The sequence below is a fragment of the Jaculus jaculus genome, chromosome 1, assembly GCF_020740685.1.
Source record: "Jaculus jaculus isolate mJacJac1 chromosome 1, mJacJac1.mat.Y.cur, whole genome shotgun sequence".
Lineage (NCBI taxonomy): Eukaryota > Metazoa > Chordata > Mammalia > Rodentia > Dipodidae > Jaculus > Jaculus jaculus.
Genome location: NC_059102.1, coordinates 162115052 through 162182164, shown reverse-complemented (window position 1 = coordinate 162182164; position 67113 = coordinate 162115052). Strand labels below are relative to the sequence as shown.

The 67113-nt window shown below is 48.4% G+C and overlaps 6 protein-coding genes and 2 non-coding genes across 15 annotated transcripts in view; 4 read left to right on the top strand and 4 right to left on the bottom strand.

Annotated features, from left to right (window-relative positions):
• Mus81 (MUS81 structure-specific endonuclease subunit) overlaps nucleotides 1-5255 on the top strand; it is a 9192-nt gene extending 3937 nt beyond the window's left edge. For 3 of the 4 annotated variants that reach the window (XM_045144769.1, XM_045144754.1, XM_045144763.1), the window contains 13 exons: nucleotides 521-643; nucleotides 770-838; nucleotides 979-1064; nucleotides 1707-1847; nucleotides 2027-2122; nucleotides 2214-2335; nucleotides 2442-2539; nucleotides 3272-3388; nucleotides 3505-3600; nucleotides 3783-3911; nucleotides 3989-4092; nucleotides 4543-4626; nucleotides 4716-5255. In XM_045144769.1, the coding sequence (XP_045000704.1) occupies nucleotides 521-643; nucleotides 770-838; nucleotides 979-1064; nucleotides 1707-1847; nucleotides 2027-2122; nucleotides 2214-2335; nucleotides 2442-2539; nucleotides 3272-3388; nucleotides 3505-3600; nucleotides 3783-3911; nucleotides 3989-4092; nucleotides 4543-4626; nucleotides 4716-4782 (1332 nt within the window). In that variant the 3' untranslated portion in view covers nucleotides 4783-5255. Of the gene's footprint in view, nucleotides 1-520; nucleotides 644-769; nucleotides 839-978; nucleotides 1065-1706; nucleotides 1848-2026; nucleotides 2123-2213; nucleotides 2336-2441; nucleotides 2540-3271; nucleotides 3389-3504; nucleotides 3601-3748; nucleotides 3912-3988; nucleotides 4093-4542; nucleotides 4627-4715 lie in introns of those variants that run through there. The other variant, XR_006635817.1, reaches the window with a different exon arrangement.
• A 2015-nt stretch (nucleotides 5256-7270) lies between these two features.
• On the bottom strand, nucleotides 7271-15406 carry Efemp2 (EGF containing fibulin extracellular matrix protein 2). 2 transcript variants are annotated; one of them, XM_045141921.1, is made up of 11 exons: nucleotides 15309-15406; nucleotides 14880-14997; nucleotides 14606-14654; nucleotides 13813-14019; nucleotides 11466-11588; nucleotides 11095-11211; nucleotides 10834-10953; nucleotides 9221-9340; nucleotides 9007-9133; nucleotides 8575-8770; nucleotides 7271-7571 (listed from the first exon to the last, which is right to left on the bottom strand). In XM_045141921.1, exons 2-11 carry the CDS (start codon nucleotides 14988-14990, stop codon nucleotides 7410-7412), a joined length of 1332 nt encoding a protein of 443 aa, XP_044997856.1. In that variant the 5' UTR covers nucleotides 14991-14997; nucleotides 15309-15406; the 3' UTR covers nucleotides 7271-7409. The 2 variants fall into 2 exon arrangements, with proteins under 2 accessions (XP_044997856.1, XP_044997857.1); XM_045141922.1 differs by lacking the exon at nucleotides 11466-11588.
• Nucleotides 15407-20352: 4946 nt separating this feature from the next.
• LOC123458261 lies at nucleotides 20353-20457 on the top strand. Its single transcript, XR_006635555.1, has one exon. It is a non-coding gene; the product is annotated as a U6 spliceosomal RNA (small nuclear RNA).
• A 1571-nt stretch (nucleotides 20458-22028) lies between these two features.
• Ctsw (cathepsin W) lies at nucleotides 22029-28960 on the top strand. Its single transcript, XM_004656468.2, has 10 exons — nucleotides 22029-22140; nucleotides 26156-26240; nucleotides 26931-27044; nucleotides 27369-27523; nucleotides 27626-27719; nucleotides 27800-27880; nucleotides 27960-28085; nucleotides 28250-28314; nucleotides 28394-28591; nucleotides 28672-28960. The coding sequence occupies exons 1-10, from the start codon at nucleotides 22066-22068 to the stop codon at nucleotides 28777-28779; spliced, it is 1101 nt and encodes a 366-aa protein (XP_004656525.2). The 5' UTR covers nucleotides 22029-22065; the 3' UTR covers nucleotides 28780-28960.
• Nucleotides 28943-36172, bottom strand: LOC101600226 (FGF1 intracellular binding protein). Of its 4 annotated transcripts, none has more exons than XM_004656691.2 (10): nucleotides 36000-36168; nucleotides 35613-35811; nucleotides 35299-35425; nucleotides 34314-34414; nucleotides 33003-33157; nucleotides 32597-32705; nucleotides 32444-32507; nucleotides 32077-32163; nucleotides 31889-31986; nucleotides 29026-29154 (listed from the first exon to the last, which is right to left on the bottom strand). In XM_004656691.2, exons 1-10 carry the CDS (start codon nucleotides 36082-36084, stop codon nucleotides 29085-29087), a joined length of 1095 nt encoding a protein of 364 aa, XP_004656748.1. In that variant the 5' UTR covers nucleotides 36085-36168; the 3' UTR covers nucleotides 29026-29084. The 4 variants fall into 4 exon arrangements, with proteins under 4 accessions (XP_045011541.1, XP_004656748.1, XP_004656749.1 ...); XM_004656692.2 differs by having other exon boundaries at nucleotides 33024-33157; nucleotides 36000-36167; XM_045155610.1 differs by lacking the exon at nucleotides 31889-31986 and having other exon boundaries at nucleotides 36000-36170.
• On the bottom strand, nucleotides 30215-30319 carry LOC123458228. Its single transcript, XR_006635525.1, has one exon. It is a non-coding gene; the product is annotated as a U6 spliceosomal RNA (small nuclear RNA).
• Nucleotides 36173-42888: 6716 nt separating the features above from the next.
• Nucleotides 42889-44486, top strand: Ccdc85b (coiled-coil domain containing 85B). Its single transcript, XM_004656693.3, has one exon. The coding sequence runs from the start codon at nucleotides 43007-43009 to the stop codon at nucleotides 43613-43615; it is 609 nt and encodes a 202-aa protein (XP_004656750.1). The 5' UTR covers nucleotides 42889-43006; the 3' UTR covers nucleotides 43616-44486.
• Nucleotides 44487-45336: 850 nt separating this feature from the next.
• Fosl1 (FOS like 1, AP-1 transcription factor subunit) lies at nucleotides 45337-55789 on the bottom strand. Its single transcript, XM_045142375.1, has 4 exons — nucleotides 55679-55789; nucleotides 51707-51901; nucleotides 46017-46119; nucleotides 45337-45469 (listed from the first exon to the last, which is right to left on the bottom strand). Exons 1-4 carry the CDS (start codon nucleotides 55787-55789, stop codon nucleotides 45447-45449), a joined length of 432 nt encoding a protein of 143 aa, XP_044998310.1. The 3' UTR covers nucleotides 45337-45446.
• Between the last annotated feature and the right edge of the window lie 11324 nt (nucleotides 55790-67113).

Here is a 67113-nt window from a genome sequence, read left to right as displayed (position 1 = left end):
ATTTATTTGAGAGTGACAGACACAGAGAGAAAGACAGATAGAGGGAGAGAGAGTGGGCGCACCAGGGCTTCCAGCCTCTGCAAACGAACTCCAGACGCGTGCGCCCCCCTTGTGCATCTGGCTAACGTGGGACCTGGGGAACTGAGCCTCGAACCGGGGTCCTTAGGCTTCACAGGCAAGCGCTTAACCGCTAAGCCATCTCTCCAGCCCCAGCCCTGATCTTTTTTAAGTTGGTAAATGATAATACTGATAATATCTATTGAGGGAGTTCCAAGATCTGTGTACTTGAGGCCTGGCCCAGAAAGTTATGGGGGCTGCTGGTACTCTGTGTTCCTGTTCTGCAGTGGTAGCAGACTAACGTCAACTTCTTGCCCCTGCTCTGTAACCATCCACTGTCTCACCACAGATCTTGAAGGTTCATTCTGTTAGTTGCCTCTCCAGACTCCTGTAGCCTGCAGAAACCTGTCAGCTGACCCTGACTCACCAGCATTTGAATTCAGAGTTCTTCTCTTCCTTTCAGGTTCCTATTCAGCCCCAAGCAGGAGGCTGTAGTGGCTACTGGCCGGCTCGGAACTCGGGAGCCCGAGTGATCCTGCTGCAGCTCTATGAGGAGCACCTGATGAGTGCTGCTGGCTGCATTCAGGTAGAAATGAGGCAGGGAGTGGGAGACTCCCAGAAGTGTCTGGGCAGAGTTCATCTTAGCTTCTCCACCAGGGTAAGGAAGAACCCTAGCCCTGAGTCTACCTTGTCATTTCTGTTATGGTTTCAGAATCTTGACGGCCACAGCTTCTTAACCAAGGAGGAGCTGCTGCAGAAGTGTGCTGTGAAGGCCCCCAAGGTGAGCACTCATGTGGAGCTCACTAGAATCTGCTGTCTGTGGCATGGAGTCATGGCATAAGGCCAGATACACATTTAGCTCAAGGCTGGGGTATGGGAACCTTGGACCTGTAGCACCAGGTGCTCCTTCCATTTTTACAGATAGTCCCTGGGAATGCTCGACCCTGGCCTGCCCTCCGTGGTCTCCTCCACAGGAACCTGGTCCTCAGAACACACCAGCCAGCCAGGTGTGGGGTGCAGGGGACACATGAGGCAGGGATGGGGGAGCACGCAGGAGCTACAATAGTTATGACAGTCACCCAACAAGTGTCCTGGTAATGTTGACAATATCATCCAAAGAGCTTGTTATGTTAGAGGATCAAGGAAGGTGTGATTAAGGGCAGAGAAAGGTGTCATGGTTACTAGAGGGGCAAAAAGCCTTTGTTATGTCTTTTTTGGTTTGATTTTCGAGGTAGGGTCTCACTCTAGCCCAGGCTGACCTGGAATTCACTATGTAGTCTCAGGATGGCCTTGGACTCACAGTGATCCTACTTCTGCCTCCTGAGTGCTGGGATTAAAGGGTGTGCCACCACGTCTGGCTTTTTCGGTATGTTTTTAATTGTACTGGTAGACACAGGAAGAATATTCTAGAGAAGAAGGGACAACATAACTGCAGATAGGAAGGAATTGGAGGCACACACACTGCACACCTGAGAAGTGGCATTAGGGAGGCCCTGAGGAAGCTGATTTCAGAGACAAGAAGGCAGCAGAGGAGGGGAGCCATTGGATTTGTGCCAGTGAGAATGAGGCCCACCTAGCTGGAGACAGCAAGAGAGCCTGCCAAGATGGGTGAAGAAGGGAAAGCTGTGTTTGTCTCCTCTGCCTCCTAGGTACTCTCTGACCCCAGAGGGCCTGGTACTAGCCCAGAAGTTGGCTGAGTCAGAAGGCCTGAGCACTCTGAATACTGGCATTGGGCCCAGGGAGCCCCATGGGGAGGAGTCATCAGTGCCACAAGCAGCCTCAGTTGAGATGTGAGGGGGGTAAAGGGAGAAATGGGGGTGTGGTGGGGACAGAAATGAAGCCAACATTTTACTCCTATCTCTATGACCTGCAGCTGAGTTGCAGTTGTCCCACCTCCTGGGGTTTACTGTGGGGGGGATTCCCTAGCACTGAGAGTTATTGCCTTATATCAGCCCCTCCTTTCTCACAGTGGTGCCAGCGAAGGTGATATCCAGCAGCCACCACTCTTACTGGAGCCTGGAGAGTACAGAGTGCTGTTGTGTGTGGACATTGGTGAAACCAGGGGGTGAGTGAGGTGTGGAGGCAACTGTAGACCTCACAGGAGGGTGGTGGGTACTGGCCTGTTCTGACCTTGGCCTCCTTCCCTGAAATATCAGAGCAGGACACAGGCCAGAGCTGCTTCGAGAGCTACAGCGGCTGCATGTGACCCACACAGTGCGCAAACTGCATGTTGGGGACTTCGTGTGGGTGGCACAAGAGATCAGACCCAGAGACCCAGGTTGTAATGAGACCCATGCTATCAATGAGCAGGTATTAGAGGGTGAGCCTGGGGAGGTGGGTGTAGTGCCCATAAGGCAACAGGACTCTTGTTGGCATCTTAACAGCAAGACCTGGAGAGTTAGTCCTGGACCACATCGTGGAGCGCAAGCGACTGGACGACCTGTGCAGCAGCATCATTGATGGCCGCTTCCGGGAGCAAAAGGTGCTTTGGCTGGCCTGCCTCACCACTTTTATTATTATTATTATTGTTATTACTGTTTTTAGTTTTTCAAGGTTGGGTCTCACTCTAGCCTGGGCTAACCTGAAATTCATTATGTAGTCTCAGTGTGGCCTCAGACTCATCACGATCCTCCCACCTCTGCCTCCCTAGTGCTGGGATTAAAGGTGTACGCCACCACAACCAGCCTGCCTCACTTCTTGCTTACTGCCTCCTCCAGGACCTCCTCGTAAATGAAACTGATGGTACTACTGGTAACCTATAACCAGGCCCCCTTCAAGCTGTTGCAGGCAGTCCAGGCTCTGATGCCCTTCTAAGCTATACAGGCACACAGTAGGAACACAGAGTATCTGGGCTGGGCTGAAGAGCATGTTAAAGACTCCTTAGGTATCCAGGCCTCTGGGATTGGAAACACAGAGATTCTGGCTTAGTCCTTGTGGTAGGCCTGGCCCAGGGTCAAAGAGGGCAGGTACTGACCTCTTTGAGAGGCTCAGAGGATGTGCAGTGAGCAGAAACAATGAAGGGCCTTCCTACAGGAATTACAGCAAGAACGTAGGTATGGAGGATCCTCGGAGACAGGGAGAGAGGCCAGCCAGGATGAGAAGCTTAACTGCTGGGTCCAAGGCCACCTTGCAGTCTTGAATGTGATGTGATAAGCAGCCAGATATGTAGGCCATCTGGGCCTGATCCTCCCTGCCTCTCTGCCTGCCTCCTTAGTTCCGCCTGAAACGCTGCGGCCTGGGGCACCTGGTGTACCTGGTGGAAGAACATGGCTCAGTCCACAACCTTAGCCTTCCTGAGAGCACACTGCTGCAGGCTGTCACAAATACCCAGGTGAGCTAGGAGGACCAGGCCAATAGGAACTGTGGCCCATGACTCAGGTCAATAGGAACTGTGGCCCATGACTCAGGTCAAGAGCTACCTCCCTCCTTCTGGTCCTCTTTCCCCAGGTCATTGACGGCTTCTTTGTGAAGCGCACCATGGACATTAAGGAGTCAGCCGCCTACCTAGCCCTTTTGACGAAGGGCCTCGAGAGACTCTACCAGGTGAGTAACTAGCTATACCTGTCCAACACTGGGCTGGTGTCTGGACACTTGCTTCCCCCATGGAGGGAAGGTGGGTGAGATCCCCATATCTCAGGCTACCTATCAAGCCCTGGAACTGAGAAAGGACTGGTTGGGGTTTGGCCCTTAGAACCCAGCCTGGCGTCAGTCCTCTCTTCCCTCAGGGCTGTACCCTGCGCAGCCGCCCTTGGGGAACCCCAGGGAATCCTGAATCAGGGTCAAGGCCCTCTTCAAACCCTCTCTGCTCACTGCTCACCTTCAGTGATTTCAACACAGGAGCCATGAAGAACAAGGTACCAGTCCTGGCCAGCCCTCTCCTTAGGTGGCCTGGTCCCAGACCACCCCTGACACAGGCCTTCCCCTACCCCAGGCCCAATCTGTTCAAGAAGTGTTTGCCAGGCAGCTGATGCAGGTGCGTGGACTGAGTGGGGAGAAGGCAGCCGCCCTGCTGGATCGATACAGCACCCCTGCCAGGTACAGCCTCAGAAGGCCCCTTAGGGGTCTTCAACCCCTGCCCTCACTGCAAGGAGTCCAGCTTATTAACCAGTGCTGTTTGACAGTGGGCCTGGCTAAGTGTGCTGTACACCCATGATGGAGATCAGCAGGAAGTCGGCCATGCCTGGACACCATCCTAGGCATGGAATTGGGGGAACAGTAGCAGGGGAGACATTTTACTTGGTACTGTGGAGGCAGCTTCCTCGAGGAGGAAGCTGGGTCATGGAGACTGAGGGGGAGCTTTGGGGGTCTTTACTGGTAACTGTCCCAGCACCTCCCCCCCAAGAAGGGAGGGCAGCAACAAGGCCTCCAATGCTAGGCTTGGGAAATGTGCAGTGTCCAAACTCCTCCATCCCACATTAATCCCCTGCCTAAGTTCTCATGATACTGGCCCAGATAGTCGGCCCTTGTACATCTACTCCCCCACAGCCTCCTGGCTGCCTATGATGCCTGTGCCACCCCCAAGGAGCAGGAGATGTTGCTGAGCACTGTCAAGTGTGGGCGTCTGCAGAGGTGAGGGCAAAGCATAAGCTGGGGAGGTGGGGTTGGGCTACCCAAGGCACCAGACAAACCCTTTGCTGCCTCTTTCTCTCTTCCTGCAGGAATCTGGGACCAGCCCTGAGCAGGACCTTGTCCCAGCTCTATTGCAGTTACAGCCCCCTGACTTGAGCTACCCCAGGAGATAAGCCCCAGCACCCATCTTTCCCTCTACCCACGCTAGCCAGCCTTTTAAAAAAATTGTTTTTATTATTATTATTTTGTTTTTTTCGAAGTAGGGTTTCACTCTAGCCCAGCTGATCTGGAACTCACTATGTAGTCTCAGGGTGGCCTCGAACTCACAGTGATACTCCTCCTACCTTTGTCTCCCAAGTGCTGGGATTAAAGGTGTGTGCCACCACACCTGGCTAGTCAGCCTTTTAATAGATCTTTAAGGATATAGGCAGGTGCCTTAACTGCTGAGACATCTCTCTTACCCCTAGGGTTATAATAAATATCTAAGACTGGAAAGATGGTTCAGGGGTTAAAGCACTTGCCTGCAAAGCCTAACAACATGAATTTGATTCCCCAGTATCCACAAAAGGCCAAATGCACAAAGTGGCATCTGGAGTTTGTTTGCAGTAGCTAGAGGCCCTGGCATGCCTGTTCTTTCTTCTCTCTCTGTTTGCAAATAAATAAAAATTAAAAAAAAAAAGTTTAAAATCTAAATTAGTTTGCAGCCTTAAATGTTACAGAAAAAAAAATGCCAGGCTCCTTGTAAAATACACAGGAGTAGGACCTGGGAGAACATACCTTGTGGTCCAGTGAAATTTATTTCTTTCTCCTCCCCCCCAAGATATGGTCTCACTCTAGCTTAGGCTGACCTGGAATTCACTATGTAATTTCAAAGTGGCCTCGAACTCATGGCAATCCTCCTATCTCTGCCCCTTGAGTGCTGGGATTAAAGGTATGTGCCACCATGCCCTGGCATTCCAGTGACGTTTTTGTTTTGCAATACTGGGGATAGAGCCTAGGGCCTTATGCACTTATGCATGCCATGCAACTCTACCACAGAGCAACAGTTTACAGCCCTGTAGAGTGCCTTTTTTTTTTTTTTTTTTTAAATGGAGACAGGGTCTTGCTAGGTCACCATAATTGGCCTAGAACAGGAGTGTCCACATTCTGACTTTGTGATATGGCATTGTCATCTACATCTATATAGGGCTATAGTCATAGCTCAGGTTGGATCCACTGCCTTAGAATTTATATGTAGCCCATGCAAACCTAACACTCTGAAACCCTCCTGGGCCCACCTCCTGAGTGTTAGAATTATAGATATGTGCTATCATTTCTGGCCCTTATGGTACTTGTTTGTTTGTTTTAGGGTAAGGTCTCATTCTAGCCCAGGCTGACCTGGAATTTACTATGTAGTCTCAGGGTGGTTTCAAACTCATATCGATCCTCCTACCTCTGCCTCCCAGGTTCTGGGATTAAAGGCGTGTGCCACCATGCCTGGCTCCTTGTGGTACTTTGTTGTTTTTTCGAGGTAGGGTCTGACTCTAGCTCAGGCTGACCTGGAATTCACTATGTAGTCTCAGGGTGACCTCGAACTCACAGCAATCCTCCTACCCCTGCCTCCCAAGTGCTGGGATTAAAGGCGTGCACTACCATACCCGGTTACTTGTGGTACTTTTTAAAGCAAGCTCCTAGGCTGAGTAGATGGCTCAGCAATTAAAGGTTTTTGCTTGCAAATCCTGATGACCTGGGTGTGATTCCCCAGTACCCATAAACTTAACTGCCAGATACACAAAGTGGCGCATGTATCTGGACTTTGTTTGCAGCAACAAGAGGCCCTGGTGCACCCATTCTGTCTTCCCCCCCCCTCTCTGTTTGCAAGTAAATAATAATTAAAATTTAAAATTATAAAGCAAGCTCCTGCTGAAAATAGTGGAACACAGCTAGTAAAAACACTTAGGAGGCTGGAGCAGGAAAATTCACAGCAGGACAGATCCTGTTCAAAACATATATATATATATATATATATTAATTTTTTTTTTCCCAAGGTAGGGTCTCACTTTAGCCCAGGCTGACCTGGAATTCACTATGTAGTCTTAAACTCATGGTGATCCTCCTACCTCTGCCTCTCATGTGCTGAGATTAAAGGCATAAAGGCATGTGCCAAAACACCTTGCTCAAAAAAAAATTTTTTTTTCTTTTGTTTTGAGGTAGGGTCTCACTCTAGCTCAGGCGGACCTGAAATTCACTCTGTAGTCTCAGGGTGGCCTTGAACTCACAGTGAACCTCCTGCCTCTGCCTCCTGAGTGCTGGGATTAAAGGCATGCGCCACCACGCCCAACCAAAAATATTTTTTAAATAAAGCATGCTCCTTGGGAACTGGGACTTCCTGGTCAGGAAGATGGAGTCCATGAGGCATTTTCGCTTTAAAACTTCTTTACATAATTACAATGGTCCCTAATCAAATAAAAGTCTAGGCCAGCCTGAGCTGCATACCTTCCTGCTCAGTGGGACTATGAAGGCTGTGGTACCCTAACTCAGCTCCCATTAGTGGAGACCCCTTCCCCCCAGAATGAATACAGTCCCTTTTCAAGTGGAACTGGCTTCTCATAAGTCCAGCCCCTTCCCAGGTTGAGACTACCCACCCCCCCTCAGCCACCAGGACTCCTTCATTCACCCTTTATTGCCCTTCACAACATCATCTTTTAGCAGAAGAGTCATCCCTGAGCCTTAGGCTCCTCAAGCTATGGGAGGCTGTGGGGAGGGAGGGCAAGGCCCACTCTCCCCTTCCCTGATGGTCTCCCTCAGAAGGTGTAGGCCCCCACAAAAATGGTGAGTCTCAGTACGGAGCTGGCCCGGTAGCTCATGAGGGAGTTCATGGTGACCATCTCCAGGTCCAACACGTACTCCCGAGGTCCTGTCACTGGCCGGGCGAGGACCAGCATGGCGCTGACATTGTTGATTTGCTGCAAGGCACAGTGGGTGGCAAAACATGGAGATTGTGTCAGCCTGTGACCCATGATCCTACCCCATCATCACCTCCTTGCCCTGTGGCCATGACATAGGGAGATTGCCCTGGCCAGGACCTTACTCCCCTCGGCCCCCAGACATTTCGCCTGTACCCAAATTCTGCCACTGGTTCTCCACTGATCTATCCCTACTCTCTCCACCCAGTTCTTTTTTCCAGTGAGGTAACTTATGTAAGGCCAAGTGTGACTTGGAAGCAATGGGTCTTTTAGACACCCAGAGCAGGCTGACTTCCCTTCAAAGCATCCAACTCCTTCCTCCTTTCTGTTTTGCTGATGGGGATGGAACTCAGTGACTGGTACGTTTTAAACACATGTTCTACCATGGAGCTATGACCCTAGTTCCAAAGCAGTTTAAAAAGGAGAAATTTTGATGTAAGACAAATGCCTCAATGATGAATACAATGTGAGGACTATGGTTTTAAGACCCTTGCACCCCACTCAACTGAGTTACACCAGGATCCCTGCCATCTTCAACTTGCCAGCAAGGCTGGGTTCTTCCATCCCAGGCCTTGCACAAACCTCTTGCTTTTTTTTCTTTCTTTCTTTGATTATTATTTTCCTCCAGGTAGAGTCTCACTCTAGCCCAAGCTGACCTGGAATTCCCTATGCAGTCTCAGGCTGGCCACAGGTTCACATGCAGTGATCCTCCTAACTCTGCCTCCAGAGTTAGGACATGTGCCACCACGCCCAGCTACATTTATTGCTTTATGAGTAAAGAAGTCAAGGCCAGATAGGGGAAGCCAGTATAGGAGCTCAAACTCCAGTAACCCACGACCTTTTAGAGTAGCCTTTACCTAATCTGCAATGGAAATGAACAATACTTCAGGCTCCCCAGAGAAATCCTGCCTGCTGGAGCGGGTTTTGAGACTCCCACTAAACCAGTTTATGGAATTTCATCTCAGATTATACATTTCAATTGGGTGAGAGTAGAATGCCTTACCCTAATGTAGAAGTCCCCTTGAGAGTTCCCAGCACGGATCTGAAAGGCATTGTAGGCGCCAGGATAGACGGAGGTCGCCTGGATCTGGAATACATCAGCAGGCACGCTCCGCTCCGAGGTGATGCTCATGTAGCGGTGTACTATGGAGGAGGGCTGCTCTCGACACAGTGGGTTGGAGGCAGGGCAGAGACAGCGGCTAGAGACCCCCGAGATGGGGTGTGGTGACACGAATCAGATCCTAGCCTTTCCCGGAAATATCGTCCACCTCCCAAAAGAAGGGAAACCCGAGAAGAGCCACTTACTCCACCTATAAGACTACAATTCTCATGAGGCCCTCCCGAGGACACTCGCTGGCCAGATTAGAGGCCAGGCAACCCCGTGGACCTCTAGGAATTGTAGTTGGCGCACAGGCCTGCCATCCAGTTGACTTACTTGTCAGACATTTGGACATAGGGCTCCACACAATGGTTGGTGTCCACACAACGATAACCCCCATGGAAGTTGACACAGGTCTGGGTCTCCGAACATTGGTGATCAGCTGACTCACACTCATCAATGTCTGTGCCAGGGCGGGAGAAGCTGGAATCTTGGACATCAAGCCACCCCCAGGCCCTGAAACCCTGCCCACCCACTGGAGGCACTGTACCTTGGCAGAGCCTTGTGGCCAGCAGCTGGTAGCCCTGTGGGCAGTGGCAGGAGAAGCGGCCTGGCTCATTGACACAGCGGTATTGGCATAGATAACTGGAGTAGCTGCACTCATCGATATCTGAGGGAGGATGGGGATGAGTACCCTGGGCCAAGGGTAGTCCTCACAATTGGGTCCCATAGAGAAAGCCCAGCCTCACGTTAGGCTGGATGTAGGGGAGAAGCAGGGATGAGACAGCCCCTGGAAAGCTGGAGATGGGGCTAGAGGGGTCAAAGCAAGGTCAGAGGGGTCAGAGGTATACTTCAGTACTAGAAGACTTGCCTAGAACACATCTCCAGCACAGCAAAAAGACAAGAAAGACCTGCCCAGGCCTTCTCCAGGACTAACAACCCATACTTCCCCTTGGATGTGAATCCATCTGATTAGCTTTGTTTGTTTGTTTTTCTGAGGTAGGATCTCACTCTAGCCCAGGCTGACCTTGAATTCACTATGGAGTCTCAGGGTGGTCTCAAACAGGCATTGATCCTCCTTCCTCTGCCTCCCAGTGCTGGGATTAAAGGCGTACAGCACCTCACCCAGCTACTGTCTGATTTTAAGAAAGCTCAATTTCAATGCTAGTGACACGAGTGGGAAAGAGTAGATGAGTCTTAACGGTTCAGCCTGCGCTAGTGTTCAGTGACTCATCTAATTCCTGTGAGCCACAGTCCAAACACCCAAGTCTCCTGCTAACTGAGAGCTACACATGCAGGACACCGTTCATCTGCTCTTGTTCCTGTCACACGGCCACGCATCAGTGATGCTGCTTCACTCCAAAGCACAGGCATAAATGGAGGGCATGCCAGGTGATATGGAGTGGGAAGTCTAGGATCAAGCCCTAACCCCATTTCATCCTTGCTGGGTAAACTGTAAATGGAAGGACAAAAGTCACCATTTACTCAGACCTTCATGCTTATGTTTTGCAATTCTCCCAACATACCCAGAGGGAGAGAAAAGCAAACCTATCTACAGGCTACGAGGCTGAGCACGTAGAGGAAGTGCCCTGTGCAGGGCAGGTTTTAAACAAATGGTGTGGCCAGGCATGGTGGCGCCTTTAATCCCAGCACTCGGATGGCAGAGGTAGGAGGATCACCAAGTTCAAGGCCACCCTGAGACTACATAGTGAATTCCAGGTCAGCCTGGACTAGAATGAAAACCTACATCAAAAAAAAAAAAAAAAAAAAAAGTGTTTCACTTTTTCTGCTTAAGATTTGAAGCCTGTCTATCGTCACTGTCCCGCTTCATCTTCCAGCAAACCCGTTTACAGAAGAAACATGCTCAGTAAGAAGAGCAATTTCCACTAGGGCAGGATTTGAATGAAGGCCAACTCATCTACCAGGACTGGCATTCACGTTCTTCTCTGTCTCCCCAACACGCTTCAAAAGGGACCTAAATTGTGCCACATGCCATCCCCACCAGGCTGGGAGTGTCTTGTACCCATCCTAGGATGGAGTAAATGAAATGACTGTGGGTATTTGCAGAGACCAAGACATGGAAACCTCAAAGGATTATGTGGCTGGAGTTAGTTCAGGACGGTGCAAAGTGCTGGAGGGACCAATGCAGGATGGAGCTCTCACCACTGCAGGAGAAGCCATCCCTGTGCAGCTCGTAGCCCTGGTTGCAGCGACACAGAAAAGTCCCATAGGAGTTGAAGCAGCGTTGCTCACATGGGGCTCCCATGTCACACTCATTCACATCTGAGGGTGCCCGGAAAAAAAAGGGATGAGTAAAAACAGGAGCAGCTCAGAGCCCTCACTCCACTTGCACTAGTCAGAAAGGGACACCTGCCCACCATACATCTCTACCCAGGAGCCTGGCCTGGCCCGGCCCAGCCTCACCCACACAGGAGCGGTTGTTGGGTCCCAGCTGGAAGCCTGGCTCACACTGACAGCGAAAGGAGCCAGGCAGGTTCACACAGCGGTGCTGGCAGTAGCGGTAACGACACTCATCGATGTCTGGGGTAGAGAAAGGGGAAAGAGGAGAGAGCACAGAAGTTGGGTAGGGCCTGAGCCTGCTGGGGGCTCAAGGCCCTATTAGCTACAATCCCTTGACACCCATATTTAGTCTTTTCTGTTTGGTGACCAAAGGACAAAGGTAGCAGGGGGCTGGGGTGAAGCCTGAGGTGTGTTGGCATAAGGATAAAACATCAGATCAAGAGTCAAGGCAGGGACACAGAGCAAAGCGTGGTAAGGTGACTTCTTGGACTCACCTACACACTCAGGCCCAATTTTGCGGTAGCCGTCCGGGCAGGTGCACTGGTAGGAGCCAGGCAAGTTATGGCAGTCCTGGCTAGGGCGACAGTCATGCAAGGCCTGGGCACATTCGTCCACATCTGTGGGAGATACTGCTCAGCCCCTGCCTGGAGTCCCATGTGCTTTAGATCAACCATGCTAGACACCTCTATTTAGGAGGTGGCTCAGACCAGATATTATTTGACATGGGAACATGGGTGGCTGGCACCAAAGCACAACCTGTGAATCATATCTTCCTAATGGCACAAATAACAGCCCACCAGTCTGGGCACCATAATCTTGTGACAACCTGTGTCAGGGGAGGACAGAAAACAAAGCCCTGTCCTCACACACATCCCAGCTGACTCCAGAACCTGCCCTCCTCCAAGGTCCATGACTCCTGAGGGCAAGTGCAGATTAGAAAGCAGTCAGGGGCTGGGTCAGAACTCTTTCATTGGGAGGTGGGAGACTTGAGGGGCTGGCTGGGGCAGTGGGCATGGTGAGGATGTGGATGTCCCTAAGTAGCCAGAGGCCTCTGAACATGGTCTGAAACTCTTAAAAAATACTGGGCTGGAGAGATGACTTAGTAGGTAAGGCACCTGCTGGCAAAGCCAAAGGACCCAGGTTCGATTCCCCAGGACCCACGTAGAGCCAGATGCACATGATGGCACATGCATCTGGAGTTTGCTTACAGTAGCTAGAGATCCTAGCATGTTCATTCTCTCTCTCTCTCCTCTCAAATAAGTGAATAAAATATTTTTAAAACTAAAAATATGCCGGGCGTGGCGGTGCACGCCTTTAATCCCAGTACTTGGGAGGCAGAGGTAGGAGGATCGCTGAGAGTTCGAGGCCACCCTGAGACTACATAGTGAATTCCAGGTCAGCCTGAGCCAGAGTGAGACCCTACCTTGAAAAACCAAAAAATAAATAAATAAATAAATAAAAATATTTTTAGGATGGAGGGATGGCTTATTGGTTAAGGCATTTGCCTATGAAGCCTAAAGATCCAGGTTGGATGCCCCAGGACCCATGTAAACCAGATGCAGAAAGTGGCTTGTGGAGTTTGTTTGCAGTGGCTTGAGTCCCTGACATGCCCATTCTTTCTGTCTTGCTTCTCTCTCCCTCCCTCCCTCTCTGCTTGCAAATAAATAAGAATTAATTTATTTAAAAATTTATAAAATATTTTTAGCCAGGCGTGGTAGCAAATGCCTTTAATCCCATTACTCAGGTGGCAGAGATAGGATGATTGCCGTAAGTTCAAGGCAACCCTGAGACTACATAGTGAATTCCAAGTCAGCCTGGGCTACAGTGAGACCATACTTCTAAAAGCCACACAAATTTTTTTTTAAATATTTTTGTTTATTTGCAAGTAGAAATCAAGCTAGAAGACAGACCAGGCAAGTGAGAATGGGTGCATCAGGGCCTCCAACTGCTGCAGATGAACTCCAGAGGCATGCACCACTTTGTGTCTCATTTATGTGGGTACTGGGGAATTGAACTCAGGTTGTTAAATTCTGCAGGCAAGTACCTTAACTGCTGAGCCATCTCTCCAGCCCCATTTTTTTTTTTTTTTTGTAAGCCAAGAGAATGGGCACATCACAGCCTCTTTCAGTTGCAAACAAATCCCAGATGCATGTGCTACTTTATGCCTCTGGCTTTACATGTGTACTAGGGAACTGAAACTGGGCTACAGTCTTTGCAAGCAAGCACCTTTAGCCACTGAGCCATCTCCTCAGCTCTGAGATCTGAGTTTTTATGCTGTCTGGTGACAGCTGAACATGATGGTACATGCCTGCAGTCCCAGCACCTTAGGAGGCTAAGGCAGGAGGATTGCAAGTTCAAGGCCAGCTAGGGCAACTAGTGAGACCCTGTCTCAAAAAAAAAAAAGACAAAGTGGGAAGGGCAGTAGTGGACAGGAACAGGTAAGAACAAAGTGTAATGACCCATGCATATAAAGATGTCATGGTGCAACCAAATACTTTGTATGCTAATCTAAAAAATCAACTTGAGAGCTGGAGAGATGGCTTAGTGGTTAAGGCGCTTGCTTGCAAAGCCAAACGACCTCGGTTTGATTCCCCAATAACCACATAAGCCAGATGCACAATGTGGCATATGCATCTGGAGTTCGTTTGCAGTGCCTGGAAGCCCTGGTGTGCCCATTCTCTCTCCCTCTCTCTCTCTCTCTCTCTCTCTCTCTCTCTCTCTCTCTCTGCCTCTTTCCCTCTCTCAAATAAATAAATAAAAATATTTTTTAAAAATTAACTTGAAAAAATGCAGGTAAAATGTCTGGATGTATGTATCGATGCTAGTGTGGCCCCCACTCACCCACACAGCTCTCCTGTTCATCAGGTTCATAGCCTGGAGGACAGGGGTTGGTGTGTTGAACAGGGGGCACTGGTGGTGGTGGTCCCTCTCCATGTAGGTCGCTGATGACCGCAGCTGAGCGAGGCAGACACAAGTATCCCCCGTAGTGATTGATGCATTTCATTTCACCCTTGCAGGCTTCGGGGATGGTCAAGCACTCGTTGACATCTGCAGAGAGAGGCCTGCTGGGAACAGCCAGTCACCTGGGCTGGCTCTGGAGGTAGTGGAAGACAGAAACCCAGCTTTGCCTTCTCTAAACTGGGTGATCAAACAAGGCTTTCCATCTGCTCACCAAGTTAAGACTGTATACCCATAACCCCTTCCCAGGTCAACCAGGACTGGAGGTAGGGCCTAGTCCCCATACCTCCGGTTTCCACTCTTCAAACCTTGGGTCTAGCTCAGCCCAAGAGTAATTTGGGAGCTTCTGGACCCATTCTGTGGAAACTCCCCTCCCAGGTTGTGCCAGGATAAAGAGCTACATTAGGAAAGTGGTTTAGAGAAGGTGTACATAATTCCTCTTACTGGCCTGTGCCCAGCTGCTCTCTTGCCTACTGGGAGGGTACAGGCAGGATTCCCCAGGCTTCTTGAAGAGGGAGGGACCATCTCTAACTGAGTGGCCCCCAGAGAGCTAGAACTGGCCTGGGCCAAGCAGAGCTGGACAGTGAACAGGCCTCCAGGCTCCCACTGCAGCTCTTGGAGATGGGGTGTCCCTGGGAAGCAGCTAATCTCCTTCCTGGTTCCTGGGCACACTCACCCCGGCAGTGCTGGCTGTCTGGGTCCCACTCATAGCCATCTGTGCATTCCTGGAAGGGAATCCAAGGTGACCTGTGATCATCCCAGCGGTCCCCTCCAGCTAGCCAGGCCAAGACCAAGACCTAAGCCCAGCACAATCGTGCTCCATGCAATAGCCCCCAGCTGTTCCACCAACCAGGGAAGGGGAGAATCTTCTTCAGCAGGGGCTACCCCAAGATCTTGGTCTCTCTGTCCCTGCCCATCCAGTCCCACGCCAGTGATCCCACGGTCCCCACCGTGTAGCTGTCAGGCTCTTCGGAATCCTGGGGAGACGCTGCCCCTAAGAGCAACAGCAGCAGTGCCCAGAGCAGTAGAGACCCGGGGAGGCAGGAGGCGAAAGGGAGCATCCTGGGGCTGGGAAGTGGTGGGCAGGGGTCAGGGGGCCTCTGCCAGCACCCCACGATCCCTGTGTCAGGAAGTACAGTTCCCACCCTAGATGTCTGCGCTCAGGTCTATGTCTCATCCCTATCCCTCCTCCCCAAGCCTGCCAGGGTTAGGGGCCGATTCCTCTAGCAGGCCCAGGTCTCGGGCCCACCGCCCGGGATCGCCCCGCCCCCGCCCCAGCGAAGCGAGTGGAGTCGTGGAGCGCAGGCCTCAAGGTTCTGCGCAGCGCCGAATCCGCCGGGACTCCCACCCGCGCTCTCCCCCCACCGATGACCACTCACTTGGGCCCGCGGCGCCCGGCGGCTCGGCTGACTCTGGCAGTGACTGCGGGCGTGCGGACGGACGGACGGACAGACGGGCGGGCGGCGCAGCTCCCTGGATGCGCGGCCCCAGGAAGCGCCCCCCGCCCGCCCGCCCGCCGCGGCGCGGCCCACCCCGGCGCCTCCGCCCGCCCTTCGGCGGATTCCTGAGCCAGAGCCAGGGGGAGGGACCCCGACCCCCCGCTTCTCCGCCCCCGGCCGGCCACAGGCCCCCACCCGGTCCCCCGCGGCGCCGCCAGGAGCCACCTCCCAATGCCCAGTCAAGGTCTCCCGGCGGTCGGTCTTCGGGCTACTGACCTTGATGCCCAGCCCCCAGACACACCTGGGGGCACCCAGACCCTTCCTCAAAATGTTATTTGTACGCCTTTAATCCCAGCACTGGGGAGGCAGAGGTAGGAGGATCGCTGTGGGTTCGAGGCCACCTTGAGAGACTACATAGTGAATTCCAGATCAACCTGGACTAGAGGGAAACCCTACCTCGAAAAACCAAAACCGAAAAAGTTAATCCGTCCACCTGGGCCCTACCTAATTTACACCCTTAGAATTCCATTCTGTGCATCCACCCCACACCTCAACCTAGACATGCATCCAGACACTTGATTCTGTGCCTCCCAAAATGTCCTGGCCACATAGACGCACACTTAATCCTGGGACCTCTAAATCCTGACTTTTCCTTCCAGAATTTTATTCGGTGCTCCGACACTTTCGATGGTCCCAAAACTTCTTCCATGGTCTCTGGCACGAGACTGACTCTCCCAGGCGCAGAATTGTCCATCTCCCAACATCTGCCCTCCACCCCCAACGCCACCTTCTTCGCCTCACTCCAGCAGAGTCTCTTGCGCCCTGCTAATCCAAAAGCTACAAGAGTGTGGGGGCGGGGGAAGCAGTTCCCTTTTGGCCCAAAATGAATGGAAGCCCCTGAGAAAAGCGGGCAATTATGAACTCGGGCGCACAGGACTCCGGGGCCCAGTGCCAGCCCCTTCCCGACTCTTCTCACCCAGGTCCCCCATTGGGTTTCCGTCTCCGCCCCCCAGCGGAGAGCATGCCGTAGGGGCGGAGTCTGGGTGGATCTGGCTCCCAGGAAGGGGTGAAGGGGTGGGGTTTCACTTTGCCCACGTCTCAGGGCGGGCCCAGACGGGAAAGAACTGCGTGTCCAGAGATCCCACGCCTGGGCCAGAACTGGAATAGCTCGGCCTTCTTTTCTCTTGCTCACCCTTTTCCCATCCCTGTTTATCTCTGCGATTGTCCCCAAGGTGGCACAAAGGAGAGGGGTGTGCCCAGAAGGGGACAAAGCTCAGTTCCAATGTAAGAGCCCTTAGGATTAAGGGAACTGCTGAGTGTCTCACCCACTCGCCCCGTATCTTCGTCTGTGGCTGAGTTTGAAAAAAGTCGTATCTGCCGGGCGTGGTGGCGCACGCCTTTAATCCCAGCACTGGGGAGGCAGAGGTACGAGGATCACTGAGTTCGAGGCCACCCTGAGACTCCATAGTGAATTCCAGGTCAGCCTGGGCTACAGTGAGACTCTACCTCGAAAAACCAAAAGAAAAATAAATAAATAAATAAATAAAAAAGTCGTATCTGACTGGGCAAGGAGGTAGAAAAATATATCTAACTAGGGATATAACTTACGTAGTAAAGTACTAGTAGTCCTGTGCTTAATCCCTAGTACCGTAAAAAACAAACAAATCTCATGATAGTTTGTGCTAATTATCAATTTAACGAGATTTGTGAGGGATTATGTAGATTAGGTTAGCCTGTGTGCTTCTCTGTACAGATATCTTGAGGTTAACAGAGGTAGGAATACCCACGTCAACTGTGTACAGCACCATCCCGTGGGTAGAGTTCCTAGGCTGTATAAAAAGGAAAGAGATGGCTGGGCAGCGCGTTCATTGTTCTGCTATGCGCTCTCACTGTTGGACTGAGTGTGATCGGATCCTGCCATCATACCTTCCCTGCCAAGACAGACTTCAACCTGGAGCTGTAAAATGAAATAACCCTTTCCTCCGGTTGGAGAGTGGCTCAGCGGCTCTACTTGGATTGATTTGCCAGGACCCATGTGAAGCCAGATGCACAAAGTGGCACACGCACCTGCAGTTAATTTGCAGCCGCTGGAGGCCATGGCATGCCCATTCGCTCTGATTCTGCTCTCTCTCTCTCTCTCTGCTTGCAAATAATAAAAATATTACCAGGGTGTGGAGGCATACACCTTTAATGCCAACACTCAGGAGGCTGAGCTAGGAGATTGCTGTGACTACATAGTGAATTCCAAGTCAGCCTGTGCTAGAGTGAGACTCTACCTTGAAAAGCCAAATAATAATAATAATAATAACAGCATAAATAAATAAATAAATAAATAAATAAATAAAAGGGCAGGGCATGGAGGCTCACGGCTTTAATCCCAGCACTCTGAAGAGAGTCGTAGGAGGACTGTTGTGAGTTTGTGGCCAGCCTGAGCTAGAACAAAATTTTACCTTGGAAAAACTAATCAAATCTATGGTAAGACTTTTGCCCCAGGGCTGCTAAACCCCTCAAACCAAGAAGTCCTCCTCTCAAGGTTACCACTTAGCCTTTCCACTTCCCTTGCCCCCTCCTCACCGACCTGGAAGAGTCCTGGACTTGGGCAGGTGGTCCTTCCTGGGCTGGACTCTTCTCTCTAGATGGAGGTTTGGGAGCATGATCACCTGTGGGAGCAGTAGAGTGTTGATTCCACACCCTAGGCAATCAGGCAGGCAGGAAAGGGTTGGAAGCAGTCTGCTCACATGGGTTTGTTGTTGGGCTGGGTTGGGTTTTTGTGTTTTGGTTTTGTTTGTTTCTTTTTTGTTGTTTTTTTTTGTTTGTTTATTTTTGTCTTTTCAAGGTAGGGTCTTGCTCTAGCCCAGACTGGCCTGTAATTCACTATGTAGCATTAGGATGGCCTAAAACTCAAGGAGATCCTCCTACCTCTGCCTCCTGAGTGGTATTCATTTGCAGTGGCTAGAGGCCCTGGTATGTCCATTCTATCTCTTTCTCTCTCAGGTTGCAAATAAATAAATAAAATATTTAAAAAATTAATAAAAGCAAAGCGCATGAACATAAAGACTGAACTACTTATACTGTTTTATTTAATTTTTTAATTTTTTTGTTCATTTTTATTTATTTAAGAGTGACAGAGAGAGAGAAAGAGGCAGATAGAGAGAGAAAGAGAGAGAATGGGCGCGCCAGGGCCTCCAGCCACTGCAAATGAACTCCAGACGCGTGCGCCCCCTTGTGCATCTGGCTAACGTGGGTCCAGGGGAATCGAGCCTCGAGCCAGGGTCCTTAGGCTTCACAGGCAAGCGCTTAACCACTAAGCCATCTCTCCAGCCCCTGTTTTTGTTTCTTTGAGATATGGTCTCACTCTAGCTCAGGCTGACCTGGAATTTATTATGTAGTCTCAATGTGGCCTCGAACTCACTGAAATCCTCCTACCTCTGCCTCCCAAGTGCTGGGATTAAAGGTGTCCACCACGCCTGGCTTTTGAACTATTTATAGATATTACAATATGGGTGAATATTGGAAAAAATACATGGGCACTGGGGAGGCAGACATAGGAGGATTGCTGTGAATTCAAGGCCAGCCTGAGACTACATAGTGAATTCCAAGTTGGCCTGGACTAGAGCAAGACCCTGCCTCAAAAAAAAAAAAAAATTATTTGCAAACAGAGAGATACAGGGAAAGACAGAGAGAGAGAGAGAGAGAGAGAGAGAGAGGGAGAGAGAGAGAGAATGGGTGTCAGGACCTCTAGTCGTTGCAAACAGACTCCAGATACATGCACCACTTTGTGTATTTGTTTATGTGGGTACTGGGGAGTCAAACCTGGGTCTTTTGGCTTTGCAGGCAAGTGCTTTAACCACTAAGCCATCTCTCCAGCCCACAAATAAAATTTTTAAAAATGTTATTAAAGAAAATTTAAAACTCCTGATTATCCAGAACCAACATTCTAGTCATTAACAAGGATATTCTACAACCCTGTGGTCAAACTAGGGGTAGGGTGCTGTTATTACCCACTTCATAAATGAGGCAGTTAAAAGACTTGTTTCTAGTGAAACTAAAGTAACAAGGACAGGATTGGAACTCAAGTCCCACTGATCCCAAAATACTGAACCTTGTACCATATTAGAATGTGAAGGAGCATGTGAACACTGGCCAGGCTCATTGAGGGTCTGTCTACTCAAGAGCTGTTGCTGCCACTTAGAGATGAGGCTCAGAGGGAAATCAAAGTTCATCACTCAAATTTAAACATGAACTTCCACCTTTGTTCCATTAGGCCCAAGAAAGCTTGTCACTTGGAGCTGCCTTTTCAGAATACCTCTTCTGACTTCTGCTGTCCCCGTGTCTTTGCCAGCCAGGAACTGCAGGATGAGCAAGTGAATGAATGAGTGATCAAGAGGGGGAAGTTGGGCTGGAGAGATGGCTTAGTGGTTAAGGCACATGCCTGCGAAGCCTAAGGACCCAGGTTCAATTCTTCAGGTCCCACGTAAGTCAGATGCACATGGTGGCACATGTATCTGGAGTTTGTTTGCAGTGGCTAGAGGCCCTGGCATGCCCATTCTCTCCCTCCCTCTGTCTTTAATAAATAAATAAAAATAAAATCGTTAGGGCTAGAGAGATGGCTTAGCAGTTAAGTCATTTGCCTGCAAAGCCAAAGGATCCTGGTTCGACTCTTCAGGACACACATAAGTCAGATGCACAAGGGGCGCATGCATCTGGAGTTCGTTTGCCATGGCTGGAGGCCTGGTGCTCCCATTCTCTCCTTCCCACTTTCTCTCTCTTTCTCAAGTAAATAAAAAATATATATTAAAAAAAAAATCTTTAAGTGCCAGGCATGGTGGTGCATGCCTTTAATTCCAGCACTCAGAAGGCAGAGGTAGGAAGATGGCTGTGAGTTTGAGGCCACCCTGAGACTACATAGTGAATTCCAGGTCAGTCTGGGCCAGAATAAGACCCTACCTCAAAAAACCAAAAAAATAAAAAAATAATAATAAAAAAATCTTTAAAAGATGTTTATACTAAAATTGGAATTATACAGAAAAGATTAGTGTGGCCTCTGCGTAAGGATGGCACGCAAATTCACGAAGCATTCCATATTTTAAAAATATAGCCGGGTGTGGTGGCACATGCCTTTAATCCCAGCACAAGGGAGGCTGAGGAGGGAGGATTGCCATGAGTTCCAGGCCACACTGAGATTACATATTGAATTCCAGGTCAGCCTGGGCCAGAGTGAGACCCTACATTGAAAAACCAAAAATAAAATAAAATAAAAGTTTTAAAGAGGGGGGAAGTCATTCACTCAACTGTTTTGAGTAGCCCTGAAGATCATACATGTGCTAGGCACCAGAGACATAGCACGGACCAAAACATTTCAAGACCTGATTTGCAAAAGCTCGTATTTGTCAGGCGCGGTGGTGCACGCCTTTAATCCCAGCACTCGTGAGGCAGAGGTAGGAGGATCGCCATGAGTTCAAGGCCACCCTGAGACTACCTAGTGAATTCCAGGTCAGACTGGGCTAGAGAGAGACCCTACCTTGAAAAACCAAAAAGAAAATCTCATATTTGAGGGAGGGAAGGAGCAGAACAAAGAGAAAGGCCACCAGCGCCTTCCCCCCTTGGCCTTCCACAATCCTCTGCAGCAGAGGCTGAAAGACACATCCTTTGACACCTACATTGGGACCTACCACACTTGAGTCAGGTAACTGGGCTCCCAGGCTGTGGACCCTGGAGTCACTCTGGTCAGTTTGTCCACTGCTTTTTTTTCTTTTCTAGGTAGGATCTCACTGTAACCCAGCCTGACCTGGAACTCACAGTGATCATCCTACCTCTGCCTCCCAAGTGCTGGGATTAAAGGCATGTGCCACCATGCCCAGATTTCCCGCCCCCCCATTTTTTTGAGATAGGGTTTTGCTATATAGCCCAGGCTGACCTGGAATTCACTATGTAGTCTCAGGGTACCCTCGAACTCATGGTAATCCTCCTACCTCTGCCTCCTGAGTGCTGAGATTAAAGGTATGTACCACCATGCCTGCCTTTTTTTTTTTTTCTCCAAGGTAGAGTCTCGCTCTATCTCATTCTGGCCTGGAACTCATTTTATTGTCCCAGGCTGGCCTCAAACTCGCAGTAATCCTCCTACCTCTGCCTCCCGAGTGCTGGGATTAAGGGCATGTGCCACCACACCAAGCTTCTGGATGTTTTGGACACCAGTAAATTGGACAGTTGTGGTGTGGTTGGGAGACAGATGATGAGTACTCACAGGTGCAACCGGGGTTCGCAGGGGGGCAGCAGTTACATCAGAAGTTGAGGAAGCAGAGAAAGCTTCTAGAGAAAGGAGCTTCAGAGACAAAGCAAGGGTGGCTTCCCAGAGGACACTGACCACCTTCTATGCCTACCAAGTCATCAGGCATCCTTGGCCTATAATCCTGGGGCTTCCCATCATGGTGTTTATGTGTCTAAATTGTCACTGCCCACTTAGGATTACCTTCCTATCTCATTAAAGACAGATCCCTAGAATTGTCCAAAACAGGTTGGCCTAGAGCTGCTGCTGAATGAAGAGAAAATGAGACTAAGGAGGTGAGCAGGTAAAAGGTTTGCCCCCACCTCAAACTTGGTTTCACTGTGTGGTTTATCCAGCTCCGCCTCCTCTAACTTGGTCTACACAGCTTCCTGCACTGATACTCACCATTCAGCACTCAGGGGCTACACCATCATGAGACTGTCTGCCCACTTCTCCTGCCTCCTGGTCCTGTTGGTAGCAGGCCTCAGAGATGCCCTCCAGACCCAGGTAAGTGATTCCAAACTGTTCTCCATATCCTCCCTTCTGCCAGTTGCATGCCTGGGCATTTCCCTTTAGAACTGGCCCTCCTTTCTTCTTCCCTCCTTTCCTCATTTTTTTTTTTTAAACTTTATTTATTTATTTTTGGTTTTTCGAGGTAGGGTCTCACTGTATAGCCCAGACTGACCTGAAGTTCACTCTGTATTTTCAGGGTGGCTTCGATCTCATGGTGATCTTCCTACCTCTGCCTCCCGAGTGCTAAGATTAAAGACGTGCACTACCATGCCTGGCTTTAACTTTATTTTTTATTTTATTTTTTTAAAATACTTTTTGTTCAATTTTTATTTATTTATTTGAGAGTGACAGACAGAGAGAAAGACAGATAGAGGGAGAGAGAGAGAATGGGCGAGCCAGGGCTTCCAGCCACTGCAAACGAACTCCAGACGCGTGTGCCCCCTTGTGCATCTGGCTAATGTGGGACCTGGGGAACCGAGCCTCGAACCGGGGTCCTTAGGCTTCACAGGCAAGCGCTTAACCGCTAAGCCATCTCTCCAGCACAACTTTATTTTTTATTTATCTATTTGAGAAAGAAGCAGAGAGAAAGGGAGAGAGAGAAGGAGCATGGCAGGGCCTCCAGCCACTGCAAACAAACTCCAGAGGCATATTCTACCTTGTGCAGCTGGCTTACGTGGGTCCTGGGGAATTAAACCGAGGTCCTTTGGCTTTGCAGGCAAATGCCTTTACCACTAAGCAATCTCTCCAGCTCCCCCCAGTTTTTTGAGGCAGAGCCTCACTCTACCCAGGCTGACCTAGCACTCACTCTGTAGTCCAGGCTGACCTCAAACTCATGGAGATCCTCCTACTTCAGCCTCCCCAGTGCTGGAACTAAAAGCATGTGCTACCACACAAAGCTCCTTTCTTTCTGTCTTTTTTTTTTTTTTTAGGTAGGATTTTGCTGTAACTGAGGCTGACCTGGAACTCACTCTGTAGTCCTAGGTTGACTGCAAACTTACAGTGATCCTCATACAAGTGCCTCCCGAAGAACCCAGCTTCTTTTCTCCTCCTCCTTTTTTTTTTCGTTTTGTTTTGTTTTTCAGGGTAGGTTCTCTCTCTTTCCCTTGTCCAGGCTGACCTGGAATTCACTATGTAGTCTCAGGGCGGCTTTGAACTCACAGCAATCCTCCTACCTCTGCCTCCAGAGTGCTGGGACTAAAGCTGTTTGCCACCATGCCCAGTTTCTTTCCTTTTTGTTTTAATTGACAACTTCCATCTTTGTAAATAATATCCCATGGTAATTCCCTCACTCCCCCAACTTTCCCCTTCGAAACTCCACTCTCCATCATATCCCCTTCCCCTCTCAATCAGTCTCTCTTTTATTTTGATGTCATCATCCTTTCCTCCTATTATGATGGTCTTGTGTAGGTAGTGTCAGGCACTATGAAGCCATGGATATCCAGGCCATTTTGTGTCTGGAGGAGCACGTTGTAAGGAGTCCTACCCTTCCTTTGGCTCTTACATTCTTTCTGCCACCTCTTCCACAGTGGACCCTGAGCCTTGGAAGGTGTGATTGTGATATTTCAGGGCTGAGTCACTTCTCAGCACCATCGTGCCTTCTGAGTCATCTCAAAGTCACTGCCATCTGAAAAGAGAAGCTTCTCTAACCAAAAGTGAGAGTAACATTAATATATGGGTATGAACATTAAGAGAAGTGCTTACTGGGCAGTTTGGTGATCACAGTATATACATTTAGCCAGACACCAGCAAGCATTACACCGCTAGGGCTCATGACTATCTCTGTTGTAGGTTTTCAGCATCCCATGGAGCGGGCCTCCAGTCAAATTAGAGGGCAGTTGGTTTACCCCATAACAGACATGCCATTATTGCCCCCATTGGTTCATTTGGCCTGGCTGGCCAAATATAAAGCTTGCAGTGTCCATTGTTGAGTATCTTCACTGGTCATTTCTCTCTCTCCCATTGAACAGCATGCAGCATAGCTTTTTTCCAGCTTTCTGTCAGCTGTCTATATGGAGGTTTTCAGCTCAGTTCCAGCAGGATTTCTCAGTGGCCTTGCAGCCCAAGGATGTGGAGTCTTCAGCAACAGGGTCTTACCATCTATTCCTGGTGGGAAACCAAGGGCCTTGGGAATGGCCTGTAATGTTTTGGGGCATCAGGGTCCTCCTTTGCCTACAACCCACTGGAAGGTAACTTTCTAGTAACAATCTCTGGCTCCTGTATGTTCCATTGTCCAAAAAAGTAGATTTCCATATGACTTATTTATATCCTCTTAGATTTTGATTAGTCTTCCCTCCATCTTTTCTTTACTCAGTTTCTTTCCCCACCTCACTTAGGCCTTTCATCCCCATTAATCTGTTCCGCTACTTACATATATACAATACCATCCTATTAAGTCTCCCCTCCATCCCTTTCTATTCCCTTTATATCTCCTTTCTAGCTTACTGGCCTCTGCTAATGAATTTTCTTCCTACTCACACAGAATTAGGGCCTAAATAAATAAATAAGTGGAACATGCATCTGGAGTTCATTTGCAGTGGCTAGAGGCCCAGGTGTGGCCATTCTCTGCCTCTCTATATATATTGGTCTCTCTATGCTCACAAATCAATTGATCAGTAAATAAATTTTTGTTTTGTTTTTTTGAGGTAGGGCTTCACTGTAGCCAGGCTGTCCTAGAATGCACTATGTAGTCTCAGGGTGACCTCAGATTCATGGTGATCCTCCTACCTCTGCCTCCCAAGTGCTGTGATTAAAGGTGTACACCACCATATGTGGCTCAATAAAAATATTTCTAAATTTTTTTTTTTAATTTGGGCTCAAGAGATAGCTTAGAAGTTAAGATGCTTACCTGCAAAGCCAAAAACTCAGGTTCAATTCCCCAGGACTCACGCAAACCAGATGCACAAGGTAGCTCATGTGTTGAGTTAATTTGCAGAGGCTGAAGGCCCTGGCATGCATGTTCTATCTGCCTCTTTCTCTAACAAATAAATAAAAATAAAAAATTATTTATTTGTATATATGTGCGTATTGGTGCCGTAGAGGGACTTGCCACTGAAAATGGATGCCCATCTGACTTTACTTGGGTAGCTGAGGAATAGAACCTAGGCCAGCAGCCTTTGCAAGAATGTACCTTTAACCATCCAGCCATCTTCACAGGCCACTCCCAGTTTTGTTTTGTTTTTGTGTTTTGGGTTTTTGAGGTAGAGTCTTAATATAGCCGAGGCTGACCTGCAATTCACTATTTATTCTCAAATTCACAGCAATTCCCCTACCTCTGCCTCCTGAGTGCTGGAATGAAAGGCGTTCACCATCATGCCCAGCTTCTCCCGACTCTTAAATGATTTTTTTTTTTTTTTCAAGGTAGGGATTCACTGTAGCTCAAGCTGACCTGGAATTCACTCTGTAGTCTCAGGATGGCCTTGTACTCATGGCGATCCTCCTACCTCTGCCTCCCAAGTGCTGGGATTAAAGGCGTGCACCACCACGCCCAGCTTCTTTTAACATTTTTCTAAAAGTCTATTTTTTATTTGAGAGAGAAAGAGGCACATAGAGGGAGAATGGGCATGCCAGAGCCTCTAGCCATTGCAAATGAACTCCAGACGCATGCACCACTTTGTGCATCTGGCTTACAGGCTTACATGGGTACTGTAGAATTGACTCTGGGTCCTTAGGCTTCGCAGGCAAGCTCCTTAACTGCTAAGTCATCTCTCCAGCCCTTCACTCTTTTAAGATAGTGTATCATTCTGTAGCCCACGCTGGCCTTGAACTCTCAGTGAGAACTACTGCCTCAGCCTTCTGATTGTAGGGATGTGCCAACATGCCTGGCTTCGTCCTCATTTCTGAGGGAGCACTGAGGCTGGCCAAGTAATTGCTGTGATCAAGCTCACTGGAAAGACACAGAAGGTTGCCTGGTAAACCCGCCCCCCCCAACTCAGTTGTTGCATGGCTGGTGCTAAGGCAGGGTTCACAGCGATCCCTCCACCTGCCCCTCTCCCACTTGCTTCCTTGTCAGGATGTACATCCCCAGCCACTGGAGCTGATAGAGGTCTTCAAGCTATTCCAGATCCACTTCAACCGAAGTTACTCAAACCCAGCAGGTACTGCAGGCACAGAAGTTTCTAGTCCAACCTCCCTCTGTCCATTTAATAGAGAAAGAATGTGCATCTTAGGGTGGGGAACAGGTCTGACCAGGCCACTTGGTGGGAAAGCTGGGCTAAGGGTGTATTCCCTGGTTTTCCCAGTGCTTATGGGGTACAGGGTCATTCTCTGCCATGAAGCTGGCGGCCAGGTGGCACCTGTTAGCTATTGCCTTGGTTGCCATAGGATCCTCTGGCTTTGCATCCACCTCCCTGTGATTCCACAGGGAATCCAGACGGGCGAGAGGACCATCTGTCTGTCCTGTCTTCTCTCAGAGGCTCATCTTTAGATGTCTGGTCTGTGTGTGCTTGTGTCTCTTTCCTCATGCAGCCCACTCCTGCTGCAGAATTGTGGTCGCAGCTGTGAAAGGCAGCCAGGCCAGGCAGGAAGCTGTCCCTTTCCTCTCTGAGTCATTGTATCCGGACCCCTTGCTCAGTTTTCCTCCAGGGTGGGCAAATGACCCCTAACTGCTTCTGGGGAAATCCAAACCTCAAGTGGGCTGGGTGACCACTTCCTTAGCTTGGTGTCTGCAGTGAGACCTGCAAGAGCCATTATAGGAAAGAGCCAGCACTCAACCAGGGTGTCTGGATGCCAGGTACTGGCCACTGTGGGCTTGGGAGCCAGTCTTAGACAATTCCTTTTTGGTCCAGAGTATGCTCACCGTCTGGATATCTTTGCCCACAACCTGGCCCAGGCTCAGCAACTGCAGGAAGAAGACTTGGGCACAGCAGAGTTTGGGGTGACTCCATTCAGTGACCTCACAGGTACCAGGACTTTCCTGACCCCTAGGTGGTGGGCTGAGTAGTCTTCTAGGCACTTGCACTTTCAGACCAGCCTGGGTTAGGTGTCCTATACCCAAATACAAGGCTGGAACCCTGCTGACCTGAATCCCATCCCAGCTCAAGAGCCAGAGGCAGCAGGTGTAGGATACTGCATTAGCGCAAGCTCAGCCTCTCCATGCGTCAATGTCCCTGAGTAATGCCTTCCAGAGTATCACAGGGACCCAAATGACTAAGCCATGGACAGCCAAAGAAGCAGAATATCAAAGGGGCTCAAAAATGACCTGACCCTGCCTCCCCCCTCCCCAGAGGAAGAATTTGGCCAGCTCTATGGGAATCAGAAGGCAGCTAAAATGAATCCTGGGATGGGCATAAAGGCGGAGCCTGAAAAATGGAGGAAACCAGTGCCCTCCACCTGTGACTGGCGCAAGGCAGCTGGCATCATCTCACCTATCAAGAATCAGGTATTTGCCCCTACCCAATTTGGCCCAATCTAGCTCACGGAGTAGGAGATGGTAGGGACAAAGCCTTGGACACCTTTACTCTGTCCCACTTCAACCCACCAGGAAAACTGCAAGTGCTGCTGGGCTATGGCAGCAGCTGGCAACATTGAGGCCCTGTGGAGCATCAACTACTGGCCTGTGGAAATCTCTGTGCAGGGTATGGTGGGCACAGGGGGACAAGTGACAGGAAGAGTAGCCTAGGTGCCTGCTTACCCATGCTGTCCCTTTTTGCCACAGAGATGCTTGACTGTGCCCGCTGTGGAGATGGCTGTGAGGGTGGCTTTGTGTGGGATGCGTATGTAACTGTCCTCAACCAGAGTGAGTACCTGGCCTTGCTAGAGGAGTGCAGGGTGGGAGATGTTCAAGACCTGAGGCTCTTTCCTGGCCTTGTCTCCAGGCGGTGTGGCTAGTGAAAAGGATTACCCATTTGAAGGGCAGGCCAAACTCCATAGGTGTCTGGCCAAGAAGTACAAGACAGTGGCCTGGATCCAGGATTTCATCATGCTGCCCAGCGATGAGCAGGGTACCACCAGGGTGGAGACATGGGGGGTGGGGATAAGGTAGACAAAGAAACCAGCACACAGGCAGATGGGCCTGCCCGTGGGGGACTGCTGATAGCGCCATACACATGTGCTAAGAACAGAAGTCCTAGGGCAGGCAAGGTCTGACAGTACCCTTTATCTCTAGAAATTGCTAGTTACTTGGCCACCCATGGCCCCATCACGGTGACAATCAACATGAAGATGTTACAGGTGGGTGGATTAGGGGGCAGGGGAAGGGTATAAGGGAGAGGAGATCCCAGACTCAGTTCCTCTGCCTCTACCCCTGCAGCATTACCAGAAGGGTGTGCTCAAGGCCAAACCCACCATGTGTGACCCCCAGCATGTGGACCATTGTGTCCTACTGGTGGGTTTTGGCAAGAGCAGTATAGAAGAGGACATACGAGTGGAGACAGTCTCTTCCCGGTCTCACCGTCCCACCCCATACTGGATTGTGAAAAACTCCTGGGGGGCCAACTGGGGTGAAGAGGTGAGCAGGGTCAAGTGTGGGAGGGGACAGGGCAAAACAAGTTCCTCACCTTCTTGCTCTGACATCCCTTAACTTCCTAGGGTTACTTCAGGCTGTACCGGGGGGCCAATACGTGTGGCATTACCAAGTACCCACTCACAGCCCGTGTGAACCAACAAGTTGAGCAGCAAGTCTCCTGCCCTTCCTGAGGCCAGCATTGCCCCTCAGCCTCTCCCACATGCCAGCTACCTTACTTGCCTAACCCACCCTTAAGGCTTGTCTGCTTCTTTGCTGTGTGGTTTGAATAAATCAAGGTTCAAGTAGACTCAACTGGGTTGTGGGAGGGGAGTGTCATGAGCCAGTCCCTGAGGGGCAGTGTGTACATCCTCATACACGAATGCCATGGTGTCCAGACACATGTGTGCCCATGGGTTCCTCAACCTGGGAAGGATCAGTTTCCAAACACATGGCAACTTTATTGTCAATGTTGTACACAAAAGGGAAGGAAAGGGCCTTAGTCATGATAGAGACGCAGGAGGCAGCCACGGAGAGTGCCCATGTAGCGGTCCCAGAGGGTCTGGTGCCTGTAATAAAATGGCAACAGTGACAGCTGTTCACTCAGTACCACACCTGAAGCATTTCCTAATCATTAACTTATTAACTCCTCTTAAACTTTAATTTTTTTTTTTTTTTTCTGAAGTAGGGTCTCACTCTATCTCAGGCTGACCTGAAGAATTCACTATGTAGTCTCAGACTGGCCTTGAACTCACAGGAATCCTCCTACCTCTGCCTCCCAAGTGCCGGGATTAAAGGTGTGTGCCACCAGCTTTTCTTTTTTAAATTTATTTATCTTATTTATTTGCAAGTAGAGGGAGATAGATGAGAAACAGACAGAGAATGGGTGCATCAGAGCCTCCAGCCTCTACAAACTCCAGATACATGCACCACTTTGTGCATCTGGCTTTACATGGGTACTGGGTAATCAAAACTTGGGTTGTTAACCTTTCTTTGCAGGCAAGCACCTTAACTGCTAAGCCATCTCTCCAGCCCTTAAAAAAAATATATATATATATATATATACATATATATATATATTTCAGAGAGAGAGGAAGAAAGAGGAAGAGGCAGATAAATAGAGAGAATGGGCATGCCAGGGCCTCTAGCCGCTGCAAACAAACTCTAGACACATATGCTACCTTGTACATCTGGCTTACTTGGATACTGGATAATCGAACTTGGATCCTTAGGCTTCATAGGCAACTGTTTTAAATGCTTCAGTCCACTCCTTTTTTTCCCCATTTATTTATTTGAGAGAGACAGAGACAGAGAAGGAGAGAGAAAGAGGCAGATAGAGAATGGGCATGTCAGGGCTTCCAGCCACTAAAAACTCTAGATGCATGCACCCTCTTGTGCATCTGGCTTACGTGGGTCCTGGGGAGTTGAACATGGGTCCTTTGGCTTTGCAGGCAAATGACTTAACTGCTAAGCCATCTCTCCAGCCCCTATTCCTTGTTTTAAAAAAGAAAATCTCACACTGTAGCCCAAGCTGGGCTTTAATACATAGCAATCTTCCTGCTTCAATTTCCCAAGTGCTGAGATTACAGATTTGAGCTATCATGCCTAGTTTTTCTTTTTTTTTCTCTAAAAAATATGGAATGCTTCATGAATTTGCCTATCATCCTACACAGGGCCATGCTAATCTTCTCTGTATCATTCCAATTTTAGTATATGTGCTGCCGAAGAGAGCACTATTTTCTTTTTAATTTTTTTGTTTATTTTTATTTGAGAGTGACAGACAGAGAAAGAGGCAGATAGAGAGAGAGAGAGAGAGAGAGTGACAGAATGGGGGCATCAGGGCCTCCAGCCACTCCAAATGAACTCCAGATGCATGCATCTAGGTTACGTGGGTTCTGGGGAATTGAGCCTTGAACCGAGGTCCTCAGGCTTCACAGGCCAGCGCTGAACTGCTAAGCCATCTCTCCTGCCCAAGAGCACTATTTTTTCTTAAGAGGGCAGGATTAGTATTGTTTATAATCATGGAAGTTGTTAATTATAAAAAAATCTTTAGTAAAAAAAATATTAAAGGGCTGGAGAGATGGCTTAGCGGTTAAGCGCTTGCCTGTGAAGCCTAAGGACCCCGGTTCGAGGCTCGGTTCCCCAGGTCCCACGTTAGCCAGATGCACAAGGGGGCGCACGCGTCTGGAGTTCATTTGCAGAGGCTGGAAGCCCTGGTGCGCCCATTCTCTCTCTCTCCCTCTATCTGTCTTTCTCCCTGTGTCTGTCGCTCTCAAATAAATAAATTAAAAAAAAATTAAAAAAAAAATTTTAAAAAATATTTAAAAAAATATTAAAATAAAAAAGAGTTGAGGATTAGGCTGGAGAGATAGATAGCTCAGTCATTAATGTACACTTCCTACACAAGCATAAAGGCCTGAGGAGATCTAAGACCATGGAAGTCTGAATTTTCAGATTCCATGTAAATAGCTGGGTGAGGCAATGTACATCTGTAACCTCAGTCCCACAAGAGAACAGAGACCGCAAGAATCATCAGAGTCCCACAAGCGCCAGAATCAGTAAAGAAATTGGCTCAAAACAAAGAGCAAGCAGAAGAGCAATGGAATGGAACACCTGCCGTTCCACTGTGGCCACCTTAGGTGATTGCCTGTTGCAGCAGGTGAGCATATGGGGCACCACACCACACATGCCAAGAAAAACACACACACACACGCACGCACACAGAAGCAGCAGCAGCCAGGCATGGTGGTGTATGCCTGTAATCCCAGCACTCGCAAGGCAGAGATAGGAGGATCACTGTGAGTTCAAGGCTACTCTGAGACTACATAGTGAATTCCAGGTTAGTCTGGGCTGGAGTGAGACCCTATCTTGAAAAATAAAGAGTTGAAAGTGGTCTTGCACATGCTAGGTCAGCGTGTTATCACCAAGCTACCATTAGTCTTCATAAACCTGGTTTTTCTGTTTGTTTTTTTTGTTTTTCGAGGTAGGGTCTCACTCTAGCCCAGGCTGACCGAGAACTCATTATGTAGTCTCAGGGTGGCCTCGAACTCATGGCGATCCTCCTATCTCTACCTCCCGGGTGCTGGGATTAAAGGCGTGTGCCACCATGCCCAGCTCTTTTCTTCTAACTTTTGTTACAAGTTTACATACGAGGAAGCTGAAATATGGAGGATTTAAGTAACTTGCCAAGGTCACATAGATTCTAAGAGGTGGGGTCAAGCCAAAAACTTCTACCCATAGGGTTGCACCGTGAGTCTACAGGAGAAGAAGGCCAAGATGGACAGGAGGGTGGGACTATCTCACCGGAAGCCATCCAGGGAGTGGACAGATGCTGAATACTGATTGAGGAAGAGTCGCACGTCATTCAGTGGCCAGTGGTCAGAACGGCAGGGCTCCACAAACTGGGGGCCCAAAGGAACATGCAGCATCACCAGGACCACTCAGGGACTGGCCAGGTTAAGGATCAGAGAGTGGCGGGCAGGACTGCTCACCTTCTCCACGAGGTCCACAAACAAGTCTCTGACATCCTTATTGTGGGTCAGCTTGGCAGCCACATTCACCAGCCCACGGGACAGGTTCTGTGGGGCAGGGATCCTAGGAGTTCTGTCTTCTGCCCCAGAAGCTGGGATCTGAGCACTGAGGCTTGAGGAGGGGCAGGCCCCTCCCCAAATCTATCCACCTCCCTCAACCAGGTCCCCTTTGTTTGAGGTGGTTCCCCTCGCAGGCGGACAGGACAGAGGGAGCAGCAGCGCCACCTGCTGGTCAAACTCAGGCAGGAGCAGAGTTGCCCAGCAGGGGAAGAGCACAGGAGACTGAAGACACACCTTGGGGGGGAAGAAGCTGGACAGGGTCACAGACCTTGAAGTTGGCTTCCATCTCAGAGAAGACGCTGAGTTTTCCCCGGAGGGCGGTGCACACCAGGCTGTAGAGAGATAGGGCTATAGGGCCATGCTTATAGCCATCTGAGCGTATTTCAGGACACTCCCCCCCCCAGCCTTGTGCCCAGGTCACCTCTTATGCAAATCCAGAAGGTCTTTGTCAGCCACTAGAACCTTGAGCTCCTTCAAGTCTTGGAGAAACTCCTTGTCTAAGTCCACATCCATATCGTCCACCTGGGAGTCTGTGAGGCACATGAAGGAAGTTGGGTTGGGTGGTAAGCCTCCTGTCCCCACCATATCCTGAGCCTGCCTCACCCACTACCTCACTGTCCCACACAAGATGGAAGGGAAAATAGGGTCTAAGAGGTAGAGTGACATGTCCTAGGCTATACGACGGGCAGCGGGGCCCTTGGTCTGCAGACAAGATTTATGTGAGGAAAGTAGAAATGGCCTGGGTTGCAGGTCTGAAGAAAGTATGCTGGGTGCTGGGGAACTTAGGGAAAAACCAGGCGCTGAGAGGGTGGGGAGCATCCAGGCACCTGGGTCAGTGGGGGCCTCACCCACGGCTCCGAGGGTCCAGTTCTGGATCATGAGCTCAGCACAGAAGGCAAAATCACCAAAGCTCAGATACTGCAGCTTTTTCTTTCCTGTCTCAAAGCGGTTGTTGGCAAAGAAGACAATGGCTGCGTAGTCCCTGCAGATAGAGACCAGGGTCTGGTGGTACAAGCCTTTAATCCCCACTCAGGAGGCAGAGGTAGGAGGAGCCTCATGAGTTCGAGGCCTCCCTGACACAACATAGTGAATTCCAGGTCAGCCTGCGATAGGGTGAGACCCTATCTCGGGGGAGGAAAAAAAAAAAAAAAAAAAGCAGGGGCTAGAGAGATGGCTTAAAGGTGCTTGCTTGCAACCCCTGATGATGCAGGTTCAATTCCCCAGTATCCACATTAAGCCAGATACACAAAGTAGCACATCTATCTGGAGTTTGCAGTAGCAAGAAGCCTGGGTGTGCCTATTCATATTCTATTTCTCGCCTTGCAAATAAAAAATAAAAATATTTTTTAGGAGCTAGAGATGGCTTAGCCATCAAGGTGCTTGCCTGCAAACCCTAAGGAACTAGGTTCAACTCCCATGTAAACCAGATGCATATGATGGTGCATGTGTTTGGAGTTCGTTCGCAGTGGCTAGAGGCCCTGGTGCCAATCTCCCCTCCCCAAATACACACACACACACACACACACACACACATTTAGCTGGGCATAATGGTGCATGCCTTTAATCCCAGTATTTATCATCATGAGTTCAAGGCCACCCTGAGATTGCACAGTGAATTCCAAGTGAGCCTGGGATAGAGTGAGCTCCTACCTCACAAAACCAAAGGTGGGGGGAAGAAAACACATCTGTGGTGTTCCTGAAGAATGAAACCTCTGGCTTTCACACACATACACACACACACATGCACATTCCCTCTTAGATCACAGCTCCCACCTGTAACTTTGTGGCTGGGCATCCAAGTTCTGGCCTCCTTCTACCCTAACTTACCATGTGACCTACCACAAGTCATTTCTCTATAGGCAGCCTATCTGTGCAAAGAAAAGGTTTAGCAACGCTTCCTAAGGAATATAGTGGGAAACCACAAGGGTTCCAGCTATCATCACTGAGTCACTTCCTAAGTGTTTATACATGCTGGACTGGAACTTAACCTAGGTCAATCTGTTCAAATCTATAGGCCTGTAACCATCTATAACCACCTGCCAGCATATCCAGGAGGTAAAAAGGGTTGAGATGGTGAAGGTAGACCAACCTAAGGGTCTAGGAAGATGAGTGACACAGGGACATGACTGACCCCTCACCTGGCCAATCTGTCAGAGAGAAGGAAGTGTTGTTGGATGTTATCCACCAGGGAACCCCGCATTTCTTCCACTACCTTGAAGACCCGCTTAAAGTTGTCAAACTGTAGAACAGAGGAGGTTAGGAAGAAAGGAGACTGGTCAGAAGGTACCTACACAATGAACTCTCATATCCACCTATCCAGTTGGCAGATGGTGATTTAGCAGTACTCCTTCAAGATGCTACTAGCTTTTTTTTTTTTTTTTTTTTCTTTTTCAATGTAGGGTTTCACTCCAGCTCAGGCTGAACTGGAATTCACTATGCAGTTTCAGAGTGGCCTTGAACTCATGGAGATCCTCCTACCTCTGCCTCCCAAGTGCTGGTATTAAAAGGTGTGCACCACCACACCTGGCTTGCTACTAGCTTTATGTAGCTGTTATCAAATCAACACATTTGTCAGCCTTTGCCATTTTACCTTCGCGGAAAAAAATTGCTCATTTTCATCTTTAAGTTCATTTTAGCATCATGCACTCTGGTTCTTCAAGAGCTTTATTTTGAATGGATTTGCCTGGGTTAACTCAAAATGAGCTAAACCATACACAGGGGGCTCATGGGAAACAGAGAGGTATCAAAGGCCCAAACGAGTTTAGTTCTCCCTGGTACCACCAAAAAAGGTTCATGGATAGCTTAGCATCCAGCCCCTGCCGTGGATTTTAAGGGTTAGGTATGGCCAAAAACAGTATCTTTCTGTGAATGAAAGCAAGCCTGTGGCTGAAGAAATACAACTTAAGAGTTCTGCAGGGACCAAATCATAGGACAGTCTGAAGGTCAAATCTGAGGAGGGCAGTGCGACCCTATGAAAGGCTACTCTGGCCCAAATGACTTCGCAGGAGTACAGAGACTACTTATAAAGCTATTGCTACAATCCGAGGCTAGAGCCAGGGCAGTGACCAAAAGGATCAAAGGGCTGGACTAGATGAGGCGTGTATGTATGGATGCAGTGCTCACCTGCCTCCTGCAGCTCTTGAGAGTGATGCCTGTTTTGGTGCTGATGTCATCCAGGTCTTTCTTGGTACCCTTGGACAGCTTCTTGCCCAGAACCTCCCGGACAAAAGCTTCATCAAAGGTGTAGTACCTTGGAAGAGGCATAAGGCACCACTGACTGTCCATAAAGGTGGGGAAGAAAACTCGGGTCTGGTTCCTTCCTACTAACTTTCTGAGTTCCTGGGTATGTCATGTCCCTTCCCTGAGCCTGAGTTTCCGCCTGCAAAGTGGATATAGGTCAGATTGGTGGACATCCCCACTATCTCCCAGGTAAGCACCTCTCGATAAGGAGCGCCTGCCGGGAGGGGGGAATCTGGAAGATGAGCTGGTGTAGCAGCTTGGGCGGCGCGTGGAGCAGGCGCTCGAGCATGTGAAAGGTGCGGTAGTGGTCCATGGTGTCGCTCTGCAGCACTCCAGCTGTGGCGCCTGTCTGCTCCAGTATTCCTGAACGCACTCGTAGAGTCACCGCATCGTTCACTGGCGAGTGAGTGCTACAATGAGGTCCCACCCCGCTGACGCCAGAGGCCCTCCGGGGATTCCAGGTGCAATCCATCTCCACCCCTTTTTCCCAGACACCTGCCTATTTCCCTAAAGGCCGCCCAGGTCCTGGTCACGCCCCCTCTCTCATCCAAAACACCACCTCCCTCAGTCGGCCCCACACAGACCCGAGTAACCATCGAGCCAGAGGCGATACACGTCCTCGTCGATAAGTGTCGTGTTCCCCACGAAAATATCAAGCTCGCTGGTCATGGCGATGCCCGGGCCCAGCTCGCCCAGAGCAGGAGCTAGCACGGCCCGGGCCGGGCGCACGGCCTCTGAGCCACTTCCGGGAGCGCAGAGATACCGCTCCGGGTACCCGGAGCCAATGAAGGACAACTTCCGGGACGGATGTGGCTGGGGGGAGGTAGTGAGTGAGAGCAGAGGCGGAGGACACCCTGGTGCAGTGGTCGCTGCTTCCGCCGGGAGGAGGAGTTCTAGGCCCTCTGCCTTGCCAACTGCGCCAGCGCCGGCCGTTTTCAGGAAAATGCTTGAAGGGCCTCCTGCCAGTCTCCCCTACCTTGCAAGATCTTGCCTTTATTAACTTTTAAAAAACATATAGGTTCTTTATCTGTTTGCAAGCCGAGAAAGACAGATAAAAAGAATGGGCACGCCAGGGCCTCCAGCTGCTGCAAACGAACTTCAGATGCATGTACCACTTTGTGCATCTGACTTCAAGTGGATAGTAGGGAATAGAGCTCCGGTCATTAGGCATTGCAGGTTAACGCCTTCGCCGCTGAGCCATCTCTCCATCCTCTGGCTTTATTTTCTCCAATCTTTTCCACCCTTTCAAGGCCCAACTTTGACCTGTATCCTAAACTTAGAGATTTCATGAAGCTCTATTCTAAATCTCTGCAAATGAGATGTATGTCCTCATTCCAAGGTCCATCAGACGGATGAGCTCTTTTCTCATTCCCACCATAGTTTCCACCACACAAAAAGTACCGGCCTCTCATAGAACCTTAGAGTTCTGCCTGGTAGTGAACATCTCAGGCTGACTATCTGCTTGGTTGTCTCTTCACACTGTCTTCTCCTAAGCTGATCAAAAGCTTAGCACAGAGCCGGGCATGGTGACACAAGCTTTTTCTTCCTTTTCATTTTACACAGAGTGAGAGTGAGAGACAATTGGTGTGCCAGGGACTCAGCCACTGAAATCAAACTCCGGATGCTTGTGCCACCTAGTGGGCATGTACGACCTTGCACTTGCCTCACCTTTGTGCGTCTGGCTTTGTGCGAACTGGAGAGACCAACATTGATCCTTAGGCTTTGCAGGCAAGCCCCTTAACCTGTTATTCATGCTCTCCAGCCCAATGCCGTCTTTTAATTTTAGCACTCAGGAGGCTGAGTTAGGAAGATCACTGTTGAGCTGGAGTCAAGCCTGGGCTACAAGAGTGAGTTCCAAATTAATTTAGATTAGAGTAAGACCTTGCTTAAAAAAAAAAAAAAGTGCTGGGTGTGGTGGCCCATACCTTTAATCTCAGCAGCAGTGGTAGGAGGATCACTGAGAGTATGAGGCTGACCTGAGACTACAGAGTGAATTCCAGGTCAGCCTGTGCTAGAGTGAGACCATACCTCGAAAAACAAAACAAAAACAAACAAACAGACAAAAACTCCAACAATAACAAAAGCTAGGGGCTGGAGAAATGGTTTAGCAGTTAAGGTGTTTGCTGGCAAAGCCAAAAGACCCAGGTTTGGCTGGGCTTGGTGGCTCTCGCCTTTAATCCCAGTGTTCAGGAGGCAGAGGTAGGAGGAGGATCACCACGAGTTCAAGGCCACCCTGAGACTACATAGTGAATTCCAGGTCAGCCTGAGCTAGATAGAGTGAAACCCTACCTTGAAAAACGAAATAGAAAAAAAAAAAAAAAAAAAGACCCAGGTTTGATTCTCCAGTACCCACCTAAAGCCAGATGTACAAAGAGTGAATGCATCTGGAGTTTGTTTGCAGTGGCTGGAGGGCCTAGCACACCTATTCTCTCCCTTTCTCTCTATCTGTCACACACTCTCTTTCAAATAAATAGATGAGTAAAAAAAAAAAAAAAAAGTTAGCTGTGCGTTGTGAGGCAGAGGTAGGATTACTGTGAGTTCAAGGACAGCCTGAGACTACATAGTGAGTTCCAGGCCAGCATAGGCTACAACAGGAACCCTACCTGGAAAAAGAACAAAAAACAAAAAACAAAAAAACCACAGATAGGAATTAGTTGAGCAGTAGAGGAGCGCTTGCTGCATGTCCTGGGTTTCATGCTCCCCGCAACACCACATTCTGAGAGAGTCCTTTCTCTCCTCTCCGCCTCCCCCATCTGCTTTTCTGAATCCCTATCTTTGACAGTCCCAACATCTTCTCATACTAGAAATCTGGCCTGTCTCCCAAATTCCTCTCTCCATGTATTTGATTCTGTTGATTTGGCATCTCTAGTAAAACTTGTTTCTTCCTCTCCACCCGCCCTGACCTAGTCCCAATCTTTTTACATAACTCTGTTTATTCACTGACACAGTGTTATTAATTTCCTGTGGACATTCCCCGCCACCAGAATCCATCCCACACAAAGCAGCTCATCTTTTTTTTGAGACAGGGTCTTCTCATGTAGCACAGGTAGGCACCAGCCCTATGTAGCTAAGGATGACCTTTAACTTTTTAAAAAATATTTATTTTTATTTCTTATTTGAGAGAGCGAGAAAGAGGGAGAGATACAGAGAGAGAATGGGCGTGCCAGGGCCTCTAGCCACTGCAAAAGAACTCCAGATGTGAGCGCCCCATTGTGCACCTGGCTTATGTGGGTCCTGGGGAATTGAACCTGGGCCCTTTGGATTTTCAGGCAAGTGCCTTAACTGCTGAGCCATCTGTTCTGCCCCCCTCTTTTTTTTTTTTCGAGGTAGGGTCTAGCTCTAACCCAGGCTGACCTGGAATTCACTCTGTAGTTTCAGTCTTGCCTCAAAATCAAGGTGCTCCTCCTACCTCTGCCTCTTGAGTGTTGGAATTAAAGGCATGAACCATGACACCCAGACACCCAGCTAGGCAGTCTTTAAAATGTATATTTTTCTTTTTTTAATATAATTTTCCAGGCATGGTGGCACATGCCTTTAACCCCAACACTACAGAGGCAGAGAGGTAGGAGGATTGATATGAGTTTGAGGTCAGCATGAAGGTATATAGTGATTTCCAGGTTATCCTGGGCTAGAGCGAGACCCTACCAAAAAAAAAACAAAAAAAAAAACCTATTCATTTGCATATGTCTTGGTCATTTGCATATGTCTTGTGTGTGTGTGTGTGTGTGTGTGTGTGTGTGTGTGTGTGTGTACACACCAGGCAGGGTCACTTGCCACTGCAAATGAACTCCAGACATCTGTACCGCTTACAGGTCCAGTTTTAAATGGTTGCTGGGGAATTGAATCCAGGCTTGCAGACTTCATAAGCAAGCACCTTTAGTTACTAAACCATCTCCCCAACCCTAATTTTTTTTCTTAACTTTTTGAGGCTCAGGCTGACCTGGAATTGAATTCACCATGTGGTGTCAGAGTGGCCTCAAACTCTCAGTGATCCTCTTACCTTTGTATCCAAGTGCTAGCATTAAAGGCATGCCCACCACAGCTGGCTAAATGTTTATTTTTCTAGTATGACACATACCTATAATCCAAGAAGAGGCATGAGGATTGCTACTAGTTGGAGACCAGCCTGATCAACACTGACATTTTCAGACAAGCCAGGGCTATATAGAGAAACCCTGTCTCAAACAAAACAAAGAGGAATATAAATTTTAAAATGTTACTCTAGAGCTGGAGAGATGGCTTGGCGGTTAAGGTGCTTGCCTGCAAACCCTAAGGACCCAGGTTCAATTTCCCAGTACCCACATAAGTCAGATGCACATACAGGGACATGCATCTGGAGTTTATTTGCAGTGGCTAGAGGCCCTGGCGTGCTCTCTCTCTCTCTCTCTTGCAAATAAATAAACAAATAAATAAAATATTGTTTTTGTCAAAGGAAGGATAAGAATGCTGACAATGCAGTCTATCAGATACAAAATGGCCTGGATATCCATGACCTCACAATGCCTGGTACTACCTACACAGGACCCTCATAATAGGAGGAAAAGATGATGGCATCAAAATAAAAGAGAGAGGTTGGAGAGATGGCTTAGTGGTTAGGCACTTGCCTGTGAAGCCTAAGGACCCCGGTTTGAGGCTCATTTCCCCAGGATCCATGTTAGCCAGATGCACAAGAGGGCGCATGCATCTGGAGTTCATTTGCAGTGGCTGGAGGCCCTGGTGCACCCATTCTCTCTATATATCTGCCTTTCTCTCTCTGTCTGTTGCTCTTAAATAAATAAATTAAAATAAACAAAATAAAAGAGAGACTGCCAGGCGTGGTGGAGCACACCTTTAATCCTAGCACTTGAGAGGCAGTGGTAGGAAATTCACCATGAGTTCAAGGCCTCCCTGAGACTACATAGTGAGTTTCAGGTCAGTCTGGGCTTCCTATCTGAAAAAAACCTTAGGTGGGGGATGAGGGGGGAAGGTTACTCTTCTGATGAGGCATGGTGGTGCAGGCTTTTAATCCCAACACTCAGGAGGCAGAGATAGGAAGATCGCTGTGAGTTCAAGGCCTCCCTGAGACTACATAGTGAGTTGCAGGTCAGCCTGGGCTAGAATGAGACTCTACCTCGAAAAACCAAAAAACAAACAGACAAACAAAAAGGGCTGGAGAGATGGCTTAGCAGTTAAGGCGCTTGCCTATGAAGCCTAAGGATCCAGGTTCAATTTGCCAGGTCCTACATAAGCCAGATGCACAAGGTGGAACATGCATCTGGAGTTTGTTTGCAGTGGCTAGAGGTCCTAGCATGTCCATTCTCTCTCTGTTTCAAATAAATAAATAAAAATAAATCTTAAAAAAGTTTATTTTCCTGGGTTGGAAAGTGGAGAGATGACATAGAGGTTAGGTCACTTGCTTGCAAAGCCTAAGGACCCATGTTCGATTCCCCAGTACCCATGCAAAGCCAGATGCACAAAGTGGTACATGTGTCTGGAGTGTGTTTACAGAGGCTAGAGGCCCTGGTGTGCCCATTCTTTCTATATGTCTCTTTCTTTCTCTCTCAAATAATAAGTAGAATAAATAAATAAAATAATTTTTTTTGTTTTCTTTTTTTGTTTTTTGAGGTAGGGTCTCACTCTGGTCCAGGCTGACCTGGAATTAACTCTGTAGTCTCAGGGTGGCCTTGAACTCACAGCAATCCTCCTACCTCTTCCTCCCGAGTGCTGGGATTAAAGACGTGCGCCACCACGCCCGACTCTTATAAAAATATTTTTTAAATAATTAAATAAAATATTTAAAAAAATATAGCTGGGCGTGGTGGCGCATGACTAACCCCAGCACTCAGGAGGCTGAGGTAGGAGAATCCCTGTAAATTTGAAGCCAGTCTGAAACTACATGAAAAAAAAAAAAAAAGACTATGGCTTCCCTCCTTATTTGAGGTAGGATCTCACTCTAGCCCAGGCTGGCCTTAAACTCCTGGCAATCTTCCTACCTCCACTTCCTGATTAAAGATGTGCACAACCACACTTGGGTCCCTTTTTTTTAATATTAGTTTAAAAAAACAAACTTTTTATTGACAGCTTCCCTAAGTGTAGACAATGAACCCTGACAATTCCCGCCCCACTGTTTATTGAGACAGGGACTTACTCTGTAGCCCAAACTAATCTTCTTGCCTCAGGCTCCCAAGAACTGGGATTACAAGTGTGTACTACCCTGTTTGGCTCTTCAAAGCCTCCCTTCTTTTTGCATCTATGTCTATGCATATTCATGCATATGAGTATGGCCATATCCATGCAGGTTAGAAGATAACGTCTGGTGTCATCTTCCACCTTGTTTGGGACAGGGGGATCTCTCATGAGGTTGCTCATTGCTGGACTAGCTTATCTTCCTGCCCCCAGTTTCTGGGAAGATTCTCTTTCCTCTGTCTCCCTTCCCACAGTATGCATACTGGGATTACAGACACCAGCCACAGTTTCGGGCTATTTTGTGGTTCTGGAAATCAGAACCCAGAACAGCAAGCACTTTATTCACTGAACTATTTCTCTAGTTTTTATTGCCTTATCCCTTTTCTAGATACATCTACCTGTAAACTACCCTCATTTGTTCCTAAAGCAACTGGACTCGGTGTCTTTCGCCACACACCTTGCCTTCTCTCCATAGTTATTTTTTTCTCAACGTGGCCAGTTTTCTGCTTTCATTTGTTTACTTATGACAGAGAAAAGAAAAAGAGAATAGGGCACGCCAGGGTTGCCTGCCACTGCAAAGGAACTCCACACACATGCACTGCTTAGTTGTCCAGCTTTACACGGGTACTAGGGAACCGAACCCAGGTAGGTAGGTTTTGCGAACAAGTGCCTTTAACCTCTGAGCCATCTCTGAAACTCTCAGCTCTTTTCTTCCATTTGCTTCTTCTGTTTCTCTGCCAGATTGTGACCTCTTGGGTCAAGATCAGAATTTTAAGTAAAGTTCATTTTTGCATGGGTCTTCCACACAATAAAGGTTTATTAAACAAACGGATTCTTTGCATGTCCCAGTCCCCAGGCAGAAAGTGCTCCATAAAAAAGGGGGTTGTTTGACAAATGATCCAGGATGATTGAACTCGATCCCAAGGGGCTGTAGGTGAGGCTTAGTGCACAAGAGTTGGATCTAAGGTAGGAGGGCCTGTTAAGCCACCCCTCTGGATTCGGTGGCAGGAGTCAGCGGAGGACACCCGGATCTTAATTCAAAAGGAGTTTAGGAAATTTGAAACTTGGAGTCATGCAACGGCGTCAAGCTGGGTTGAGTTGAGCGAAGGAGAGCGAAGGTGTTCTGGGTACCTAGGAAGCTAGGATCGTGACACCTCGATTCGGAGTGGGCGGAGAAGAGGATTTACAGCCTTATGCCCCGCCCCTCCCCAGGCGACTCCCAGATTGGATGTTCTTTCGTGACGTCACGAGTCCCCGCCCCGGCGCGCGCCCTGCCGCGTGCCCACCCCCGGGTGGCTGCTGCATCTTACGCGGTCTCCTCCGCCGCTTGCCGCCCGCTGAGCCCGAGCCGGAGCGGCACCCGCCCCGACGTGGGGCTCCCGAGCCTCGGCGGCGGGCGGGCGATGCTTCAGCTGCCCGATCAGCCATGGAGGCCGAGGCAGGCGGCCTGGAGGAACTGACGGACGAGGAGATGGCGGCTTTGGGCAAGGAGGAGCTGGTGCGGCGCCTGCGGCGGGAGGAGGCGGCGCGCCTGGCCGCCCTGGTGCAGCGCGGCCGCCTCATGCAGGAGGTGAACCGGCAGCTGCAGGGTCACCTGGGCGAGATCCGCGAGCTCAAGCAGCTCAACCGGCGTCTGCAGGCGGAGAACCGTGAGCTGCGTGACCTCTGCTGCTTCCTGGACTCCGAGCGCCAGCGGGGTCGGCGTGCCGCGCGTCAGTGGCAGCTCTTTGGGACCCAAGCATCCCGGGCGGTGCGCGAGGACCTGGGCGGCTGTTGGCAGAAGCTAGCCGAGCTGGAAGGCCGCCAGGAGGAGCTGCTGCGGGAGAACCTGGCGCTTAAGGAGCTTTGCCTGGCGCTAGGCGAGGAGTGGGGACCCCGTGGTGGCCCCGGAGGCTCTGGGGGTTCAGGCGCCGGGCCGACACCCGAGCTCGCCCTACCCCCATGCGGGCCCCGAGACCTCGGCGATGGAAGCTCGAGCACTGGCAGCGTTGGCAGCCCTGATCAGTTGCCCCTGGCCTGTTCCCCCGATGACTGAGGGTGCTGCATTCATTGCCCACGCTGACGCCTGCCCGGATTGCTTCCTGACTGCCCTGAGAGCTGTGGACCTGGACGCCGCCTCGATTGCGCACCAGGGGCGCTGGCATGGACTGAGAAGCCCTGGCACTGAGGAGGGCTCCTCGATCTCGCTGGCGGGGCAGCAGGGGGACTGGAGGCTGAAGCGGAGGGACTTGCTGGGGGGTTGGGTGGGGACTAATAAACTGGGACGGTAGGAGTCCGAAGCCTGGACCGCGTGTGTCTGGGACTCGCCGGCCTAGGGGAGAGGGCGGGAACCCTGAGACGGTGTAACATTCTCATGTGGAGAGATTGCAGAAAAGGTGGCTTACTCCCCAATTGTGAGTCCAAATTAGGGTGGTAAACCACTGACTTCCCTGTGGGACGCCAAAACAGGCTGTAATCCGGCCCCTGAAGTGGCTCCAGCTCCCTTTCCGGCTCCTTCCTGTCCAAGACAATGGGGCAGGAAGCAGATGTTGGGGGCCTAAAGCCCACTAGGCTGCTTGCTCCAAAGGTGGATGAGGGTATAACAGCGCCCCCCTATCGTTCACTCAGGAGCACAGTGGGTACCCATGGAGAGAAGGTTGATATTTGCTTGCACTGCAGAGCGTTGTCTCAATCAAGGAGCTGATGTAGCCCCATTCCTCAGATAGGACAATGGAGGTCCAAAAGTATGGAAGAGTTTTTCTAAGGTTGTGCTGAAACTGTAGCCTAGGGCTTCTCCTCCAAATGGTATCTTTTAGCTTGTGGGTCCAACATGACACCCAGGCCAGAGCTTCAAGCCTTTTATTCCATTTTGGAAGGTTTTGTATAAAAATAATCTCTTTAGGAAAATAAATAGCAGCTTCTCTCAACGTGGAGGCTTGGATTCCCTGGAGCTAAAGGCTTCTCCAAAGCTGGAGACTTGCAGGTCAGCTCGTCACAGAAGCCTCTGGCACCTCTTCATCTGTGTCATTCAGGAGGAGCCTGTGGAACATCTTGATCCAATCACCTGGTGCTGCTGTTGGCAGTGGGGCTGTGGGACTTAGTGTTTTAGGCTAGTAAGAGGACACCTTGGGTGGGGGTAGGGCTAGGTGGGTCACAGGAACGGAGTGAGTGAGAGTGGTCTGCAAAGAGTTAGAGTTCCAGAAGCCCTCTAGTAATGTACAAAGTCTCTGGACTGCCAGGATTCCTCTGGCACAAAGGGGACATATTTTGTCTCTGATTTTGTGCAAATTATAATAGGCAAGCTCTGGAGAAACAATGGAACTTGGGGCACCCAAAGCTGACTTTACATCAAAGCGACATATGTTCAGTCCCATCTGGAGGGATGAAGAAAGATATGCTGGCATTGAGCATGGGATATGGTCCAGGCCAGCTGGACCAATGGGAAGATGTTGGTTAGCATAGCACCTGCAAGGGGGTGCCAGTAGGTGCTTCACAAAGCAAGGAGAGTGGGGGACCCCAGAGGGTCGGAGGATGGATCCCCACTACTGCTGCTACTCTTTCGATGAGCTGAGGCACAGGGCTCTGGTGTGCTAGGATAGGTAAAAACAAGACTGGGAGTAAAAGGAGTCAGAGAGGGTGTGGTCATGAGGGTGGGAGTGTGCAATGCCTCGGGTTCAAGCACAGGACCTGGAGAAAGGGAGATACAAGGTACAGGGCGGCTGGGGCCTGGCGGGCTGATGGTGCGGCTGGCACTGCTGGTACCGCCTGTGTCCCTCTCCTTGTCTCCGTCTGGGATTTTGCAGATGGGGCGGTGAGCTTCCAGCACCAGCTCAAGGCGCTCCTTCTGCTTCTGCAGCTCCTCAATCTCTCTCTGCAGCCCTGATTTCTCATCCTCCAGTTTGTCTGTCTCCTGTAGAGGAAGGAGGCAGTTAAGAAGATGAGAGGTGGTCTGGAGAGATGGCTTAGCAGTTAAGGCACTTGCATGTAAAGCCAAGGATCTCGGTTCGGTTCGGGACTCCCACATAAGGCAGATGCACCAGGGGGCGCATGTGTCTAGAGTTCGTTTGCAGCGTGACTAGAGGCTCTAGTGTGCCTCTCTCTCAAATAAATGTAAATATAAATATATAGAGAGAGAAGATGAGAGGTGAATACTCTGAAGCCTCAGGCACCAATGGTGGCGGCCAGACTTCCCACCATGTCTGGACTGCAACTCCCATGAAGCCCTGGGAGAAAATCAGCACGGCTCCCATCAGGCCCGAGGAAGCCTTAAGAAGGTGGATTTCCAACCAACTTCTCCAGTCCCGATCCAAATAATTTAAAAATTTAAATTTCCTCTTTCCAAAAGGACAGGGAGCTAGGGTGGGTGTACACTGGGCCTCGCGGGCTCCTGGGAGCCACAGCCCCTCGCAGGCTCGATGGGCCAGGGTCTGGGCGCCCTCCGCAACTCGCGTGCTCACCGCCTGCAGGAAGTCGGTCAGTTCCTTCCTCCGGTTCCTGCACTTGGCCGCAGCCAGCTTGTTGCGCTCGCGCCTCACTCGGCGTCGCTCCTCCTCCTCCGGGCTGACCTGAAGAGGGAAGAAGGGGATGAAGGAGGCAAACCCTGGGCCTCCGACTGCCCTGCGCTGGTCCTCCGCTGCTGCCCTTTCAGCCTGTAATTTAGGTACCGCGGATCCCAGGCGCTCCTTGGTTGGTTAAATTTCTTCCTGACACCTAGCTTCAGAGCTGGTTTCTCTCCCGTAAATGTCCTCCTCCTCCACAAAATTTAACCTTTTAGGGCTCCCTTCTTCATCTGAGGACTCAAGTTAAGGTGCTCTTTCCTCCAGGAAGCCACCTTATTCCCCAGGCAGGAGAAGCCTTCCCTCCTCAATTCCTGGGTCAAAGTTATCCCTTGGCACAGGACCCTCATCTTCTCGTCTGTGAAAGACTACATCTCTTCCCCCCCAGGAATTGTGAGCACTAGAAAGGACTCATGAGTACTGCAAGTTATTGGGAGTCCACTATATACCAACTAAGCACTTTATATAATTTTTTTTAGGGTTTAGAGAGATTTTATTAAACTACAGAATTTAAAGCGCTTAAGAGAAACAATGAGGGCCGGAGAGATAGATGGCTTAGCAGTTAAGGCACTTGCCTGCAAAGCCTAAGAACCCTGGTTCAATTTCCTAGAACCTAAGTAAGCCAGATGCACATGGTTGTCCATGCGTCAAGAGTTTGTTTGCAGGGGCTAGAAGCCCTGGCACACCGATTTTCTCTCTCAAACAGAAGAAATGAGGAGAGAGTACAGGATTTTTGCCCATGAGAAGGCAGGAGTTAGGTAAAGCTGGTATGTATGTATGTGTGTGTAGTGTATTCTTTCTTTTTTAAAATACTAACTTTAAAAGAAATTTTAATTTATTTACTTGAGAGAAAGAGAGAGAGAGGAAGAGGCAGAGGAACACAGAAAGAGATTGGGTGCACCAAGGCCTTCTGCCACTGCAAACTAGACGCATGCGCCACCTTGTGCCTATGACTGATGTTGGTCCTGGGGAATCAAACCTGGGTCCTTTGGCTTTGCAGGCAAGTGCCTTAACCACTAAGCCATCTCTTCAGCACTTGGTGTTTTCTTTCTGTGCTAGGGTCAAATCCAGTACTGGGTGCATGCTAGAAAAGTGCTCTACTAAATCAACAGTTTCTAAATAAATTTATTTTTTTGTTATGTTATTTCAAGGTAGGGTCTCATCCTAGCCTAAGCTGACCTAGAACTCACTCTGTAGCTCAGGCTGGCCTTGAATTCACTGTGATCTTTCCTCCCAAGTGCTGGGATTGAAGGTGTATGCCACCAAGCCAAGCTTAGATTTTTATTATTATCATTATTATTATTTTGTTTGTTTTGAGACAGGGTCTCATGTAACACAGTCTGGCCTCTAATTCACTAGGCTAGCCTTGACCTCCATGTCTCTACCTCTCAAGTTCTGAGATGACAGGTATGTACCACCATGTTGGCTTTATAAGGAGCTGGAGATGGAACCCAGGTCTTTTTGCATGCTAAACAAAAACTCTACCAAGTGAGCCACATCCCCAGCACTTCCCTAATAGATCATTTAAAAATATTTTATTTTTATTTATTATAGAGAGAAATAGGCAGAGAGAGAGAGAGAATGGGTATGTCAGGGCCTCCAGCCTTTTTTTTTTTCCTTTTTCTCTTTCTTTTTATTTTAATTAAAAAATTATTTATTTATTTGACAGAGAAAGGGGGAGAGAGAGAGAATGGGCACGCCAGGGCCTCCAGCCACTGTGAACAAAATTGTGCCCCCTTGTGTATCTGGCTAACATGGGTTCTGGGGATTGAACCCAGGTCCTTTGGCTTTGCAGGCAAATGCCTTAACCACTAAGCCATCCCTCCAACCCCCTTCTTTTTTTTTTTTTTTTTTTTTTTTGAGGGTCTCACTCTAGCCCGGGCCAACCTGGAATTCACTATGTAGTCTCAGGTTGGCCTCATGGTGATCCTCCTACCTCTGCCTCCCAAATACTGGGATTAAAGGCATGCGTCATCATGCCCAGCTCCATAGATCTTTTAAAAAACATTTATTTATTTATTTGAAAGGAGTGGATGGGCATGCCAGGGATCCTGCCATTGCAAATGAACACCAGACACATGTGCCATTTGGTGTATCTGGCTTTTTGTGGGTACTGGAGAATCAATCCCCACCCTCAGGCTTTATAAGCAAGCACCTTTAGGTGTTAGACTAACTTTCCAGCCCCCCCCCCACCTAGATTCTTTTCTTTTTCCTTTTTTTTAATTTGAAAATATTATTTCCAGCAAGGCCTAGGGAGGCAGAGGTAGGAGGATCGCTGTGATTTTGAGGCCACCTTGAGAGTACATACTGAATTCCAGGTCAGCCTGGGCTACAGTGAGACCCTACCTCGAACCCCCTCACACAATTTTTTTTCCATATGAAACGTTTTGTTAATAATAATAAACATTAAAATTCTTAAAAATTAATGATTTTGTTTATTTGTGAGGAGAAATAGAGAGAAAGCAAAAGAAAAAAGAAAGAGAAAGGGCACAACAGGACTTCTAGCCACTGCAAAATCCAGACATATGCACCACCATGTGCATATGGCTTATGTGGGTTCTGGGGAATTGAACCTGGGTCCTTAGGCTTCACAGGCAAGTGCCTTAACCACTAAGCCATTCCTTCAACCCCCCTTTTTTTAAATATATATTTTTTAATTTACTTGAGAGAAAGAAAGGGGGGAGAGAGAATGGGTATGCTAGGGCTTCCAACCACTGCAGATGAACTCCAGATGCATGCACCCCCTTGTGTATCTGGTTTACGTGGGTCCTGGAGAGTCGAACAGGGATCCTTTGGCTTTGCAGGTGAACACCTTAATCACAAAGCCATCTCTCCAGCCCTTTTTTATTTATTTTTATTTATTTATTTATTTGACAGAGAAAGAAGGAGAGAGAGAGAATGGGCATGCCAGGGCCTCCAGCCACTGCAAACGAACTCCAGACATGTGTGCCCCTTTTGCATCTGGCTAACGTGGGTCCTGGGGAATCAAACCATGGTCCTTTGGCTTTGCAGACAAATGCCTTAACCACTAAGACATCCCTCCAGCTTTTTTTTTTTTTTTTTTGGTAGAGTTTCACTCTAGCCTAACCTGACCTGGAATTTACTATGTAATCTCAGGATAGCCCTGAACTCATGGTAACCCTCCTACTTCTGCCTCTCAAGTGCTGGGTTTTAAAGATATACGCGCTACCATGCCCAGCTTCTTCTTCTTTTTGTAAAGTAGGGTCTTACTCTAGCCCATGGTGACTTGGAATTCACTCTGTATTCTCAGGCTGGCCTTGAACTCATGGCTATTCTCCTACCTCTGCTTCCCAGCTCTGAATAGGTTCTTAACCCCATTTCTCAAGTAATAAACTGAAGTCCAAGGAGGATGAATAACTCATTTATAGTTGCAGGGCAGGGTTTAATATCTGCTCCATTCACAATGAGTGAGAGGCCACTCATTGATGGAGTCACCTCCCTGCTGAGGACCCTATCCATAGCTCCATCCCCAACCCAGTAGTATCCAGGATCAAAAGGTGACACTCAGGATATGATCAAGTATTGGAGGGTTTGCTGGCCTCTTGCTCACATTCCTGTCCTCAGTTGGGAACAGAGGCCAGCTCTTCTGTTTCTGTGAAACTTGGTGCTGGCCATTCCTTGGCCAATCTGGCATCTCCCAGATCCTGCTGAACTCCTTCCCCATTTTTAACCCCAACTATCAAGGTAAGGTTTTTTTTTGTTGTTGTTGTTGTTGTTTTGTTTTGTTTTGTTTTTGTCCTGGACTTTAGGCATGAACAACCCAGTCAGGTTAGTTTCTTATATTATGTTGCAGAGTTCTAGAATACTTCACCAGATTTTTCATCAAGTCTGTATTTTGGTGGTGTGTGTGTGTTTTATTTTGTTTTTCAAGGTAGGATCACATTTTAGGCCAGGCTGACCTGGAACTCACTCTGTAGTCCCAGGCTGGCTTTGAGCTAACAGGGATCCTCCTACCTCTACCTCCTGAATACTGGAATTAAAGGCATGATTCATCATACTTAGTGTGTTTTAGATTTTAAAACAGGGTCTCAGGAGGCTCAGGCTGATCTCAAACTTTCTGTGTATCTGAGAACTCCTGATCTTCCTGTCTCCATCTCTCAAGTGCTGGGACTACAGGCATGTGGTAGCATGCCTGGGAAAGCAAAGATTTTAGCGTAGATATCTCATCCTACTATAGTCTCAAAACTAACCACCTCAGGGAGAAGAAAGAAGAGCTACTTCCTTAAAAATCTTCTATCTCAGTTGGGTGCTGTGACACATACACCTGCACTCCTACCACTGGGTAAACTGAGGCAGGAGGATCTCAAGTTCAAGGCCAGCAAGAACCTTTCTCAAAAATTCCCCTCTGCCCCTTATTTTATTTTTTAAAAATAGTTATTTATATGATAAAGAGAGACAGAGAGAGAATGGGCATGCCAGGGCCTCCTGCCACTGCAAACAAACGTGTACAACTGTGTGCATCTGGTTTATATGGGTATGGGGAATCAAACCCAGGCCATCAGGCTTTGCAAGCAAGTGCTTTTAACCACTGAGCCATCTCATCAGCCCCTCCATATTTATTTTATTTTCAAGGTAGGGTCTCACTCTAGCCCAGGCTAGAAAGGACTTTGGGGCAGGCATGGTGGCACATGCTTTAATCCCAGTACACAAGAGGCAGAGATAGGAGGTTTGCTATAAATTTGAGGCCATTTTGAGACTACACAGTGAATTCCAGGTCAGCCTGGGCTAGAGTAAAATCCTACCTTGGGGGAAAATAAAAAAGGATTTGGGGAGGTCAGAGTTCTCAGGTGGAGAATTCTTTCTGGAGTAATTGTTTCCTCCCAGTGAGACAGTAGAGCTCAGTGGGTAGGATCTGAGTTGAGAGCAAGGCCAGTCATATCTCATCACGCACTGTGTACATGTGTGATCCTGGACAAGTGACCTCTGTGCCTTCACTTCCTCTACTGGAAGATGGAAAAACCAAGTATATTTCCCAGACAGGGTTTTGTTGTTGGTGGTGGTTTTTTTTGGTTTTTCAAGGTAGGGTCTCGCTGTAGTTCAGGCCGACCTGGAATTCCCTATGTCATCTCAAGGTGGCCTTGAACTCATGGAGATCCTCCTACTTCTGCCTCCCGGGTGCTGGGATTAAAGGCATGTGCCACTATGCCCAGCTCCAGACAGGTTTTTTTGAGGATTAAATAAAATAGTGAGTCTAAGATCCAGAGAGAGTGGTTTAAGTAAACCTATTCATTCTTGTTCTCTCCCCAGCCTCAGAGAGCATAAGCCCACCCACTTCATATATGTCAGAAGGTGGAGACCTTTCTTGCCATAGGCACATCTTACACTCTATATCCTCCTCCTCCTCCATTCTTATCCCCACCTCCCCACACCTTTAGAAGGTTCTTTCTTCACTTTGCCATATGGTAATCCTACTCTCTTTCTAGGTTAGCATACAGCCTTCTCCAGGAAGCTTTCCTTGATCCAGAAGTGACCTTTTTTGCCTCTGTTTTAGCCTCCCCCAGGGACTCCTTCTAGCAAGAGACTATCTCCTGCCCCCTAGTCCCCTTGTGGGCAACACCTCTGCTCCTTACCTGTTCACATGCTCTACGACGAACCCCTGGAGGCGGCCCCAGGGCTTGGATGACTCCTGGCCGGGGATGTGGGGGGCTGTACTGGGGGTAGGCCAGAGGCCTGGGGTAGCCACTGGGCCCCAAGAAATGAGGCTGTACCATCCACTGCAGTTCCTGGCTGCCACTCACAGCATTGATGCTAGGAATAAGGTGGAACTTCTGTAAGATAAGAAATCGACAGTGATGAGAGTTGTATGGACTGAGCTCCTAGGAAACCGAGGCTGCACTGCTCCACTTTCAATACAGACACTGGTTCTGGGAGATCAGAGGGACATACTTTGATAGTCACAGAAACTGACTTGGCAACAAATCCTTGTTCATGAACTATGTGACTTTGGGCAGGTTACAAAAGCTCTATATCTCTGTTTTCTCATCAGAGCTAATTCTTAACCAAGCATGAACTGTTCTAATCACTTTAAAATAGTGATTCATGGGGCTGGAGAGATGGCTTAATGATTAAGGTGCTGGCCTGCAAAGCCAAAGGACCCAGGTAAAACTCCCCAAGACCCACATAAACCAGATGGTCAAGACGGCTCATGTGTCTGGAGCTCATTTGCAGTGGTTGGAGGCCCTGATGCGCCCATTCTATATCTGCCTCTTTTTCTCTCTCTCAAATAAATAAATATCAATGTGCTGGAATTATAGGTGTGCACTACCATGTCTGGCTTGAGAATGTGTATAACAAAGTCTGGTGTCAGTTGCCCAATACAGAGGTGTTATGATGGGCAAGAGCTGTATCTCTAAGTACAACCAGCCCCATTCCTAATCTCAGCTCAGTCACTTATTGGTGCTGTCAATGTGAGTAGAGTATTTAACCTCAAAGTGCCTTAGTACATATCCTCAGGTTTTTAAAAATTTATTTATTTATTTTTGTTTTTTTTCAAGGTAGAGTCTCACTCTAGTCCAGGCTGACCTGGAATTCACTATGTAATCTTAGAGTGGCCTCGAACTCACAGCGATCCTCCTACCTCTGCTTCCCGAGTGCTGGGATTAAAGGCATGCGCTACCATGCCTGGCTAAAATAAAAAGTTTTAAATGAGGGCCAATGTGGTGGTATATGCTTTTTATTCCCCTATTCCATAGGCAGAGGTAGGAGGATTGCTGTGAATTCAAGGCCAGTTTGGGTCTATAGAGTAAGGGAGTGAGTTTCCAGGGTCAGCCTGAGTAAGAGTGAGACCCTGCTTTGAAAAAAAACTGAGGAAAAGCCGGGCGTGGTGACGCACGCCTTTAATCCCAGCACTCGGTTTTTCAAGGTAAGGTCTCGCTCTAGCCCAGTTTGACCTGGAATTCACTATGTAGTCTCAGGGTGGCCTTGAAATCACAGTGATCCTCCTACCTTTGCCTCCCAAGTGCTGGGATTAAGGGTGTGCACCACCACACCCAGCTGAATTATTTTTTTATTTGCAAGGAGAGAGAAAGTACAGCTGCATTAGGGCCTCCTGCCACTGCACATGAACTCCAGATGCATGTGCCTCCCTTTGTGCCTCTGGCTTTACATAGGTACTGAGGAATAGAACCCAGGCAGTCAGGCTTTGCAAGGAAGCACTTTAGCCACTAAGTCATCTCTCCAGCACAGTTTCCTTATTTTTAATGTCATAGAACATTACACTGATGCTGAGAAGTGGAGCTCTCAAACCTCTGAAATCATAGTTTAAATGGCGATTTAAAATTTGGTGGCAGGGAGGCTGGAAAGATGGCTTAGTGACTAAGGCACTTTCCTACAAAGCCTAAGGACCCATGTTTGACTCTCCAGATCCATAAGCCTGACACACAAAGATGAGGCACGCGCAAGGTTGCACATGCCCACTAGGTGGTGCAAACATCTGGTATTCGATTGCAGTGGCTGAGGCCCTGGCATGCCAATTCTGTCTCTGTCTCTGTCTCTCTCTCTCTAACAAAAAAGAAAAAAGAAAAAAAATTAATGGCAAGGAAGGGAATTATGGTTTATTGTCTATAATTATGAAAGTTAATAAAAAGTTTTAAAAAATTAAAATTGATGGCTATTGGGGCTGGAGAGATGGCTTAGCAGTTAAGGCACTTGTCTGAAAAGCCTAAGGACCTAGGTTTAATTCCCCAGTACCCATGCAATGCAGCTTCACAAGGTGGTGTATGCAACTGGAGTTCATTTGCAGTGGGTAGAGGCCCCGGCACGCCATTCTCTGTCTACCTCTCACTCTCTCAAATTATTAAAATGATTTTTTAAAATTTTTATTAACATTTTCCATGATTACAAAATATATCCCATGGTAATTCCCTCCCTCCCCACCCCCACACTTTCCCATTTGAAATTCCATTCTCCATCATATTACCTCCCCATAAAATGATTTTTTAAATTGATGGTTCTGCATGGTGGCAGCACTGGAGAGGCAGAGGTAGAAGGATCACTGTGAGTATGAGGCCAGCCTGAGACTACACAGTGAATTTTAGGTCAGTCTAGGCTAGAGTGAGATGCTACCTCAAAAAAAAAAAAAAAAAAATGATGGCCGGTGTTTGATTAAGTCAGATGCATAAAAGTGGTGCATGTATCTGGAGTTCATTTGCAACAGTAAGAGGCCCTGACATGCCCATACTTTCTTTCTTTCTCTCACCTTTGATCCCACCACTCGGGAGGCAGAGGTAGGAGGACTGCCGTGAGTTGGAGGCCACCCTGAGACTACATAGTGATTTCCAGGTCAACCTAGGCTACAGCAAAGCCTTACCTCAAAAAACAAAACAAAACAAAACAAAAAACCCAAAACTAAAAACAATGAAAAAAAATTTGATGGGTCAAAATGATGCTTTTTTTTTTAAATGCAGCGGGTCTTGGAATCCATAAAATATGATAATCGCGATGAAAAGACAGCTATTGGGGGCCTGGCAACCATTCTTTTTTCCATCCGGACATCTCAAACATGGGTTAGGATAGAGTCTAGCGTTCTGGGAGAGAACAAGGTTCAAGCCTCGATGGGCATCCCATCGTCCAGACAGCACCTACAGGCAAGTCTGGGCAGTAGAATCGCTGGCCCAGGGCTTGGGGCACAGCGACCCTGTGACCCCAGGTCTGGGCTAGAACTGCCTGGGGCATCTCCCGCTCCTAGGTTGTTGGGCCTGGCCGCTGGGGCCAGGAAGGGAGGGGCGCCCCAGGGTGACTCAGCCACCGTGAGTCGGCGGAACGGACGCAGCTCCTTCCCACCCCTGGCGACACGTGCTCGGGGCCCCTCGACAGGAAATGGGCACCTGCAACCTCTCACGTCGACCCCCCCCCAGCCAGTAGTGGGCGCCGTTGGGTCCCAAGAGTGGGAATGGGGTGGGTGGGAGAGAGCGCGGGAGTCGCGGGCTGGATGACCCTGTGCAAGTCCCCGCACTTCGCGGTCTCCTTTTGCCCGGGTTTAGGGAGCCAGTCTCCTGGAACCCAGGGTCTATTCATTACCTGGACCTACCAGGGTCCACTACGCACAAAAAGGGGCAGGGATTTGGCGACCGGGTAGAGAAAAGCCAGACAAAAGGACCCACATTATAGACAGACAGCCGCGGATTCGCTGGTTACTCATGGATCCCATCTCCCTCCCGGTGTCAGACTCCAGATCCCAGGGTTGGAGAGCTGTTCTCACCCTGTCGAGGCTAGCCTAGGTGTGACACAGTATTTAGCGGTGGACAAGAGGAGATAAAGACGGTAGCGGAGACTACGACAGACTGACAGGCAGCGGGGGAGAAAGAGGTGGGTGGGAGGGGGCCTTGGCGATCTTCGTTTCACCCGCAGCGCACGTTCCGTGGGGCGGGGGAGGGATGTGGCTCCCGGAGCGCGGAAAACGGCGGGATCCGCCAGGTCTCCGCGCTCGTGCCGGGCTTCAGGACGCACGCAAGCCAACCCCAGTGTCCCGAGTGCTGTCCAGACCCGGGAGACCCCAGGGTGGTGTGTGTGTGGGAGGGGGGAGCTGTAGCCCTTCTTCTCACCTGCTGCTGGGCGGCTGCCTGCGCCTGAGCCGAGGCAGGGGGCTGCGCGGGACCGCCGTACGCGCCGGCCGCCCCGGAGCTGGGTCCGGGATCCCCGAAGTCTCGGTACATGCCCCTGGGCTGCTCGGCGGGGTCCGCGTCAGCCGCTCGGGTTCTGACTCACTCGCGCTCCTCGCAGGCTTTTTCTTTTTATGAATGAAAAGTCGGGCTGAACCACTTCGCTCGCGGGGGGTGTGGTGGGGAGTCGCGGGTCACCTCCCGCCACCTCTCCAGATGCGCCGCCTTCGGCCTGTCTGCACCGAACTTTTCGACCCTCTCCTAGCGGGTCGGCGCGGCAGTCTTTTCTGGTGTGGGTGTGGGACAAGGGCGGACTTGGCGTCCCCCAGCGACCGTGGAGGCCCCGCCCCCCTCTGACGTAGCTGCCCATACATGGTGCAATTTCCTCGGCGCGCCCAGGTGCAGACGAGGATTCCCCGCACGCACCTGGCCGTCCGGCCCCGCCCCCCGCCCCGCGCACGCGCGCGCCGCCCGCTGCTGGAAACAGACGGAGCAGCCGGGTCTCCGCTGTACCGCGCTCGGGAAACCATGAAGGGAGTTACAAATGTGATGGATTATAAGTATGTTATTACTATTTCCTGGACGCTTGTTTTCGGGACAGGGACCAACAGAAACCATTCCAACTGCCAACCCAAGACTTCACACACACTCGTAGTTTGTTTTCGGAGTAGGGTCTCATTCTAGCCCAAACTGACCTGGAGCTCACTTTGTAGTCCTAGGCTGGCCTCACACTCACAGCGATCCTTCCACCTCTGCCACCTCTGAGTGCTGGGATTAAAGGCGTGCACCACCACGCCTGGCTCTATTTTCTTTTTGGAGTCAGGGTCTCAGATATCATAGGATGGCTTTGGATTCCCAGTCCTCTGGTCTCCTACTTCCAAGTGCTGGAATTACAAACCTGAACCACCACACCCAGCTTTTTCCGTTTTCTTTTTTTATTTCAAAATTTTAAATATTTAATTTATTTGTTTCCAAGGAGGGAGAGAGAGGGAGAGGGAGAGAATGGGCGACATACTCCAGATGCACGCACCACCTTGTGCATCTGGCTTTATGTTAGTACTGGGGAATTGAACCCGGGTTTGCAGGCAAGCGCCTTAACCAGTGAGCCATCTCTCCAGCCCTCTTTCTTTCTTAAAAATATATGTTTATTTGAGAGCTAGTATGAGCACACTAAGGCCTCTTGCCATTACAGACAAACTCCATAGGAATACACCACTTTGTGGTTCTATCTTTACACGGGTGCTAGGGAATTGAATCAGGCTGACAGGCATTGCAAATGTTTCCCTTTAACTACTGAACCATCTCCCTACCTCTCTTTATGTCTTGCTAAATTTTATTTATTTTAGTGTATGTGTGTAGGGGGGTATGCCAAGGACTCTTGCTGCTGTAGACAAACTCCTGCTTCACTTTCCGAATGCTAAGATCACAAGCATGTGCCACCATCACCCACCATTAGGGCTTCCAGTGTACTAAAAAATGAATAAATGACAGCACTGTTGCAAAAATTATATATTTTCAGTGCTTAAACAAAGTAAAGCTTTGGATTACCCACAAACATAATGCAGTAGATTTGTTATTCCAGGAGGGCTGGAGAGATGACTCAGTGGTTAAGGTGCTTGCTTACAAAGCCTGATGGCCTGGGTTTGATTTTCCAGTACCCATGTAAAGCCAGATGCACAAAGTAGCACATGCATCTAAAGTTCATTTGCAGCAGCAAAAGGCTCTGCTGTCTCTCTCTCTCTCTCTCTCTCTCTCTCTCTCTCTCTCTCTCTCTCTTTCTCTTTTCTTGCAAACAAATAGATGAAAGTATTTTTATAAGGGGCTGGAGAGATGGCTTAGTGGTTAAGGCACTTGCCTGTGAAGACTAAGGACTCAGGTTCAATTCCCTAGTAACCATGTAAGCCAGTGTACAAGGTGGTACATGCATCTGGAGTTCATTTACAGCAGCTAGAAGCCCTGACGTACCCATTCTCTCTCTCTCCCTCTCAAATTAATAAATAAAAATAAAATAAAATAATTTTTAAAAAGGGGGCTGGAAAACTGGCTCAGTAGTTAAAGGCATTTGCTTGCAAAGACTAACTGCTTAGGTTCAATTCCCTAGTACCCATGTAAAACCAGATACACAAATTGGTGCATATGACTGGAATTCATTTGGTGTGCCCACTCCCTATCTACCTACCTATCTACCTATCTATCTATCTATCTATCTATCTATCTATCTATCTATCTACCTCTGCTTGCAAATAAATAAAAATTTAAAATATTTTAAATAAAGAATTGTTATTTAAGATAACCTCAGGAGTTATCCCAGGTTTTAATTCAGTTTCACATTCAACTAGACAGTAACAGCCCAGAGAAAGACACCAATGTCCTGACATCTGATCAACAAAGGTTTTTGACTGTAGGTGCTTTTCTAGGGCTATGTCACCACCTTGTGTGGAGAACATGTGAAAAGTCTGCATGTGTGTGAGACCAAATGTGCTGGGAAGTAGATACCATCATCACCTCAGTTTTGCAGATGGGAAAATGGCATGTGAGAGGTACTGAAATGAGTTGCCCAAGGTCACTCAGTGAATGGCTGTGAATCAAGTTGCCAAGTGAGGACTTCAAGAGTTCCAGTCCCAAACTCAGTCAAGATTTTTCAGAGCCCTCACATTGCACACACAACTTGGCAGATACAAAGAATATCAGTGCTGAGAGGACCATCCCCAAACCTCTTTTCTACTTCATCCCATTTTATGGATGAGGAAAATAAGGCTCAGATAGAGGAAGGTGCTACCAGGGTCACAAGTATTATGAAGGTTGAGCTCTTTTGCTCTTCCATCAGGACCTCTGCTATATTAGTTCCAGTTTTGCCTTCACAAAGGTGTAGTTCTGGGTTGGCCTTGGGAATAGAGGCCAGGAGTCTGTGAGTGTTCTCAGGACTTATGGCCAGAAGGCTAGTGTGGCCCTAGGGTTCTAGTTACAGAGCTGAATTTTCAGTCTGTGTGACCCTGGGCAGGTCACCTTCACTGAGTCCCAGTTGGGCTCCCTGCTGACCTCACATAGCTGCTGTGGGATCAAATGAGGTCACATATGTGAAAGTGTTTTACAAGCTCTAAAGTGAGATACACTCAGAAGGTGATTCCTAGACTAGAACCCCTCCCTTGCCCTGGTTCTACTCAGTACTTGGCTTCCTCTGAATGAGACATACAGGTGTGTCATGGGGGGCGGGGAGCAGGAAGAAGGACCAAGAGATGAACAGGGAGGAGTCGTGTAGGCAGTGAGACACATCAAAAGAAGACATGCTGGAGTGAGAAAGCTCTGTGCTCTGGGTAGGTTACCCACCAGTTATGTGACCTAGATGAGAAACACAATTTCTCTGAGCTTCTGTGATGTGGATTTATGAAGTAGAGACATGATGATAACTACATCTCAGGGTTGCTGGAGGTAGAAGTGCAATAATGTCAGAACTAAATGTGATGGCACATGCACTTGGGAGGTAGAAACAGAAGGATCAGGAATTCCAGGCCATCCTTGGATACATAGTGAACTTGAGGCCAGCCTAAAAAACAAAATAAGGCCTGAGAGATGACTCAGTGGCTAAAAGTTTTTCCTAGCCGGGCATGGTGGCACACACCTTTAATCAAAGCATTCGGGAGGCAGAGGTAGGGGGATCACCATGAGTTCGAGGCCGCCCTGAGACAACATAGTGAATTCCAGATCAACCTGAGCTACAGTGAGACCCTACCTCAAAAAATAAATAAATAAATAAATAAACAAACAAAAAGTTCTTCCTATACAAGCATGAGGGCCTGAGGAGACTGGCGAGATCACTTAAGTTTGATCCTTGGGACCCTTCCAGGTAGCTGGATGTCCCATAGGGGAGCAGATAGCTAAGCATTAGTGGGGCTCCCCCAAATTAGCAATCTCCAGGATCAGTAAGAGACTCCTGCTCAAATAAGAATGGGCCAGAAGAGTAATGGAGTGGGACACTCAGTGTTCCTCTTCAATACCACAGGTAAGCATACATCCTCGCACGGACACACACATGTACATAACACCACACATACATGCCAAAAAATAATAATATCACATGCTTAGCATAGCACATAGTAAGAATCTGATAAACAGTAGCAAAAATAAATCCAGAAATGAATAAAAAGCCCCAGCAGTAGGAGCTTTGAAGTCTCTGGCCACACTGATGTACACACACACACACACACACACACACACACACACAATGATATCTGAACTCCTTGGTGAACCCACGTTGGATGGACAAGAGAGGCAGTCAGATGGTAACACCTAGAAAATGGAACCTTTGGGCTGGAGAGGTGGCTCAGTGGTTAAGGCACTTGCCTGCAAAACCTGGTGACCCAGATTCAATTCCCCAAGTAAAGCCAGATGCACAAAGTGACACATATATCTGGAGTTCCTTTGTGGTGGCAGAAGGCCCTGGCACACCCATTTTCTCTGTCTGTCTCTCTTCTCTCCCTCTCTCTCTGCTTGAAAATAAAAATAAATATTTAAATAAATATTTAAGAAAATGGAACCTGGGTCGGCCTTCTCTTCATCTACCCTTCTACTGCCCCCTGCCCCAGTCAGTCTGGGGCAGATGGCTGAGCAGGGGCTCAGGTCTCCAATACTGTGTGTACGTGACTTTGAAAGTCCCTTCCTGCTCTAACCTCTAACTGTCTTGGAGCCACAAGAGGCCCTTTGAGCAGCAGCACATTCCAAGCTCCTCAGTCATTAACTCCTGCCTTGTGGTTACACAGACGTTCCTGGTGCCTGATCTCACCCTCTCCTAGCCAGGGAACCAGGGGAGAATCCCAGGGGGCCATGGTGACTGCTAGGAATGGGGGGGGGGGGGGAGAAGAAGCCTGAGAGGCCCTGCCACTCTCCCCCTTGTTTGCTGTGTGCCCTTGGCTCAGTGACTTCCCCTCTGTGAGTTCAGGGACTCCCCACTTCTTGGGATTCAGTGAGACATTTAATAGGTTCTCAGGGCCACCAGGGCATTGGAGGTGATGTTTATGTTTCCCAATTGCTATTCTCTTTTAAATTGAAGTTTACTTTTTTAATTGAGGTGAAATTCACATAACATACAATTAGCCACTTTAGTGTACAGTCTGCTAGCATTTAGTGCACTCACCATGTTGTGAAATCACCATCTCTCTGCTTTCAAAACTTTATTGCTCCAGAAAAACACTCTGTTCCATTTAGTAATCATTCCCAATTTCCCCTTTTCTCCATCCCTTGGTAGCTGGGAATCTACTTTCTGTTACCTATGGCTTTGCCTATTCTGGGCATTTTGTGTAAATGAAGTCAAACAATATGTAACCTTTTATGTCTGGCTTCTTTCATTTAGTATGAAGGTGTTCTTTCTTTTTCTATTTTCTTTTATTTCTATTTATTTGACAGAGAGGAAGAGGCACAGAGAGAAAGAGATGGGTGTGCTAGGGCCTCCAGCCACTGCAAACAAACTCTCGACACATATGCCATCTTGTGGATCTGGCTTACATGGGTCCTGGGAATCGAACCTAGGTCCTTTGGCTTTGCAGGCAAGCACCTTAACCACTAAGCTATCCCTTCAGACCCTTCTTTCTTTCTTTCTTTCTTTTTTTTTTGAGGTAGGGTCTCACTTTAGCCCAGGCTGACCTGGAAGTCACTATGTAGTCTCAGGGTGGCCTCGAACTCACTGTGATCCTCCTACCTCTGCCTCCCGAGTGCTGGGATTAAAGGCGCGCGCCACCACGCCTGGCTCTCTTTCTTTCTTTTTAATATTTTATTTATTTACTTACTGGAGAGAGAGAGAGACAGAGAGAGAGTAAATGGGCATGCCAGCCGCTGCAAAAGAACTCCAGACACATGCACCACCTTGTGTAGCTGGCTTACATGAGTACTGGGGAATTGAACCTGTATCTTTAGGCTTTTCAAGCAAGCACCTTAACTGCTAAGCCATCTCTCCATCCCTCTTTCTTTCTTTCTTTCTTTCTTTCTTTCTTTCTTTCTTTCTTTCTTTCTTTCTTTCTTTCTTTCTTTTTCCTCCAAGGTAGAGTCTCATTCTGGCCCAGGCCAAACTAGAATTCACTTTATAGCTCCAGGCTGACCTTGAACTCATGGCAATCCTTCCATCTCTACCTCACAGAGTGTTGGGATTAAAGGTGTGCACTACCATACCAGGTTTTCTTTTTATTTTGAGGCAGAGTCTAACTTTGACCTGGACCTCACTCTGTAGTCACAGACTGGCCTCAAACTCACAGCAATCCTCTTACCTCTACCTCTCGAGAGCTTGAATTAAAGGCATGTGCCACCACACTTGGTCTATTTTGTATTTTTACCAGCAGAGTTCTGAATTCTCCAAATCTTTGCTAACCTTGGTTTCTTGTGCCCGGCTTGGTTTGGGACTTAAAAAATATATTCTTTTTTATTTATTTGCTAGAATGAGAGAGAAAATGGGCATGCCAAGGCCTCTAGCCACTGCAAACAAACTCCAGATGCATGCACAACTATGTGCATCTGTCTTATATGGGTTCTGGGAAGTAGAACCTGGGTCCTTAAGCTTCGCAGGCAAGCACCTTAATTGCTGAGCCATCTCTCCAGCATGATATCTCAGGAACACCCCCCCCCCACCAAAAAAGATCAGAGCTGGATGTGGTGGTACACACCTATAGTCCCAGCTACCCCGGGAACTGAGGCAGGAGAAGTGCGTGATCCAGAAGTTGTTTATTTTTTATTTTATTTATTTATTTATTTTTTTTTTGAGGTACGGTCTCACTGTGGCCCAGGCTGACCTGGAATTAACTATGTCGTCTCAGGCCTCGAACTCATGGCAATCCTCTTACTTCTGCCTCCTGAGTGCTGGGATTAAAGGTGTGTGCCACCATGGCTGGCTTGATCCAGAAGTTTGAGGCCATCTTGGCCAACAAAGCAAGACCTTCTTTACCTTTTTTTTTTTTGGTTTTTCGAGGTAGGGCTTCACTCTAGCCTGGGCTGACTTGGAATTCACTATGTAGTCTCAGGGTGGCCTCAAACTCACAATGATCCTCCTACCTCTGCCTGCCTGGGATTAGAGGCATGCACCACCATGCCCAGCTTTTCCTTCTTTACTTTTTAAATTTTAGTTCTGAGGATGAAACTCAGGGTCTTGTCTTGCTAGGCAAGTGCTCTTCCAGTGAGCTAAACTCCCAACTCCAAAGCAAGACCTTTTATTCAAAAGAAATTTTGGTTGAAGTATGTTTTATATTTAATAGAATTTATACTTTTTTAGTGTTCTGGTCATATATTTTGACTGATGTAACTATGTTCTAATTAAGAATGTAGGTTCATACCTCTCCAAGAAAGTTCTCTTGCCCCTTTGCAATCTGGCTCTCCACTCCAGGAAATCACTTGACTTCCTTCCATAGCCATAAATTAGTTCTGTCTCTTCTAAAATTCCATCACAGTAGAGTCACATGGCATGTGTTTCTGTGTCTGGCTCTGATCCTCCTGTTTGTACTGTTCTTCCATATTGTGTGTGGTCACCTTTGACTCCTATTTGTGACTGAATAGCATCCCATAGTTTTATTGTTCTGAATTGACTGTACTGATGATTGAATTAAACCTGGTGTGGTGGCTTGCACCTGTAATCCTAGCATCCAGGAAGCAAAAGTAGAAGAATCACTACAAGTTCAAGGCCAGCCAGGGCTTTATAGTGAGATCTTGTCTCAAAAATATAAAACAGGGTAAGACCCTATTGCTGAAGACTCCACATAGTTGGGCTGCAAGGCCACTGCGAAATCCTGCTGGAACTGAGCTGATAAGCTACTCCATGTACACCATCTGACAGAAAGCTGGAAGAAGCCATTCTGCATGCAGTTCAATGGGAGAAAGACACATCACCAGTGAAGATACTCAACAGTGGACACTACAAGCCTTCTATTTGGCCAGCCAGCCCAAATAAGCCAATGGGTGCAATAGTGGCACGTCTGTTATGGGGGAAACCAACTGCCCTCTAATTGGACTGGAGGCCCGCTCCAAGGGAGGGAAAACATCCCTGATACTGAAAACTTAAAACAGGGGTAGTCATGAGCCCTAAGGGTGTAACATCTGCTATTGTCTGGCTAAAGGTATATATTATGCTTATCAAACTGCCCAGTAAGCACTTCTGTTCATACCCTTATATTAATATAATATAATATATTAATATATTATTATATATTATATATATAATATATTATTATATTAATATAATATATTAATGTTCATACCCTTATATTAATGCTACTCTCACTTTTGGTAGAGAATCTTCTCTTTTCAGATGGCAGTGACATGGGGACGACTCAGAAGGTATCATAGTGATGGAAAGAAATGACCAGAATGCTCAATACTGTAATATCTCTATCACACCTTCCAAGGCTCAGGGTCTAATGTGGAAGAGGTGGCAGAAAGAATGTAAGAGTCAAAGGAAGGGTAGGACTCCATACAACATGCTCCCTCCAGACACAAAATGGCCTGGATATCCATGGCCTCACAGTGCCTGACACTACCTGCACAAGACCATCATAAGAGGAGGAAAAGATCATGACATCAACAGTAGGGCATGGTGGCACACGCCTTTAATCCCAGCACTCGGGAGGCAGAGGTAGGAGGATTGCCGTGAGTTCGAGGCCACCCTGAGACTCCATAGTGAATTCCAGGTCAGCCTGGGCTAGAGTGAGACCCTACCTCGAAAAATGAAAAACAAAAAACAAACAAACAAAAAAGATCATGACATCAAATTAAAAGAGAGACTGAGCTGGGCGTGGTGGTGCACGCCTTTAAACCCAGCACTTGGGAGGCAGAGGTAGGAGGATTGCTGAGAGTTCGAGGCCGCCCTGAGACTACATAGTTAATTCAAGGTCAGCCTGGACCAGAGTGAGACCCTACCAAAAAAAAAAAAAAAAAAAGAGACTGATTGAGATGGAGAGGGGGTATGATGGAGAATGGAGTTTCAAGGGGGAAAGTGGAGGGAGGGAGGGTATTACCATGGAGTATTTTTTATAATCATGGAAGTTGTTAATAAAATTTTGGAAGAAAAAAATATAAAACAGGGCTAGAGGTATTGCTTGGTGGTTAAGGCGCTTGCCTGTGAAGCCTAAGGACCCAGGTTGGATTCCCCAGGACCCATATAAGCCAGATGCACAAGGTGGCATGTGCATGTGGAGTTTGTTTTCAGTGGCTAGAGGCCCTGGCCTGCCCATTCTCTCTCCAATACTAGCTAACTAAATAAAATATTTTTTTTTAAAAAAATATAAGACAGGGCTGGGCATGGTGGCACATGCCTTTAATCCCAGCCCTCAGAAGGCAGAGGTAGGATGATTGCCATGAGTTTGAGGCTACCCTGAGACTATATGGTGAACTCCAGATCAGCCTGGGCTAGTGAGACCCTATCTCAACCCCTCCCAAAAATATATATAAAGCAGTGCTAGGGAAATGGCTCTGCAGTTAAAGGTGCTTGCTTGCAAAGCATGCCAATCTGAATTCAATTCCCCAGTACCTGCATAAAGCCAGATGCACAAAGTGGCACATGCATCTGGAGTTCATTTGCTGTGGAAGGTGGTCCTGGCATGCTCATTCTCTTTCTCTCTCTGCTTGCACAAAAACAAAACAAAAAAAAAAGTTTTTTGAGGTAGGGTCTCGCTCTAGCCCAGGCTAACCTGGAATTCACTACAAACTCTCAGGGTGGCCCAAACTCACGACGATCCTCCTACCTCTGCCTCCTGAGTGCTGGGATTAAAGGCGTGCGCCACCACACTTGGCTTATGTTTGCATTTTTATTTATTTATTTATTTATTTATTTATTTATTTATTTATGTCTTTGACAGGGAAAGAGAGAGAGCACAAGAGAATGGGCATGCCAGCGCCTCTATCCACTGCAAATGAACTCCAGGTGCGTGCACCTCCTTGTGCTTCTGGCTAACGTGGGTCCTGGGGATCAAACTGGGTCCTTTGGCTTTGCAGGCACACACCTTAACTGCTAAGTCATCCCTCCAGCCCAATTTTTTTTTTTTTTGAAAATATAAAACATCACTTCATATGGGGAAGTTTCCTTAATAGAAGAATGACAGTAAAAATAAATAAATAAATAAAACAAAACAAAAGCCAGCATGGTGGCACACACCTGTAAATCCAACACTTGGAAGGTTGGGACAAGAGGATCAGGAACCCAAGGTGATCCTCAGCCACAAAGTGAGGTTGAGGCTGGGCTATATGAGACTCTGTTTCAAAAAAATAGCAACAACAACAAAATAGGTTGGTATTGTATACTTGTAAGTAGAAGAATAGATTAACGGGGGTGAAAAGGCCCAAAGTGAGGTCAGGGGAGGAGATTGAGTAAAGGAAAGGTAGAGAGAGGGCTAATCAAAATCTGAGAGGATATAAATAAATCCAATGGAATCCTTCAGTTTTGGACAATGGAACACTCAGGAGCCGTAGATTGTTGCTAGAAAATTTTCAGTGCCAGGGATGGAATACCTTCCAGTGAGTTGTTGGCCAGGGAGGTCCCTGATGCCCCCAAAACATTATAGGCCATTGCCGAGGCCCTTGGTTTCCCACCAGGAATCGATGGTAAGACTCTATTGCTGAAGACTCCACATAGTTGGGCTGCAAGAAATCCTGCTGGAACTAAGCTGATAACCTCCTCCATGTAGACCAGCTGCCAGAAAGCTGAAAGAAGCCATTCTACTTGCAGTTCAATGGGAGAAAGACACACCACCATTGAAGATACTCAACAGTGGGCACTGCAAGCCTTATATTTGGCCAAGGGAGGGAACACATCCCTAATACTGAAAACTTAAAACAGGGGTAGTCATGAGCCCTAGGGGTGTAACATCTGCTGATGTCTGGCAAAATGTATATACTATGCTTATCAAACGGCCCCATAAGCACTTCTCTTAATATTCATACCCTTATATTAATGCTACTCTCACTTTGGGTAGAGAATCTTCTCTTTTCAGATGGCAGTGACCTTGGGACGATTCAAAAGGTATCATGGTGCTGGAAAGAAGTGACTAGAGTACCAAGTAACATCTCGATCACACCTTTCAAGGCTCAGGGTCTAATGTGGAAGAGGTGGCAGAAAGAATGTAAGAGCCAAAGGAAGGGTAGGAGGTAGGATGCCTTACAACGTGCTCCCTCCAGACAAAAAAATGGCCTGGATATCCATGACCTCATAGTGCCTGACACTACCTACACAAGACCATCATAAGAGGAGGGAAGGATCATGGCATCGGAATAGAGGAGAGACTTATTGAGATGGGGAGGGGATGTGATGAAGAATGGAATTTCAAAGGGGAAAAGGGAGGGAGGGAGGGAGGGAGGGTATTACCATGGGATATTTTTTATAATCGTGGAAAATGTTTTAAAAAATTGAGAAAAAA

What these genes read in the sequence shown, in the direction of transcription:
- Efemp2 (XM_045141921.1), bottom strand. Translation starts at nt 14,990, where the DNA reads ATGCTCCCTTTCGCCTCCTGCCTCCCCGGGTCTCTACTGCTCTGGGCA. An exon ending in TGAACAGGAGAGCTGTGTGG is followed by an intron (nt 11,589 to 13,812) that starts GTGAGTGGGGGC and finishes TATCTCCCACAG; the next exon opens with ATGTGGACGAATGTGCCCAG. An exon ending in GGATGGCTTCTCCTGCAGTG is followed by an intron (nt 9,341 to 10,833) that starts GTGAGAGCTCCA and finishes ATCCTCCCTCAG; the next exon opens with ATATCGATGAGTGCAGCTAC.
- Ctsw (XM_004656468.2), top strand. Translation starts at nt 22,066, where the DNA reads ATGAGACTGTCTGCCCACTTCTCCTGCCTCCTGGTCCTGTTGGTAGCA. An exon ending in AAGTTACTCAAACCCAGCAG is followed by an intron (nt 26,241 to 26,930) that starts GTACTGCAGGCA and finishes TTTTTGGTCCAG; the next exon opens with AGTATGCTCACCGTCTGGAT. An exon ending in TGTAACTGTCCTCAACCAGA is followed by an intron (nt 27,881 to 27,959) that starts GTGAGTACCTGG and finishes CCTTGTCTCCAG; the next exon opens with GCGGTGTGGCTAGTGAAAAG.
- LOC101600226 (XM_004656691.2), bottom strand. Translation starts at nt 36,084, where the DNA reads ATGACCAGCGAGCTTGATATTTTCGTGGGGAACACGACACTTATCGAC. An exon ending in CTGGCTCGATGGTTACTCGG is followed by an intron (nt 35,812 to 35,999) that starts GTCTGTGTGGGG and finishes CTCACTCGCCAG; the next exon opens with TGAACGATGCGGTGACTCTA. An exon ending in TGAGGCCCCCACTGACCCAG is followed by an intron (nt 32,706 to 33,002) that starts GTGCCTGGATGC and finishes TGTGCCTCACAG; the next exon opens with ACTCCCAGGTGGACGATATG.
- Ccdc85b (XM_004656693.3), top strand. Translation starts at nt 43,007, where the DNA reads ATGGAGGCCGAGGCAGGCGGCCTGGAGGAACTGACGGACGAGGAGATG.
- Fosl1 (XM_045142375.1), bottom strand. Translation starts at nt 55,789, where the DNA reads ATGTACCGAGACTTCGGGGATCCCGGACCCAGCTCCGGGGCGGCCGGC. An exon ending in AGGCAGCCGCCCAGCAGCAG is followed by an intron (nt 51,902 to 55,678) that starts GTGAGAAGAAGG and finishes ATCTTACAGAAG; the next exon opens with TTCCACCTTATTCCTAGCAT. An exon ending in GTCGTAGAGCATGTGAACAG is followed by an intron (nt 46,120 to 51,706) that starts GTAAGGAGCAGA and finishes TCTTCAGGTCAG; the next exon opens with CCCGGAGGAGGAGGAGCGAC.